Source organism: Nelumbo nucifera, chromosome 6, assembly GCF_055504915.1.
Source record: "Nelumbo nucifera cultivar China Antique chromosome 6, China Antique-T2T, whole genome shotgun sequence".
Taxonomy (NCBI): Eukaryota; Viridiplantae; Streptophyta; class Magnoliopsida; order Proteales; family Nelumbonaceae; genus Nelumbo; species Nelumbo nucifera.
The window spans coordinates 37,639,890-37,700,837 of NC_142654.1; the positions used below are offsets into that span (position 1 = coordinate 37,639,890).

The 60,948-nt window shown below is 36.5% G+C and overlaps 4 protein-coding genes across 12 annotated transcripts; 1 reads left to right on the top strand and 3 right to left on the bottom strand.

Annotated features, from left to right (window-relative positions):
• Positions 1 to 5,727: 5,727 nt before the first annotated feature.
• On the top strand, positions 5,728 to 22,203 carry LOC104608721 (denosine deaminases acting on tRNA). Of its 7 annotated transcripts, none has more exons than XM_010274777.3 (11): positions 5,728 to 6,006; positions 6,312 to 6,432; positions 6,714 to 6,889; positions 7,019 to 7,153; positions 15,068 to 15,178; positions 17,408 to 17,580; positions 17,665 to 17,741; positions 17,831 to 17,950; positions 20,351 to 20,438; positions 21,440 to 21,635; positions 21,753 to 22,203. In XM_010274777.3, exons 1-10 carry the CDS (start codon positions 5,838 to 5,840, stop codon positions 21,551 to 21,553), a joined length of 1,284 nt encoding a protein of 427 aa, XP_010273079.1. In that variant the 5' UTR covers positions 5,728 to 5,837; the 3' UTR covers positions 21,554 to 21,635; positions 21,753 to 22,203. The 7 variants fall into 7 exon arrangements, with proteins under 7 accessions (XP_010273079.1, XP_010273084.1, XP_010273082.1 ...); XM_010274782.3 differs by having other exon boundaries at positions 17,665 to 17,737; XM_010274780.3 differs by lacking the exon at positions 20,351 to 20,438.
• A 6,107-nt stretch (positions 22,204 to 28,310) lies between these two features.
• On the bottom strand, positions 28,311 to 29,851 carry LOC104608719 (heavy metal-associated isoprenylated plant protein 39-like). Its single transcript, XM_010274776.3, has 3 exons — positions 29,425 to 29,851; positions 29,208 to 29,289; positions 28,311 to 28,760 (listed from the first exon to the last, which is right to left on the bottom strand). Exons 1-3 carry the CDS (start codon positions 29,431 to 29,433, stop codon positions 28,495 to 28,497), a joined length of 357 nt encoding a protein of 118 aa, XP_010273078.3. The 5' UTR covers positions 29,434 to 29,851; the 3' UTR covers positions 28,311 to 28,494.
• A 16,075-nt stretch (positions 29,852 to 45,926) lies between these two features.
• On the bottom strand, positions 45,927 to 51,089 carry LOC104608718 (Heavy metal transport/detoxification superfamily protein). The gene is made up of 4 exons (XM_088889819.1): positions 50,963 to 51,089; positions 47,958 to 48,650; positions 47,785 to 47,863; positions 45,927 to 46,484 (listed from the first exon to the last, which is right to left on the bottom strand). Exons 2-4 carry the CDS (start codon positions 47,961 to 47,963, stop codon positions 46,156 to 46,158), a joined length of 414 nt encoding a protein of 137 aa, XP_088745945.1. The 5' UTR covers positions 47,964 to 48,650; positions 50,963 to 51,089; the 3' UTR covers positions 45,927 to 46,155.
• LOC104608717 (krueppel-like factor) lies at positions 45,927 to 60,568 on the bottom strand. Of its 3 annotated transcripts, XM_088889820.1 has the most exons (4): positions 60,379 to 60,568; positions 58,696 to 58,983; positions 57,699 to 57,781; positions 45,927 to 47,863 (listed from the first exon to the last, which is right to left on the bottom strand). In XM_088889820.1, exons 2-3 carry the CDS (start codon positions 58,946 to 58,948, stop codon positions 57,747 to 57,749), a joined length of 288 nt encoding a protein of 95 aa, XP_088745946.1. In that variant the 5' UTR covers positions 58,949 to 58,983; positions 60,379 to 60,568; the 3' UTR covers positions 45,927 to 47,863; positions 57,699 to 57,746. The 3 variants fall into 3 exon arrangements, with proteins under 3 accessions (XP_088745946.1, XP_019055205.1, XP_010273076.1); XM_019199660.2 differs by lacking the exon at positions 45,927 to 47,863 and having other exon boundaries at positions 57,285 to 57,781; positions 58,696 to 58,980; positions 60,379 to 60,565; XM_010274774.3 differs by lacking the exon at positions 45,927 to 47,863 and having other exon boundaries at positions 57,285 to 57,781; positions 60,379 to 60,562.
• Positions 60,569 to 60,948: the final 380 nt, after the last annotated feature.

Sequence of the window (60,948 nt, forward strand, 5' to 3'; positions counted from 1 at the left end):
ATCACTAAACTTAAAAATATAGAAGTTATTTGATAGGTCAATAATATCAATCCCTCCAACTAGTTTCTATAGCTAATGTAACTGTTGAACAACAAATTAGTAGCTAAGGGCTCATCCCAATGTTTTACCTATAATTGCATACCTCCATGGCTTGTAAATATGTTCCTTAAAAGAACTAAGGGGTAGAATACAAACCTCTCACTGTAAATCCATCACAAATCTAGTATATTAGTGTTGGTGCCTTTAGAATTGAAGCAACTTCTGTTTAAAATTGGCACAAGGGATGTGAGTTGGATCCTAGAAGGATTCTTGTAATTGTGAAGAGAATAGGGCTGATGTTGAGGGTTATCTAGGTGGTGTTTTGGGACTGATGCCAATTTCTCAAAAAATCAACGCCACATCAGAACTACAATTGTGATTCAAAAATCCTTCATTATTTTGCTGTTTGGTTGGTCATTTTTGAGAAATCGGAAAATTAGTTAAAATCAATTATGAAAATCGGGTTGAAAAGAGGCAACACCAATTTCGATGATTCCTCTTTTCAGGCTGATTTTGGTTTTTTTTTTTTTGGAAGATGTTTCATTTGACGTGGAGGGGGTTTCTATAAAAGAAAAATCATTACCAAATAAATTCATAGCCGATTTGTTAGGAATCGACTGTCATGGCAGCAATGTTACCAAACCAACAATTTTTTTCGTTTTTGAGAAATCAATGATCTCATAAATTAGTGGTTTACCAGAAATCTCATTAGAGGAATCATCATCGTACGATCCAAACACCTCGCTAGCCTCCCATGCTGAGGAGTTCGTAACCACATAGTCTTTGGTCATCTTTCTTTCTTCCATAAAGTGGCCTTTTTATTGAGCTTTTAAGTGAAATAGGTTTAAAGTTGATATAGTGCTTGGGGTGGTAAATGAACTTTGGACACAACAAAGCATTGGCATGACCCATGATCACCACTAAACTTGTTCACGGGTCGGGCCGGGTTTTGTTTATATATTAATAGAATATATTCAGGCTTGAGCTCGAGCCAATAAAAAATTTGAAAAAAAAAATATTTTTTTATTCAACAATAAGCTTCTTTATTTATATTAAAAGATCTCAAAACCTAAAAATAATGAAAATCCTCACTATTACTTGAAAAAAGAGAAGATGAACAAAGAAAAAACATATTATATATACATTTTTATTATATAAAATATATAAACATATAAGGCTCCAGCTGGTCTTTTTTGAGACAGCCCGAACCTGAGCCCATAGGCTTAAAATGCATGTTCAGGCCCGACTTAAAACGGGCCAGGCTGCCCCATCAGGCTACTCGGCCCATGAACAGGTCTAATCACCACTCTCGCTCCCAAGCAAGTGTTTATGGTGGAACTATCAACTAGGAGTGTAACTTTGGGTAATTTCAACCGGATAGATTGACGAAATCATCAATCTTGCATGATGGATTTGACTTGGATTTTTTGTTTTTGGGCTCGGTCTGGACCCAAAACCCTAGGCTTTCCTTTTTTTGGGCTTGGTTTAGCCCTAGCCCTTAGGTACCGTGAGCCCTACTATAAACTTGCATACACATATATAGATAAATACATATTAAATAGGTTCATATGAGATTTTTATACATTGGGCCTAATAGGCCCACCTAAGTTCGGTTGACCAACCTGAGCCGGGCTTGGCTCTAGGACGATCCGAATATGTCAAATTTCAATTTGATTTGGGCCCTGTTTGAATTAATCAAGCTTTACCTCAAGCCCATACCTTAAACACCAATTCTTAGGGTTGGGCTTGGGTTGACCTTAAACATGTCCAAGTCTGGCTAAGTATTTCAGGCAAACATGTATATAATACATTACAGGAGTCCGCTTGATTTATAATCGGAATTGAAATTGGAATGATTTATTCCTTCCGCCTGTTTGATTCAAATAAAAATTAGAATTAATTGAGGGAATGTCATTCCATTATGAATGGGAATTGAATTCCAATTCCACCCAACTAAACAATTGAAATCAGAATAGACCATTCCGATTTTGATTCCAAACTTATATTCTCATAAACCAAACAGACCCTACATAATCATAATCCTTTTGAGTCTTAAATAGTTTGAAAAAAAGGCAAGTCACTCTCACGACTCTTGACCCTATTATAATTGGTAAAATGGAAGCTCAATCAATATGAAAACTCCCCTGGAGAATTTCCAAGTTATCATAAAATGTGATCGTAGAACAATTCAAATGGTGGGGTATCTCTTGTGGTTTATGTGCCTTTGATAGCTCAAAGTCTTTTATTCTTGTTGCAGGCAAGGATTAAGGTATCAATACGATACTCTCAATATGGGGCATATTGTATCCATATCCATGGTCATGGATACAGGATACATCACGACTAGAGACATATCCCGTAAGTCATGCATATCGGCATGATACGCCTCCGTATTGGGCCGTATTGCACAATATCAATGTATATGGTCTGATACACATCGATATAGAGGTGATGACTCTATTATTTCATATTTAATAAAAATAAAAAAAAATAGTATTATAGAAACTGAAATAAATAATTTAAGATTTAAATTTTCCAAAAAAAATTAATAAAAACTAAAAATTATAAAAATAATATATTTCATCTAACTTAGATGATTTATATATTTTATTTCCACATGATTATATGTTAAAAATGAAAGCATAGTTATTATTTGAAATAATAGAGTTATCATATAAAAATACTAAATAAATAAATTTTCCCAACAAAATTGATGGAAAACGGAAAATTATATAAAACTGAAATGAATAATTTAAAATTTAATTTCCCCAAAAAATTTAATAAAAACTGGAAATTATAAATAATTTATTTTATCTCCTTAAATGATTTATTTGTTTTATTTTACAATTATATGTAAAATAAAAGTATTATATGTTAAAAATGAAAACATATTTATTATTTAAAAAAGAGTTTTTATTTAAATAAAAATACTAAATTAATAAATATTCCTAAAATTTAATACAAATTGAAAATTATAATTGTAAAAATTGAAAGAGTGATAATTATTGTATGATGTTTGAATGTTCTAGAGTCCTGGTATTGTTTATTGTAATATTTCTCTTCATGTAACCTATTGAAGTATGCATTTCTTATGTGTTTAATTATATATTATTCACAGATAATTCAGCTTTTGGTTAATATTATTAATGTATTTATTTGATTTGCATGCATTTCCCTAGCATATCTAAGCATTTCTATATCTTTTATTTGTATCCATACGTTTCCAAAATATATCCATATCCGACTTGTTTAATATAATACCTGATACCGATACTTTGATCCTTGATTGCATGTGATAAACTTATTGGTTCATGTAATTCTGTGGAAGCAAAGCGTTTTGCAGTCAGGACAGCCTTGGAAGTGGCTAAACCTAATGCCTCCACCTCTATTTTGGTCCTATCTGATGACAAGAATATTATAAATTTTTTGAATCTTGACTCCCTCTTCCTTTGACTATGTTTAATTGAATTGAAGATATCCAAACTCATCAACATCTTGTTGTAAATATAAATTTTGCTATATTCCAAGGAACTCAAATAGGGCTGCTCATACCATAGGTAAAGAAATCCAATATCAGTCGTGTATAAGATCTTTTTGGAACAGCCCTCCTAAAGTATTGTATAGTTTACTTCTATTTTTTTGTTAATATTTGGTTTGTTTTCCTAGCAAAAAAAATCAATATGCAAACACCAATTTTATTCTTATAAAAAAAATCAATGTGTAGTTCACACCGAAGAAAAAGACTCTACTAGACTCATCTGACTCCAACCCTGTCAGAAAAAGTTTTACATCACCGATCCCCCATGGACATGAGTTTCCCATCGGGGACCTAAATCCCCAAATTTTTAATTAAAAGTTTGTTTTCATAAAATTTAGACTCTAGTTAGACTCATCTCTGACCCCAGTCCCTGTCTGAAAATTTTAGCTTACATCACCGATCCCCTATGGAGATGAGTTCTCCATCGGAGACCTAAATCCCCAAATTTTTAATTAAAAGTTTATTTTCATAAAGGTATTTATTTAAAACAAAAGAATATTTAAATTCAAATAATATTTTATTTTGATGTATATTATAAATAATATTATATATTTAATATATATAATCGAGGTCGGAGCGAGATGTGGACTTCACTCCCAATCCCCACCCTGCTCCCCAATCAAGTATTCCTATTAATCCCATCCCCACCTAGCCAGGGATGCCAGAGACTCGATGGAGATGGGAAAAATTGTCATCCCTACCCTTGGGTTGTGTAGCACCATAGAACAATAAACTTTAAGATCAATAAACCCTAACACCTTTTTCCCATCCATTACACGAGGCCCATCGGGGACCTAAATCCCCAAATTTTTTAATTAAAAGTTTGTTTTCAAAAAGGTATATATTTAAAGTAAAGGAAATCAAAATGTAAATAATATTAATAAATATAATATATATACACATATTTAATATATATATATATATATATATATATATACATATATAAAGATGACTATGAGTGAGAGAGTGTGAGGGAGACTAAGAAAGAGAGAGAGAGAGAGCCCAAGCCTAACCCTCATATTTTTCAATCGCTCAACATTAAAAGGCAATTTCGGTATAAGCTTTTTGTTGTTTCCAACATGGATTAAGAGTAAACATGTTCATGGGTTGGGCTTTGCCTCTACATTAACAAAATATGTTCATCGGGCCTAGGTCTTGAGCCCAAGCCTGACCCTCATATAAAGCCCGAAGCCTGGGCTTGAGCCCGAGCCCAGCTAGAAATTTGGAAAAAATATTTTTTTTCCTTTTTAATTCAATTAAAAATTAATTTATTTATATTAAAAGACCTCAAAACCTAAAAGAATAATGAAAGCCCAAGCGTGGCCTAAAAAAAAAGTTGAGCCCAATATTTTAGGCCCAAGTCGAGTCCAATAATTAAGATTCCCATGTTGGCAATAACCACATAAGCCTCTGATGACATGGCGAGGGTTTTTATAATATGAAATATAGAGCCGGTTGTCAGAGTTTTGTTGGTTTATGGACCAACTTATTGCCTAATTTTAAATGTACAATCGGCTCTGACTATAATTTTCCCTAATTTAAAACTAATCAAAAAGCAAAGCTATTCTTATTTAGATGGTGGGTTAGTGATTCAACTTTTCAACGAAACCCATGATGTCATAATTGAATAATAAATATTTAAATTTATTTTTAATCATATTGTTACGTTTGTTAATTTTCAAATACTATCTTAACTATGATATATCTAAAATTCAAGTAATTAATATGAAGAAAAATTCTTCACGTTCTATGTGCTTAATTACTAGTCCCTCTAAATAACAGAATAAACTAGTCCAAAAAATTATACCGTGATTCAATGCCCTCTAGGCGTGTATCGGGATGTAGTAGGGATGTTAGGTAAGCACAATGAGTGAACACGTAATAGTTGTATGATACATGTCCCACTTAATGCACTTTTTATCAAAACGTTTTTGCTCTGTTAAGTAGAAATTATTTATTATTTTATTATATTTACCAAAATAATTAAAAATAAAACAATGAAAAAGGAAAATCTAAACGTATCGGAGTTGGAATTCATTTACGTTTTCCCTTTTTATTGTTTTTTATTTTTAATTATTTTAACAAAAATAATAAAATAATGGATAAATTCTGTCTCCATAATGTTTGGATTTAGAGTGCATTAGAGACATGTGTAACACAGCTATTACGTGTTCACTCGTTGTGTGCCTGAGTCATTGTGCTTATCAAACGTGCCTAGTACATCCGGACCCCTCCGGCGTCTCTGAGACTCTGAATAAGCATGGATTCCTGCTCTGATCCTGAACTGCTGTATCGTTCGGGAGAGTACTGGGGAGAGAAGGTTTCGGAGGCGGTTTTTTCGGTTTATAATTCTCTCCCAAAGAAAGGAAAGCCTCAAGGCCGAGAAACCACCGTTTTGGCTGCATTCCTCGTCTCTTCTCCTTCCCAAGGTATTACTTTCTGTCCACACAAGCCCTATGTTTTTACTTTTTATTCCTTTTAAAAACTGTGTACTAAATTTCCCCCTTTTTTTTTCCATCCCGTGTTTTTTTTTAAGTCATTTATTTGATCAATGCGGAAGTTTGGTTGTTGGTAACATAGAGAATCATAATATGTTCTCGAGAAGGCTTTGAATATGATTGTTGTACTGGAACTAAATTGGAATTTGTTTGGTTGTTCCCATATCCTACGTTTATGACTAGAGACAATTTGTTGCTTTTCGGTGGTTCGGTCTGATGCCTTTCTGGTCTTTCAGATTTGCGAGTTGTTGCTTTGGGGACTGGAACTAAATGTCTCGGATGCTCACTCCTGAGTCCACACGGAGATGTTGTAAACGACTCCCATGCAGAAATTATTGCACGAAGAGCACTATTGAGGTTTTCACTAAAGGCCTCCTTGTTCATCTTTTGCGTCCTTTTATCTTCTGCTGCTATATGTTATGCAGATCTTTTCTTGGAACCTCTCAGCTATGTAATTGTCAAATTTTCTTTTTCTTCTTGACGTTTTTAGTCTCACCTTTTATGGTATTACCTTTTAACAAATTCAATGGTCTAAACTTTATTCAGTGCTAAATTTGAAATGATAAGATGTAATGCGCACTTGAAGGAAAATTATGCACCTATTAACGTACAAAAATGTTTAATCCTGGTGATGATAGGTTTTTCTATACAGAGATTGCGAATCTTAATGAAGTTTATAATAAGTATGGGCATTATGAAGGAGAAAATGATGCAATGGACTTTCTTTTTCGTTTGGAGGCAAATGGTCCTTACCAAGGAAAGTACTCAATGAGACCGGGTTGGCAGTTGCACTTATACATTTCACAGTTGCCCTGTGAGTCTAATTGGCATAAGAAAATTCTGAAATTACTGTCTCTGTTCTTGCATGAGAGATCCTAATGGTTTATCTTAAAAAGTGTTCATATGTACCGCTATCATGTCATCCTTCCTTTGTGTCTTGTAGGTGGGGATGCCTCGACTACTTCACCACTGGCTTTGTCAAGAGATCTTATCCTAAAGAAAGAGAGCTCACAAATGTATATGAGCAAACCTAATGGTTTTGTGGATGAATGTTTTGAAACATCAATCAAGAATAATGGTAATGGAGGATTTAAAACTGTTTGTGTATCATAATAGATATGCTTATTTGGAGTATGAAGTTGTGATTTGTGAGATTATTTTATCAATGACATAGGACCACTAAACGAACACATCTTGAAGATTTAAGGGTCCAAAAAGAAATCTGGAAGGCTTTTGGTTGGGGAGAAGGTTATTGTCATGAATGCAACAAGTCCTGCTTTTGAAGATTTAAGTTTTGTAGTATGCAATATGACTTGGCTATTTAAATTTATTTTTTATGGATTCTTAATGCAATTGATAGATGCTTTAGCATGCAGTATGGTATATATAACAAAGTATTAGCTTAGGATTTTATAGAACATGAATAAAAACTTGTAATTTGAATACACATTACTATCACATACTCGTTTAATTATTGGGTTCTCAGTTTCTGAATGATAAGTTGGATTTTAGCTTATAATGTGTGACCTTAGATGAGACAAGGGGCTGATATCCTGTGCATCCATACCCATGGAAGACAAGCCACCTGAAAGGAGAAGAAAGAGAAGTATTAGCAATAAAAAGTAGTAGAAATATAAAAGAAGAAGAGAGTAGAGAGAGAGAAGAGAGGAAGAAGAGAAGAGAAAAGGTTGGGAGGTTGAATCAGTTCTTGCAGCACTAGAATCTATTAGTATATAGGGTGACAATTAAACAAGGCAAAAAGACTCTTATGCCCTTGTGACACTTACAATACATAAACTACTTAAACTAGCTATTCTAACACTCCCCCTAAAGTTGGGACATAGATGTCAATCATGCCCAACTTGTCACACAAATCGTTGTGCTGCAAGTGATGGTGACCCTTGGTGAAGATATCTTCAAGTTGTTCTTTTGAGCTGACATAGGGAGTGCATACTTCTCCACTCACAAGTTTTTCCCTAATAAAATGCTTGTCTACTTCAATATGTTTTGTTCTATCATAGAGGACTGGGTTGGTTGCCATGTTGATAGCAGCTTTGTTGTCACAATAGAGTGACATAGGACTGTTAATTGCAAAGCCCAGTTCACCTAACATGCTCTTTATCCACATGATTTCAACAACTCCATGAGACGTAGCTCTGTATTCTACTTTAGCATTCGACCTAGCTACCACACTTTGCTTCTTACTTCTCGAGATGACTAAGTTTCCTGCCACGAAAGTGCAATACCGACTAGTAGACTTTCTATCATCAACTACCCCAGCCTAGCCAACATTTGTATACACTTCAACTTTCAAATGCCCATGCTTCTAGAATAACACATCAGCTCCTAGGAACTTCTTGAGGTATCTAAGAATTCTTTTTGCAGCTTCAAAGTGGGTGGTCTTAGGGTTATGCATAAACTGACTAAGGACACCCATAACATAAGCAATGTCAGGTCTAGTCATGGACATACATAAGAGTTTCCCTACAAGTCTTCGGAACTTAGTCACATCTTTTATAGCCTCCCCCTGACTGTTACCCAACTGATGATTAGGGTCAATGAGTGAATCAATTGGCTTCACTCCTAACTTGCTTGTGTCTTTTAATAGATCTAGGACGTATTTCCTTTGAGAAATAAAGATGCCCTTTCGAGAGTGGGCAACTTCAATTCCAAGGAAATAATGTAAGGGACCCAAATCTTTCACTTTGAACTGAGTGGGTAAGAATTTCTTCAACTTCTATATTTTAGTTTTGTAATCCCTTGGGACCACTATGTCATCAACATACACTATTAGAGCTACAATTTTCCCTTCACCCTTCTTTACAAGTAGAGTATGATCTGACTGACATTGTTTAAACCCCATCTGTTGTACAACCAAGTGAAACTTACTAAACTAGGCTTGAGATGGCTGTTTCAACCCATATAATGATTTTTTTTTTGTTAACTTGCACACTTTCTACTCACTACCTTTGTGACGTAGCGTGTAAGCAATGAGAACCGGAGCTGGCTATGCAAGCACCGGGCGTTCGCTAGCACCTAGCGAATAACACGATTTCTCTAGGAGAGAGAAAAGGTGGCGAAAATAGGAAGAAGAGAACTTGAAGAAATTCTGAAATCTGAAGTATGAAATTGATTCATAATTCTGGGAAATAGCAGTATTTATAATACATTGAGAAATTATAAAAGAACTAGGAAAAGAAATTAGATTTGATCTAAACATCTCAAACTTGCAGATAGGATCGAACTCTTCTTGACTTGATCTCCCCCGTCCGATCTCCCTTGATCTTATCCCTGCATGAATCTTGGATTATCTAGAATTCTTGAATTCTTGATGGATCTTGAATTCTTGAATTTTGATAATTCTTGAATTCTTGAATTATCTTGGGATAATCTTGAATTCTTGAATTATCTTGGAAGAGTCTTGATAAGCTTGGATTCTTGATAAGTCTTGGAGTCTTGGAAGAGTCTTGATGGATCTTGAATTATCCTTCCTTGGCTTATCTTGGACTCTTGGCCTTATCCTAGGAGCTGCCGCCCCTAGGAGTGAGGTGGGCCTTGGGATGGGCCTCCATCACTTTGGCACAAAACCCCGGAGGCTGAGTAATGTACACCTCCTCTAGATCACCATTCAAGAATGCATTTTTGATGTTTAGTTGGTGAAGTTCCTAGTCAAGATTAGTTGCCAATGAGAGGAGGATTCTGATGGAGTTCATCTTGGTTACTGGGGTAAAGGTCTCTGCATAGTCCACTCCATACACCTATATAAACCCTTTTGCCACCAATCTGGCTTTGTACTTTTCTACTATACCATCAGCCCTAGGCTTTACTATGAACACCCACTTGCATCCCACTAGGTTTTTTTTTTTTTTTCCTTCAAGAAGATCTACCAACACCCAAGTTCCATTCTCGTGCAAGGCATTGATTTTTTTCTTCATTGCATCTGTTCATTTTGGTATGGATAAAGCTTCTGCCACATTTTTAGGAACAAAAATGCTGTCAATGGAGGAAAGGAAAGCATGATATGAAGGTGAAATATGATCATAAGACACAGTGAGAGATAGGATGATTAGTAGTATAAGATCTAACACCCTCTCTTAGAAATAGGAACATCAAGATCATCAATAGTAAGAGGATCAATATCAAGAGGATCATGCATATCAAAAAAGGATACATCAATGTCTGTAGCATAGTTATAGGTTCCACAACTCTTGAACTTTGTTGGCCCCTGTGGTGACAGAGAAAAACACGAAATGGAGAAGGATAAGGAAGAGGAGGTAGTTGAACCTAGGAATGGTAACGGGCGGGGCGGGGATGGGGAGCCCATCCCCGCAAAAATTCCCATCCCCGTCCCCGTGAAAATCCCCATCCCCGTCCCCGTCCCCATCCCCGTCTCCGTCCCCGTCCTCGTCCCCTCTAATGGGGACAAGGTTATCCCCATCCCCGTCCCCACGGGGATCCCCATCCCTGTGAGGATCCCCATTCCCCGCGATTTTTTATAATGCTAACCATTTTGTTTTTGTTTTTTATTTTATTTAAAAAAATAAAAATAAAATAATTAAAATTTACAATCTTATTAGAAAAGATTCAAACATATTCAACCATATTTTTAAAAATATTAATATATAGATGTATGTGTACATATATACATATATAACATAAGCATACATATATACATATATATTAGTGGGGATCCCATGGGGCGGGGAGTGCTCTCCCCATCCCCGTCCCTGCGGGGGGAAAATCATCCCCATCCCTGCCCCATTCGGGGTGGATCCCCACGGGGGTCGGGGAAATGGGGAAAATTGCCATTCCTAGTTGAACCTAAGTGTGTTTCTCTTCAACCCTACTCTCCCCTTGAGGAAAAACAGAGAGAAAATGTTTCACTCTCTAAAAAGGATACAACCATGGAGACATAGTACTTGCGATAAGTAGGATCATAGCACCGATAACCCTTTTGAGACAAAGGGTAACCTAGAAAAACACAAGGGATTGCACGAGGGTCAAGCTTACCACGAGTAGGAGACAAGTCATGAATGAAGCAACGACACCTAAAGACACACATTGGATTAGAGAACAAGGGGCCTTAGGAAACAAAAGTTGATGTTGGGTCTTATAATCTAACAACTGAGATGGGATACAATTGATAATATGCAACACACATAAAAACATTCATCCAACGTTTCAGAACATTCATATGTAATAATAATCCACGAACAACTTCAAGAAGATGACGATATTTTCTCTCAACAACATCTTTTTATTGAGGTGTCTTACCATAGGAGCTTCAGTGAAGGGATCCACATGAAGCCAAGAACTCCGTGAGATCACTATGAAAATATTCTTTTGTGTTGTCCAATTGGAAAATATGAATCTCAGTCCGGAATTGAGTAAAAATCATGCATTGAAAATCTTTCACAATCTTTGGCACTTCTTCTCTAGATTGCATGGGATAAATCCAGATATTATCTAGAGTAGTCATCAATCAAAGTAATGAAATACTTATAGCCAATTTTAGAAGGTAGAGTAACAGGGCACAAAACATCTGAATAAACAATGTGAAAAGGAAATTCAAATCTTTTATTTCTCAAAGGAAAAGAACTTCGACAATGTTTACTCAATTGACACATTTAGCACTGCAACTCATTTAATGACAAAGACTTAACTCTGGAAACACAACCTTTAATGACTCAAGAGAAAGGTGACCAGGACAACTATCCCATAAGTGGGATTTACTCTCATTGGACAAACTCAAAGACTTTGTAGCCACAAGACCAACTTTATTCTCCAACACGTAGAGGCCGCCCACCATACTTCCTCTACCAATTGTCCTCCTAGAGGTCAAATCCTAGAACATGCAAGAAGAAGGAAAAAGGTTGTTGAGCAATCCAAGGATTGAGTAATGCTATTGATGGAAAGTAAATTGATAGGTAATTTTGGAACATGCAACACATTAGAGAGGGTAAAGCCATAGGGAAGGGATGATAGTTCCTTGACCGGCTATGGTAGAGAATGAGCCACCAGCCAGTCTCACCTTACCTCTCCTAGAGAGGAGGTTATATGCCTAAAATAAATTTGACTTACCAGTCATGTGATTTGAAGCTCCAGAGTCAATTATCCAAGAGGATTCAGATGTATGAGATGACACATGGGAGGCAATGGCAGAGTTACCTAATGTAGACTCAAATGCCGGAGTAGGGCTAGAATCCACTTGGTGAAGTGTCCTATCATATAACTCCAAAAAGAACCGATAATCTCTTCCTTGGGATCAGAACCAGAGGGACAGTCCTAAGATACCATGGGACAAGTCTCTTGAGAGGCCACATTTGTTGAGTTATATTTCTTCTGATTCTGCTGTACCGGCTTCTTACTTTGGTGAGATGCTGATTTTTTACTCAATTCTTGAGCCCATTTGGGCTTCCCATGAATATCCCAACATGTGTCTCTAGTGTGTCTGGACTTTTGATAGTGAGTACACCAAAGTTTATCTTTGTCATCCACTCTCTTTTAGAAGTCACCCTTCTTAAAAGAACTCCCCTTCATTTCTACCTGTACCTCCCTTGACTACTAGGGCAACTGGTTCCCCCTCTGAACAATTCATCACACTTTCAAGATTTGTAATCTGATAGATTCATATATAGGATTCAGTCCCAAGAGAAAGGTAAATATCCATTGCTGGGAGGCAAGGGACTTGTAAGCTTTTGCATATTCATCACATTTCCAATTCACACTCTGATAGTGGTCCAACTCTTTCTAGATTGATGTCAGATCTGAGTAATATACCGAGAGACTCCTCTCTCCCTACTTACAAGTGGATGATTCAACTTGCAATTAGTATATCTTTGCATATTGCCTCTGCTTTGAATAGGTAGATTTTGTTTGTTCCCATATTTTACAAGCTATTTCAGCCCACATAAAAGTCTTTTGCACTTGTGGTAGCATGGAAACCAAGAGCCATGACATCACCATACTATTCTCTTGATCCACCTGTTATGTTCAGCACTTCTAGTATTTGGTTCCTTCACTTTACCACTGATATACCCTATTTTCCCCCTAGCAGTAATGTAGAGCTTAATTCCCCTAGACCATTCAAGGTAATTTAGTCCATCAAAGGGAATTACAGCCATAGGGAAACTCATATCCAGCCCCCCAATCATTCTGTTTTGACCAACAGAAATCCCAGAAGTTGCAGAATTTTCGAAGGACATGATTCAGCTCACTATTCAGCTTTAAACACACACCCACGGATCCCTCCTGACACAGATCAGTCCTAGAAACACCCTAGAACTGCAGCCCACATGCACACACTACAGTCTGGACAGAAACCAGCCATAATTTCTCAAAAAAAAAAAAAAATTCCAGGTTGATTTCAGGGCTGAACAGACTCAACAGTCACAGTCCACCACACTTTCATACCATTTAATCACACCAACCACCAGGAGAGACCACAAACAGTGCTGTCACACCAAAAAATGTCAAAAACAGGTCACCTGTGACCTACAAAAATCCCATTCTCAGGTACAAAGATCCCACGATCCACAGAAAAGTGATTTGAAAATTCACAATACTTTCTCCAGCATTCAGCCGCCTTAGTTCATAGATTTTTTTCCTTGGTACACGACCAAGAGGAAGGGAACTGCTGTATCGGTTGTAGGTTTGTTCTTTTGATCTCAATCTGGAGAAGACAGCAAGATGAAGGAGAAAGAAGTTGTTTGATCTGCTCTCAAGCTCAGTAATCTTGCTCTGATACCACATTAGTAATAAAAAGTAGTAGAAATATGAAAAAAGAAGAGAGGAGAGAGAAGAGAGAATGGAGAAGAGAAGAGAAAAGGTTGGGAGGTTGAATCAGTTCTTGCAGCACCAGAATCTGTTAATATGTATAGGGTGAGAATTAAAACAGTTAAAAAGACTCTTATGTCCTTGTGGCACTTACAGTACAGAAACTATTTAATTCTAATTACATAAACTAGCTATTCTAACAAGAAGAAACAAAATTTTTTAATTCTGTCACCCAAATTATGCCCACAGGAAAATACACCAATTTGAAAGACATTTCTGCAAGCACCTGTTTTTGTTTTGGACCTTGGTGTAGAATTCATTTAATTGAGCTGGCTAAAAGTTTAACTTCACAAATTCTCAACTCTCCCCTCAGTGTTGGAACCCAAAATTTTCCTTCTCATTCTGAGGGTGCTAAGCACCAATATACTTGTCCTTTTGCTCCACGTCAATGTCTGGAAGAGGATCAGAGTGATGCATACCCACACCAAAATTTGGTGTGAATGTCCCTAGTAAAATGTGCACATACCTTCGGTAGTTCTTTATACTATCTATTTCTATTACTAGTTAAGACTCTGATGCTATCTCGGTTTGGGTTCTCACTTCATGCTTGAGCATAAGGTCTCTCTCTCCATTTTTTTTTTCAGGTTGCTTTGATATCTATTTCTTAATGTTTTTAAATCCAGTAATCTTCTCTTTTTCTTTTTTGGTAAGACAGTAACTGATAACAACTTTATTAAGAAAAGAATGAGAGGCAAGGTGCAAGTAGAAAATAGGCTTTCGTCTATCTTAAAGAAACAGAAAAGAAGAGCCACCCCCTTGGTTGCTCATCTTAAAGTCATTCTTAGTCCCTTTAATCGCCTTATCCCACTAGCTCAGGGGTTATGATCCTAAATACATGTCCTGTTTGTTTGTACTTTCTCTCTCACACATAAATCAGCTAGAGAATTTGCAGACCTTGGCAACCAAGTGAACGAAGCATGTGAAGTTCTACCTATTTTCCTAAGTTGGCTGTGTAAATTTGTTCCTATTGCTATGTGATGTTTATGAAATTGATATTGTTCATTATTTTCTAGTAGATACCTCTATTACTTTCTTTTTATACCATACTTATACATATTTGGCTTCCATTCTACTTTAAATAAATGGAAAACTAAATAGATTCAATACTAGTTTTGATTTGCTTAAATGAAGTCTGCATTTTGAATTTTTTTAAAAGGTCATATGCAAGTCATTGGCATGGTCCAGAGGAAGCCTGGTCGTGGTGATACAACATTGTCAGTGAGCTGCTCTGATAAAATAGCACGTTGGAATGTTGTGGGGATTCAAGGTCTGTTACCTGCTTATTTAATAGTCAAGCAAAAAGGTTCCAGAAAATCATGCTTAAAGATATATATAAAGACAAAGGGATGCAAAGCCCAAAAATACCTGCACAATGTACTATCCTAAAAGCGCCATTGCCCAATGCTGTTCTCAAATACCTGTTGTCTTGGTTGGGACCTACCAATTTTTGCATCAAGTGTTCATTCTCAGACTTGAACCCATGATCTCAAATTTCTGAGCCCAAGAACTGTACCAAGAAATGGCCCCTCTACACCCAAAACATATTGCTAGTTTAATAAATAATCGTTTCTGACTGAAATTATACATCTTTCAAGTTTCAAACCAAAATCGTATCCATAAAACTGCTTCCAAGTTCAAATATGGAAGTTAGAGGCCTTTCATCCCTTAAAAAATTCTGTAGTTTCTTTCCTTCCATATGCATTAATGAACCACAACCCAAGGAAACTGAGGACCTATTTGGGAGGGCTTCAGTATTGGTTGGTCTACTTTCACTGAGCTGCTTTGGAGAAGCCACTAAAAGAAGCTTAAGCAGAAAATCCGTGTTTTTGGTTTTCAAACAATCATTTTGGGCTCTCCAGGGTTTTCAACAAACATGGCTTATAGGCTTTCCAAATGGGGCCCACCTTGCAAAGCTAGAAGCTGTTTCATGAAAGCCCCTCCCAAACAGGCACTGAAGGTCAAGAAAGAATAGTGTAAAAGAGGGACCAGAAGAATTGCAAAGGCTTGGAAGAGCTCTGAAACTATGGTTGAACAATTTACTGATGCATAATTTTTTGATCAAACTGAATGGCACATAATTCATCTATTGTGAGTCCGAACTTTACATGCTTAATTTATTTTCTTATCGAATATGCATGAAAAAGGTGTATTGACCTGTTATTTTTATTCTTTTATACTAACTTATGAAATGAACTAGTACAGATTAGGGCCATAATAGTGTTGTAGTACCTGGATTGAACTGGATGGTTGGAACCATGACCTGCTCCTATCTGAGTTGGGTCAAGGGTGGGTCTGTTACATGGTTTGCAATAATGATATCTCTAAACATACCAAGACTAGCTGTTACCCAATGGTTGTAGGAGGTGTAAGGATTGCATGTTGATTAACTTTTTATTTGATTGGTAATTGTATGAAGTCAAAGATACTTATAATGAGCCATGACCATGCGGCCAACCAGTTCAAGATTCTCTTAATGTAAAGCTGTACTGTTCGGTTGTAAAGGAAAAAAAATGTGCCAGAACAAGATAGGAACAACCATTGTTTTAAAAGCGCAAGGCACAAAAAAAGCGCAAAGGCCATTCTGTGCCCGAGGTGCAAGGCACAAGGCGAGGCGCATGCCTTTTTGAAGCAACACACAAAATTAAAAAAAAAATAAAAAAATTGCAAAACAAAATGTAAAAAATTCAAAATAGATTAAGAAAATACTAAAAATAATATTAATTAAAAAATCAAACTAATTCTAAACTAAATGTTTAAAAAAGTCTATTAGCTCAAATTTAATTACATAAACATAATACATAAAACATATTCAAAGTGAAAAATGCAAAACTAAAATAAAAATAGCATGCAAAACATATTCAAGCATGTCTAACTTTTAACTTCTTTTTTTATTTCTCAATTTCATTATTTAAAATAGTTAATGTGATGCTACATCTTTCATTCCTAATTCTACAAGCTGCCTTTGTACCAACTACCAAGTCCCTTGAGGCAAGCCCAAACAAGTCCATGCTAGGGTCTTAAAATTCTTAACCCTAAAAAAACGATTTTATAATTTTAATTATCTTTTAAAAATATCTTTTATTAGGATGAATGAATGAACAATATTAGAAAGTAGAAGGTTTTCGAAGCTTCAGTCAGTGGGCTCACCGGAGATCATTTTTTTAGGGATTAAGAATTTTAAGACCTCAACATGGACTTGTGTGTGTATGTGTGTGTCAGAGCTGATCTTAACAGCAAATAAGCATTTTCATAGATCTAAAGCATCTTTGAACAAATGCTTATGAACTCAAAGCAAGTTCTGATGACTTTATTTGGAAGAACCGATTAATGCCAAGTTTGAACTCAAAACAAGTTCTGATGACTTTATTTAAAAGAACCAATTAATGCCAAGTTTGATTATTAATTTGTGCTGTTGCTACATTATTTTTTTCCACTAAGATTGGTGCTGTTTTAGGTTGCTCTTGTATTACTCTCTCTCACCCCTCCCTTTTTGCAGGATCTTTACTTTCCTTCTTTCTTCAGCCAGTCTATCTATCTTCCATTACTGTTGGGCGGCCTCCTAGCAATGCTTCTGAAGAATTTCCACTAAAAATTCATTTGAAACGAGCACTTTGTGATCGCATCCTTCAACTATCTACAGAGATAATGCCTCCATTTCAAGTGAACAAGGTTTGTAATGTGTGTAAAAGTATAATGTCTCAATCAACATGGTAAACTAGCATTTTGATAAAACTACTATTACACTGTTTGCAGCCGTTGTTCTGGGAGGCTCCTATACCGCTAAATGAGTTTCAGCAATCAGACACTGCTGCAACAACTTTGACTTGTGGGTAGGTTTAGATGATTCATTTATACCTATGCAATTACTGTATTACAAATCATTTACTTGACAAAAGCAAACTTTATGCTTTGTACCCAGGTATTCTATCTGCTGGAATAAATCTGGTTTGCATGAAGTTATACTTGGAACCACTGGCAGAAAGCAAGGCACCTCTGCAAAGGGGGCATTGTACCCCTCTACTGAGTCATCTTTATGCAAGTACTTTAACAAACTTTATCTAAGATATTCCATTGAGTTTGTATGTATCACATATGCATGTCTGTCAATGCTTTCAAACAGTGAGTTATGAGGTGAGGTGCTCTGATGCAAGACAAGTTAGGGAATTCAAGTATAAGGTTTTAGGAATCATTTTAGACAGAAATTTACAGGAGGTCCCATGATGTTATATTGTTTTCTGATGATATAATATTGATTGCTAATATTAAAGATGAGATAACTGCAAAGCTAGAAAAATGGAGAAATGACTTGGTAAAAAAGGTTTCAAGTTGGAGTAACAATACATATCTTGCAATTTAAGTGAAAATAGTAGTAACAATGGTGGTATAATTAAATTTGATGATAAAGAGAAACCCCAAACTAATGACTTCCAGTATCTTGGGTCAATCATCTATAATGTAGAATTGAAGAGGATGTTAGTCGGAATTAGAGCAGGGTGATTGAAGTGCTGATGTGGGCGCCGGCAGCAGCAGCTGTAATTTAGTGTTCTCAGCAGAAGCAATTCCCATAACAAGTGCAGGCTTGCATTTGATGTTCTGTATGACTGGTGCATACTAACGATACTAAAAGAAAAATTTTACAAGACATCAGCTATAAGACCATTATTATTATACGGGATGAAGTGTTAGTCAATCAAGAAACATGTTCAAAAATGAATGTAGCTGAGATGGATGAATGGCAATACTATAAAGGATGGAGATCGGTGGGTTAGGGGATCACGTGGGACTAAGAATGAGATAAAGAAATTCAAATGGCTAACAAGGAATATTTCTGTAACAGTACAGTGGGGTGGGAGATCAGCTAATGCTTTTGCTGATGTCTTGGCAAAACAAGGGATAAACAGGGAAACATTGTTCTGGGCGCAACTGTAATTTGTGTCTTTTGTAACAGTCTTTTTTTTATGTAGTTTTTGTGTTTTCTGTGTTTTCTGTATGGAGAGGCAGCACCTCACGCCTCTCTAAGGGGATTCTCATGTAACCGATCTTTGAATTAATGGAATATGACTCTTTACTTATCAAAAAAAAAAAAAAACTAGAAAGGATGGAATTAGAAATGAGTAGCCCCATTTGATGACTAGATGATGGAAAAGGTCAACTAAGGAGTGACTTGGCACAAGTAAAAGACTCTAAAAGAGCAAGTCAAAGACCAAAGAAAAATGTGGTTGAAGACTTAAAGCGGTAATAAACAATCTAAGGTTTTATAGTTTAAGGAAAACATGCGTAGAGCATGATAACAAGACATGATTCGGGTAGCCAAACATATACAGTTGGGGTTAAGGGTTAAGGCTAAGTTGATTTGTATTGATGGAAAAGTAGAAACATCTTATTTGGACCTGTAACTGAAAAAATTGAGAGGGAGAACTAGTGTTTTTAAGGGATGGGTTGAGTTTTAGAATTAAACTCTCATGCTACATGGGAATCTGAACAGAAATTCAATGATAAGAGAAGGTAAATTTGATGAAACCCAACAGAGAATGCAAATTGAAAAAAAATGGTGTTGCATAGGGTTAGTTCTATTTTTTTGATAAATGAATTATTTATTTTTTAGAAGTAACAAAAATTGTATCAAGCATGACAAGTGGGTCAACATGGATGGACTGATGGACTGACAAAAGAAAATCAGAGACAAAGAGGGTGGACTGTGGACATGAAAATCAGTGCCAACCCTCAAATTGGGTAGTTGAATCAAGAATCTCTATATTTTGATGAGGAATTCTGTTAGGTTTGGTCTAACTCTGGAACTCCTCTGAGGGAAGTTCACCCCCAGAGAGAACAGAGATCAGAAGATGGTGGGGGGGAAGAAGAGAGAGGGGTGGGGGTGGGGGTGGGGGAGGGAGCTCTTTCTGGTTCATGTCATATGCCTGGTCCATGCTGGGTAGTGAAGGTGCCTTTTGTTGTCATCAATCTTGAGCCCTAAAATCTTCCATCCCCTAGGTTCTGCTTGATGAGGGAGAATGTTTCTTTTCTAAGTTTTATTTCTTTCCATTCCTAGGCTTAAGACGGCTGTTGATCCACTGCAACTGAAGTCATATGGTAATCCATTCTTAAAGTTGATTGTTTAACCCATTCTTGAAGCTTGTTACTGGTAAACATTGTTTACTTTTGCAATTTTCTTTTTATAGCATAGCCTACCCTAGGGTTGTGGCATTAAAAAATCTGCCTCAATAAAAAGCATGCTTTTTTGTATATTAAAAGGTACCAACTTAAGGAGTCCATGATTCATACCCTAGGGCAATTTCACTAATGGCATGCCTCATAGCATACACCTCATGCTTTTAAAAGCATTACATCTGTTGTATTACACTTGCTTGATATGCATGGATGGTAATGGGAACTTTTCTGGTAGTACATCATTATATCCTGTGCATTTTTCTCATGCTAGGAAGCGACTATTGCAGCTTTTTTTGTCATTGAAACAAGAATGCTTTGATGAACTGCAATCTGATGAGGTATCTTATCGAGAATTGAAGGTAATATATAGTAATTTACTATCAAAAAGTCATATATACTTTTTGGCAAAGATATTCAGATTCAATTTATTATTTTCCCCTTTGAACACACTCAATTAGGAATTCAGTAAATTGCATTTTGAGGACAAAGATTAGAAATCAAAAGGTTGATAGAGGGCAACCACTATGAAGTGCCTATTTGCTAGGTTTTAGAAAACAACATCTAGGATTTAAAATATTCTGAGATTTGAAGGATTTTGCTGGTTTATAACTAGATTAACACACTAGGCTTGAGATGACATGAAGATGGTGTGCTTGAATAACAAAATTAACTACAAAAAGTTGGAATATGGGCTAATATTCTGTTACTGGACTTGGGCTCTAAACTGATTCTACAATTCCCAAAGAACAAGCCCTGGAATTAGGGTTCCAAGTTGAGGAGTTCAGTGATCAAATTTAGGGAAAAAAGAGGGTTAAAGGATATAAACTTGACAAGAAGCACAATATGCCTACTGAAGTGGCACTAAACCGCTCTAAATTGCCATCATCCCAAAGCACAAAATCATATGGGCTTTAGGGTGGTTTTACTCATTTAAATAATTTTGTCCTAGAAAAAAAAAGCAAGCAAAAAGTGACATCTTTTAGTTGTTTTATAGCAGCATGCCAAAACATCTTTTTATGATAACATGAAAGTATTTATCTTCATTCAAGAAACTAATGGGAGAACCAGGTGGAAGCTATCACATAATTCACGGGAGCGAGTTTCCTGACTTTGTACTACATCTGGCCTCTTGTGAATATTATTAACCAAGCACTGTCAGTGTAGTATTCTTTGCAGTTAGTTCTAGTTGACATTATCCTTATCTAGGGTTTTATTCAAGTCATTCACCTTATTTGGTTAAACCTGGTTACTATAGTCTCAAACTACGAAAGATCTATGCAACCAGTAGGTAGCAGTTGGTAACGTTTATTGATCATCAGTATATGCATAGATTGTTCTGAAGTATCACATTCTCTTGCAGGCAAAATCTCAAGATTATAGATCCTCGTTGAAGATTTTTAAAGATAGTTCACCCTTCAGCAATTGGTTTGTGAAACCACTGGATCTTGAGGCTTTCTCTATATCAGGACTGTGAAGATGGTTCTATTTGTCTCAAGTCCAATGGTTTTTATTTGAATTCTTAAGACAGGACTCCTGTTATCTTCAAAACCAAGAAGGTAATCCTTGCATGCTTAAATCTTACAAATTTCCTAATTTGCACAGATACTCAAAAAGAAACAAGAGGGAAATTGAAATACTGGCTGGTATAATTGGATTGATTTGTTTGATTTCAGATTGGAGCAGTTCAAAGTGGAAAAGATCTAGTGTCTGAAACTTCTTGTTTGGGTTGGTCCCACATTATACAATTTGAGGTTGGGCTGATTTTATGAACTAGGGGCATGGCTTCATTGATTCATGAAATTTACTCATTGGTCTTGACCAACTAATTGACGAGGCACCTTTATGTTTGGAGAACCTGTATTCTGGTGGAACCTCTCAGTGCTGGGGTCTAAATGAACCAGAATCCTCCATGTTGCAATATAGGGCCCAAAAGTGTTCTCGAATCTGTCCATCTGGTAGATTTTAGCCCCAAATCCTTTTGACATTTGAGCTAATTATGTCCTTTGTGGTGCCCTGTGACTGAGAAAACTTCAAAAGACTGGATGTGTAGCTTCTGATTGAATTTATTGTCATCCTTTTGGGTCCAAAGCTAATATTGATAATTTGAGAGATGGTAACCATTTTCGTAGTTTGCATCTTGTGTTCAAGTGTAGATTTTTTTTAACTGGGTAAAACCTAGAGTTAATTGGTTGGACAAGTCAGGTTCAAAGAGACGAAGACATCTGAATGTTGCTAGTAGTTTGTAGGTATGTTACATGCTTGACCAATACACCAGAAGCCTTAAGACTGACAGAACAGCTAAGCATCTCAACATTTAGGACTGGAACTGTGGGAATAAGTGAATTACTAGTCCAGGGAAAATGTTCCTAGAGAGGGTAAATTGTATGCTGTATATGCAACAGATATTATAATTGTCAAACACAATCTGGGCTGGTCATTGTTAAAACTGTGAGAAAAAGAAAAGTGAAGGAGAAAACAAAACAAAAGCTGAGGCTGAACTGGAGTAGGGCCACTTTGTGATGGCTTAAAATCTAAATGAATGGTGCAAGTGCAATGAACAGGGGCGGAAACAGAGGCATTTGTGCAAGACTCAGGCCAGCGTTAGCTGATTCAACGAAGCAAGAAATTATAGAGGCCCTACTAAAATAATGCAGATAATTTCATTTTCATCATTTCATGTTTAGTTCGGTCACTCACCTTTCTCTTATGCGAGTTGGGAGGCTGAAACTATGCTTTGGCTTGAATGGTTTCATTTGCTAGAACGTAGAAGGCCCTTTGTAGCATTGTTTTGGTAAGTTGTAGCTTGTAGGTGTAGGGTATTGTATCTTTGCCGACCACTGTCGTGGAGTATAAATGGTTTCGTTTTTCAGGAAGTTATTTATCTGGATAGATGCATTTACCCGGGTATTTATTTGGGTAAGTGTATTTGTCCACATTTTTTTATTTTTCAAATAAATAAGACAATGATCATTTTAGTCATAAAAAAGTCATTATTGAAAGGGGTAATTTTGTCCCATCAACTTCTCCCCAGATGGGAAAGTTATCTAGATAATGAAGGAAAATATATTTTTGTGGACCGAAAAAAGAATATGAATATCTTGATCAATGGGAACCAAAAATCCCATTAACCAATCCCCCAATTGCTTTATTTGACTCTTTACATTTTCTTTTTTGGTCTATTTTATTCATATTTTTTTGTTATATTCATTTCCACATCTGATTGTACACAAATAATGCCAAGATGTACATTATCAAACTGTAAAATACCAAATCTCTTGTCATCTTTGAGACAAGGTTTATTATCTCCTTTTCTTAACCACCCTCGTTTCTTCGTCTATTTTCTTTGTTTCGTCTTATACTTGCTAAAGCTGTGTTTGTTGGTAGTGCAAATGTGAAACCAAGGTTCTAAATATCGATAAGCCCGATATGTCGGTAGAGGTGTATCGGGCAGTATTGGAACATTTATTTTTCAAATCCGGTTGAGGGGCTGGTTTAAGGTTCCTCCACCCCCTGAATTGGTTAAAACCCCGATACACCCTCTGTAGGGGCGTATCGGGGTTATTGCGATACGATATGTATCGGCCAATACAGGCCGATATGAAATGATACTTTGAACCTGTGTGAAATGGGTGTAAATTATGCATTCGATTCAGTTCTGCATCTGTTTCTCTGTAATGATTAGCACTTCTATATGGTGCAAAATTTACTTGTCCCATTTGCACTTATTGACAGTGTAAATTTTGCATATGAAAAAGTGATGCAAAATTTGCACCACCTTCCTACATCAATTCTTTCTCAATAAAGTGGATCACACCATCTTCCTTCTTACCCCACTCCCAAACAAGAGAAAAATCTATGCTACCGGAAAGACATGATACTAGAAGAGTTGTGAAGATAAATACCACCTGACTGGTTACCACTTTTATGATACCAGTTGATTGGATCCATGTTTTTTTCGGTTTTATAGTTGAACCCCTCAAATAAATACCCCTTATCTTAGCACCCTTATGTTTCATATAAATTGGGGGTTACATCATTTTACTTCATATTTTAGGGCCCGCTTGGTTCATGGGAATACAAGTCTTGAATGAGAATTGGAATGAGCCATTTCGATTCCAACTGTTTGGTTGGGCAGAATTAGAATTTCATTCCCATTCCTGGTGGAATGACATTCCCCCATTTGAGGGAATGGCCATTCCCTCCCCTTCCCTTGGAAATAAAGTCCCATTCCAATTGATTCTAATTCCCATTCCAATTCTAGTTTGAACCAAATAGACCATTCTGATTCTATTCCTATTCCAAATGCAAACCAAATGGGCCCTTAATTCTTACAAACAAGACAGTCAAATATAAAGCAAAAGGAATTAGTCAATTTGACAATCAGGATTTGTGCAGTCCTATTCTTTTACACCCGATATTTGGAAAAACAAATGGTTTAGTATGGTATTAGTCTTGACTCTTGACAGATGTGGAGAATGTACTATTGGTTATTAAATTACAGGTTACAATAATACGGTGTAGCCCAAATTTTCTAATCCACTCTTGGACTTTTTAACTTGCAATTTGCAGGAATGCCCCATCTTTTACAATCTAATCCCAATTTAGAATAGGATGGTATTCAATCTACAAATTCTAGTCTTATCTCTTAAGGCCCGTTTGGTTTTTTGGTAAGTTGCTTATCTGGGTAAAGGCACCGGGTAAGTGTTTCCCATGAAAGACTTATTCCGATAAGTACATTTACTGATGTTCTTTTATTTCCCAGATAAATAAGACAATGATCATTTTATTCATAAAAATTCATTATTAATAGGGTCATTTTTATCCCATTCAAGTGTTAGTGACTTTTCCCTCGGTAAATGGTACCCAGGAAAATAAACTTTTCCTAACCCCCACATAAATCTGAAAATAACATGGATTTTTTGGTCAATGAAAATCAAAATCCTATTGACCTGCTTTTCCCCTCTCAAAATCCAAAAAGGAAGGCGCCTTTATTAGGTGACTGTTTATAGAATATCTAGACTATCTACCATAATCATACCAGACGGAATACGTTAGAAATCCGTAAATAAATAAAACTGATTTGGACCTAATCGATTCGTGCTCGCGTGTGAATGACTTTTGGCCCATTAAGACTCAAGGTTCTCTTCCAAATTTCAATTGTACAGTCTGGATTGAAAATTGTTACACCAATGGCGAGGGACCAAGCCTCATCCTAATGGGCCCATTCTGCTTAATTGTCCTAACATCTACGAAAACAATCAAATTACTTTTACTTATAACTATATTTTATATTTGTGTATGTATCAATTGCATGTACCCAGAAAGCAACATCATAACATGTTTGTCACTGAGATTAGTGATACATGTTAAAAGGTTTTTAAAGAGTTCATCTCTTATGAAGAAGATGAGATCGGCATATTCCAATTTTGTTTCCGTGCAGCTGCAGCGAATCTGTGGGGATGGGTCCATTGAAGGTGCATGTGGATCCTCTGCACATGGTCGGTCAGACGCATTGTGGCTGAAAAACCGAAGAGGGCAGGGCAGTGGGCACCCCGTGACGGAGTCATACTGGACTGGAGTTTCTTCGGAGGACTAACAGTGGATGCATGTCCTACTAAAGCTAAAAGCTAAAACGTGTTACTTTTATTGTAGGCACATGTGCTGTTTATTTGGTTCGGTTTGGGTTTTTGGTTGGTTCTCGGGATTTCTAATTAGTTACCAATCAAATGGTTATGGTTACAGGCTTTCAGCAGTCTGGTAGTAGTTACCCATGATACACTGTTCTGTTCCTCAATTCATGTTTGGATTAGAAAAGGTGGAAAACACGCCAAAGCATGTGACTTCAGTGGGAAGAAAGAAAGAAGTGGACGCATTCTTGATAAAAAAGAAAGAAATGGTGGGGAATTAGAATTGAATCAACTCTCGTGCTGAATGACGTATATCGACAGGATAGCTTGGGTGGACGTAGTGTGTGCGTCGGTGACCCGCTGCAGTTGGACTAACTGAAGTGGAAACTGACGGTGTTTGTATGTTTCTTTCGGCTTATATATATAAACGAAACATAAAAAAACAAGTTCACAACAAGCCAGAAACATCAAATATAAAATATACGAATGGAACCATGGAAGATGCTGCATGCGTCGTCGGTGTGGCGATTACAGTTGCAGTTGGCGTTGTTTTGAAGTTGGAGGATAACAGACTAACAGATGATGCTGGAGAAGATTAGTCGTCATTTTCAGCTTCAGTTCCTGTGGATGGTATTTTGATTTAATTTTTTTAGGGGGTTGGGGGAATTTATATTAAAATAAGAGGTAAGGCTCCGTGATGGCATTCATGTCTGTCGTCTGAAAGTATCAGAATCCTTTCATATTGCTGCTTTATTAATCCCCATTCTAAAAAGTTTCTACTTAAAACGATTCTGGGTTTAGAAGAACAGGAGCAGCTCAGACCAGTCTATGGGAAAAACCATGTTTTCTATTCCACTCTCCATCATATTCCATTGCTGTTCTTCGAAGGTTTGATTTGAATGCAAATAATTTTAGGCTATTCTCCATGGATGATGGATTACAGCCATTCTGGCTGTCTACTCTCTTCTTGAGCTCCTCTATCTACCACGCGTAGCGCATCGGCATAGGAAGTGAAGGCCAAGGGTCAAAGCATGTGGCCCGATCGATTGAGGCCGATTCTTCCTTGAGCCTTGATTGATTTAATGATTTCCACAACTCCTACAGTCAGATCCCCTCTCTTTCTTTTCTCATAGGCAGTTCTTCGGTTTATTATTTCCACATATCCAATTGACGGACCTGATGTGTTACGTCTAACAAATAGAGCAAAGCAAATTCCCGTTTAGTAACCGTACTTTGGGCCTAGTGTAAAATACTATAATCCAGTAATTAATTTTCAAAACGTGTCAATTCAATACACTTGTTAATCAGTCTTTAAATCGCATTTGAAAAAGATAAATACCTTTCTAATTTTCTTTAATAACATCTAAATGTTGACAAAAAATTAACAATCATAAATTCTTGCCTCTTTTATTCAAGAAAAGTGAGGTCCAGAATGTTGATTTGGGATTGTTAATTTTTTGTTAACCTTTGAATGATTGATAAGGAAAATTAGATGATATTTAAAGGACATTTGTGTCTTTTTCAAATATCACTTAACAGCTGATTAATGATAGATAAGTATTGGATTGACACATTTTAAAAGTTTGGGTATTGAATTATTGCATTTTAAAGTTCATAGACCAAAGTGACACTAACCCAATATACAAGATACTAATTGAGAATTTTCCCTTAAAAGGTAAATTATTGGAATACGAGGGGCACCAATCCAACAGGCGAATAATCCTTACATCACGACTCCTTCGGTCCACTCGTTCATTTAGGTGTGTAGCTGGTTTACAAAGCTTTTCCTTCCAACTTACAACCATAAACAAAGAGCTATGTTCTAAAAGACAGTAGTGGAACAGATTTTAAGTAATTATTCTAATAAACACTTATTTTTAGGTCAGGATCACACCATAAGCATTTATGTATGTTTTGATAAAAATGTTAAATAAGTGTTTATTCCAGAAAATAAACCTATTTTGATTTTTGAGGAAGTCAAAAACTTCGGTTTTCAAAAAGCACTTATTTGATTTTTTTTTTTCAAAGTTGTCTCCACCTTTTTTCAATATAGCAGTGTACCCCTGGTCGAAAAGAACACGGTTTTCTTTTCATTCCACCATTTCACTCCTCACTTCATCATCTCCTTAAGTGCAGCGGCAGGGGCAGCAGAGGGAGAGGGATGGATCTTCCAACCTAGAATGAACCAAAAATTCGATCCAGGTTTGTATTTTTCACATTTTCAAGTGTGATACTCCTAAATGAGGGTTAGATTCGTCATTTTAATAAATAAACACTTATTAATAATCACTTATGCAATAAGCATTTATCAACAACAACAATAAGCAGTCCCAAACGGGGGAGTGACCTGTACCGCATCAACGATGGAGCGTCCAGACTGATAGAATCTGATAACTCATTCCTCTAAACGTTTGTTTTGTTTGCTTCAGCTGTGTTAATGCGTTTGGTGGGTAACTGGGTATTTTTGTTTATGGTTAAAATAATTAATTTTGTGAAGAGAAGTTGGTTAGCTCTTAATTTCTCTTCCTTCTCCTTTTTATATTGTGATGATGAACAAATCCTCAAAACCAGTTAAGAATGACAATGACCACAAAACAAACCAAAGACAGAAATATGTTCCACTGGTCTGTCCTTTGCATTAATAAATAAATATATTGAATTAATGGAGTATTACTTTTTTTTCACAAAATTGAAAATTCAAGAAGAATATGATGATGAAGAAGAAGAATTATCACCTCTCTATCTCTTCAATTACAGGAAAAATTATTTATGATTCCCTCGGTTCTTTTTATTTCTTGTCATCTTTCTTCTCCTCCTTCTTCTCTTCTTTCTTTTCTTCTTTCTTCTCTTCCTTCTTCTCTTCCTTCTTCTCTTCCTTCTTTTCTTCCTTCTTCTCCTCCTTCTTCTCTTCCTTCTTCTCTTCTTTAGCTGGCCCAACTGATACTATTTCTACTTTCCCTAGTTTTTTCAATCTTTTGGCGATTTTAACCACATCCATTTCTCCTATGACCGTAATCTTCTGCTCCTTCAGATCAGCTGCAATTGCATCTACCCCTGTTCACTCGAAAAATTACCCAATTAAATAAAATCGTTTTAAGTATTAGTTAATTAGAAATGTAAATCTCACAACTAAAATTCCTAATTAAGGAGAGATTAGAGAGAAAAAAAATTACACTGTCAATGAAATTGATACATTTCTCAATCAGACCATCTTTCTCAAACGGTCTCAACCCAGTTTGAGAAGAAATCATCAGGTAATAACTGTACAAGAGATCTGTTCTGTACTAAGCAGGGTAATTCTTTCAAGACTTATTTAATTTGGTAATCTGGTGTTCCATCAACTATAATTGCACTAACAATGGAGAGAATTTAATGTTAGAACTACCCATCAAGCTAACTAAAATTGGTATCGGTAGTTCTCAGTTCTCACAACATAAAGCAACCAATTCGTGCATTCTATTTTTTTACTTTCATTTTACAGAAAAGGAAAGGAGAAGATACCGAAGATGTCAGCAACAGCTTCCATAGCTTTCTGCTTCGTCCTGGCATCTGTCATGGTCAGGAGCTTGAGGATCACCTTTTGCTGAAAGTTCAAAAGCAGTAAATGCAAAATCTGGTTCACTTGATTCATTAACCAGAAACAAGAAAACTAATAATAAATGGGAAAGAGAATGATGGCAGAAAAAAAAAAAAAGAGAAGAAAAGGGGAGAGACATACCTGTACCATTTGAAGATTAAAAAGGGGGAATCAAACGGCGCTCTCCAAGAACTTGGTTGCAGATGAAGTGGGTTTTGGGCTTTTGAAGAGAGGGCGAGAAGTTGGAACTTGGAAGGGAGGTTTTTGTCTCACTGTCTCTGTATTTATGGTTAAAGAAGAACGGAAGTCGAAGTCAGAGAGACTCAAAAGGCCGTATGCTGCATGCTGGCGTCCCACTACGACACTACCCTCCGTTCCTCCAATGGGGCGGCTATATATCCATATGTGGCCCTTTCTTTTCTTCTGGGTCTAAATAGTCTAGACCCTCTTATTAGATTATTCTTCCCTTCCTCTCTCTCTCTCTCTCTCTCTCTCTCTCTCTCGTTGGGACATTCACCCTGGGTTGAAGGAAGCGCCGATGGGTCGGGTCGCCCTCGCCCCGTACCGTGGCTACGTGAAGGTGAGCATATGTAGAGGAGAGGAGGAAGGTAAAGCCGCCTAGCAAATGTGTGTAGCTGATGAGCTCATCCCATTCCTTTTCCATCACTGATCAGTCAATAGGATAGATAAAAGGAAATAAAAAAAGGGATCACCAACTTCTGATTGCATCTACTATCTTGGAGTGAACAGGGTTCGGAGTTGAGTTGACTTGTGCTGAAAGAGAACAAGCACGCTCTTTGAATAATGTCGACTGTGCAATATCGGATCCTAGTAATTGTGGGGCCTCAGGGACTGTTGGATGGGACACCGCTCATATACTCATTTGGTCGCTATCCAAGCCAGAGATTCCCAGGTATATAGGGTTTTGATTTTAGACCAAAACTTTTTTGGTGCCTTTGTTAACAATGCCAAATTTCTAAAACCTCCCCTAGCCTAAATTTTCTCTTCTTACAATCATATAAACCTCTCCTAGATTTTTAGCCCAACAAAAATCTCCTCCTCAAAAATATACAGTTAGCTCTCTTTGTTAAGCTTTTTAAACTACCATATTTATCCTTCATGCCATCTTTTCATATGTAAATTTATTAAAATACCCTAGATTAATGTAATTAAATTTGTTCATCTCTTCTTATATGTGCTTCATCTTTTCTCTCAGCCAGTTTGCCTCTTATTGTTTTGTTGGTGCCCAGCTCAGTAACTCATTGTTTTTCCTAGAAAGAGAAACACAATGGAGGAAGACACAATACTCTTAATTTTAGAACCAATCTCACCTTGCTCAACTCTCCTTCATCCATAGACTGTATATCCCATTTATAGAAGCTAATGCACAATGGCCTCACCACTGCCTTCTCCCATACTTTGTATCTCTCTCTTTGGTCCAATCAACTTTCTTGTTCTCTATTTGTAGTACTTCAGCTTAATTAACACCCTGTTTGCTCAATTAAGGGCATCAGATCTTCCTTCCTCTTATTGAATTCTAATCTTTATTTATTTTTTCTTTATCAAGCTGTGTTTGGTTTAAAGGAAAAAATAGGGAAAGGAAAGAAAAGATAGGAAAACCTTTACATTACAAGGTCTTTATCTTTTCCTTCAAAGCAAAAATAGCCTCAAGGATTAAAAGATTACTTACATCTGTTATCTCATTTCATAGCAGCTAGGCACAAAATAAATGCATCATTATGGCCTGGAAAAGCCAAAGTTTTTACAGAATGAGTGGATCAATAGAATGGAGATTGGGTTCAAATTCCCATGAATTGTAAAATGTGAATTAATTTTGAAACCTAACCTTGGTTAATGACGAATTCACATCTGCCCCCACAGAATGCGCCCTAAAAACGCATATCTCAATGTGCATTGAGAACATCTCTACATCTCTCGTATTTGTCATTGGGAGATATTCCTAATACACGATTGGAATGTGTTGTGGGATGTTTTTGGGGCACATTCTATAGGGGCAGATTTGAACTCGTTAATGACGTCCAAGAGGGTATTGGGGCTTGTTTGTTGCAGCATTGAATGGGTAACATGGATCTCGAATATAACATCATCAAGAGGAGGAAGAAAATGAAAGAAGCAATGAATCCCAGCAATAGGGTTGGTGGTAGGTAGTGGTAACCTGGTAGGACTAGGGGTGCAAATGGATCGAATCATGATCCGATCGGATCCCATTTGGTCAAATTCAAATCACCCCTGTTCGGTTCTTCGGATTGGATAATAGGATCTGATCAGAAATCAGATCGAATTTGGATGACCCCTATCTGATCTGAGAAGATCCGATCCAATAAATTTTATATTTATAAATATATATATATATATATATATATATATATATATATATATATATATATATATATATATATATGTATATATATAATACATATATTGTTTATAAATTTGTTATATTATTATTTTTTATAAAAAACATGTATATATTTGATGAAAATAATTAAAAAATATTTATATTTTTTGTTTTTACTTTATTTAAATTAGTATATTTTATTTTTCTTTTAATAGTTTATTAATTTTTAAAGAAAACAAGTTGGATCAGATTAGATCTGAAGATCCGACTTATAAATAGGATTCGAATTCAAATCGAATTCTATCATATCCAATCAGATCTTCAGATCAGATTAGATCGAATCCAACATAAGCAATATTGAATCGAATTTGAATATACCTTGATTCGAATCTGATCGGATTCATTTGCGTTCTTAAAAAACACGGTATTAGAAAGCGGATTCCAAATAGGGAGATGGTCATCCTCTCCTTTCCAAATAGGGAGGCACTAGACCAAACTTGCATGACTGTAGGCTCTTCGTGGTAGTGCACCCTGCATCGGGCCCAGGGCTTCCTGACCGATAGCAAAATCCAAGTTTAGAACAAAAATTAACTTATTTATTTCTATTTATTTGCTTTGCATTCTTTGTCCTCGGCTCCTTTTCCTCATCCTTTAGTGTGGCCTCTCATTCATGGTTTCGAATGTTGGTGAAATTTTGTAAATTTCTGGTTTTGGAGAGTTATTGAGACTAGATATCTATACAAATTTATTTCAACAGACATTTAGAATATTACTAAACGTAATATAACTATAGAAAGCTGTATAATATTACAAACATTAATGAAAATAATTAATTGGTGGTAGTCGCTGGTAGCCGGCAATTTGTGGTAGTCTCAGTTGTCTATAGTCTACACAACCATGGCAGCTTTTATCTGCATATTTTAATACCGCCGGCAGTTGGTCAAAGTCAGGTGGAGCACGACCATACACGGCGGCGGGCGGTGTGGCCTTGGCTAATAACCATCAGGCCTGAATACTAGCAACCCAGCAATCCCATATATACACAGAATAAACTACTTTTGTGTAGTTGGTTAAAGCCGTATGGAGCACGACCTTGGTTTTTAGAATCGATTTGGAGACCGAACCGGACAGGAGTCTGGTTATTGAGTTGAACGGTCTGACCGTTTAAACTGAATGATCAGTCTATTATGACAAAAAAATTAAAATAAATAAAAACTGTCAAAATCGTTCGAACGATTAACCACCCGGATCAGTGGTTTATTGACCAAAATCAACGATTTTTGAAGAAATTTCAATTTTGGGAAAAACCAAAACCAATCACTTAACCGGTTCCTGATTTTTCCGGTCCGGTCCAATTTTGAAAACCATGAGCACGACCATACATGGCGGCCTGGCCTTGGCCCTTGGCCAATAACCATCAGGCCTGACTGCCTGAGTACCGGTAGCCTCAGTAATTCCATGGAACATGGTTTCGTTTGAACTTTTTTTTTGGCAGTCAAATCTGAACCGGTTGCAAATTCTGCAAGTGGTTTAGTTTTAAGTTTTACATTACTTTGTTTGCGATTATGATTTATACTCCTATATGATGCGAAGTTTGCACCTTTTGTCTCATTTGTATTCATTGAAAGTACAAATTTTGCATTTAATTAAAGAAAGCTTTGTATTGTATCACTTTCTTCCTATATTAATTAATCCTCTCTCATGTAAGGTGTTAATCTCATATTTTTGTTTCCAGCCTTATTCCTCCTAAAGAGAACGTCCAAGTTCAAATCTAAAGCAATAATAAATCAGAATTTACACTCAGCCCATCTATATTCCCATGCATTTATGTCAGTGTAGACAAAATTCCCACGGCAAAGACAGAGCCTTTGACACTTCTCTATGACACAATGTTTAACACAAGCCTATCACGGTGTGTGCACGTTTTAGCCCATACTTGTCTGGTCCTCACCAACCCCTTGAAGCCTATGGATGTTGACATGGAGCTTTAATTTATAACAGCTATGCATCTAATATGGCTGTTTTTAAAGACACCAATTAGATAAACAAGCAAAACTTATGGTGCATTCATGGTGAAGCAAATGAAATGATACATCACAATTGACATCTTTAACATTATTAAAGTATTGATAGTAGGTGCGTCTACATTTTGTGCATGTAAAAATTCACTTCATTAAAAGTAAGGCGCTGTTAGTGTGTTTTTTGTGCGGTTTTTCGGTTATTTACAAATCAGGAATATTGAAAATCGGTTTATTTCTGTTTGGCACATGGAAGATCTAGCCGCCAAAAGATATGGTGTTGAAAAGACGCAAAAAGCCTATTTCGGGAAGCTCCAAATGAAACTTCCCGCATGTTTCACATTTTAATCTCGCACGGAAAGACTTGAAACGACACATGGAAAGATGCACACTTGCCAAACGGTTTTCAGGCTGCCTAGATCTTATATCAATAGCTCAATACGTCTATTGACTGTGAGAGCTTCATGAAGATCTTCTCAAAAGACTTGCCAAACGGACCCTAAGTAAATCATGTAAGGCTTTTAATATAATTGTTTAAAATCTTGATTTAATGTGTTGCAAATATTTGTTAATGCGCCATAACTGGACCCAATAAATATTTAACTATGAGTTGTATTTGCCAGGCCCATATGTGATAGGGTTGGAACTTGGTCCAACTTCACCTAGCCTGATGGTAAAGGCAATTGCGATTCATGCAATTTAGAAAATATTTAGTGTTTTCGTAATAAAACTTGGTCAAAAGTCATAACTTGCTTTGAATAAGAAATATCAAAAAAAAAAAAAAGATGAAATAGAAGATTCGCGGTTATTTTTCGTTCCTTAACATAAATGTAGTAGTCGCTGGGGATGTTGCATAAAGGTAGAAATTCATTGGAATTATATTGGCAAGTCCAAATTCACATGATCTCAAAAAGGGCATGGCCATATGGGTTTAAGTATTAAGTAGTAAGAAATGATTTTAGCACTCAATTTAAAGTGGACCTATCATTAATAGTAGGGGTGACCACAAGTCGAGCTTTTCATGAGCTATCCGAGCTTGGCTCGGCTTGGTTTGAACCAAGTTTCGATTCGATCTTGAACACAGTGAAGCTCGTCTTGTGAGCCTAATAGAGCCTATTATAATAAATAAATAATTTTTTATTATATACATACATATGTATACATATTTATACTACTTTAAAAAGCACGAATAGCCTCAATAATATTTTTGGAATTTTCTAAGGACAACATTTACCCATCTATATTTAAATTTGTTTATAAAAAATGAGGGCAAATAGGGTAATTTGTAATTGATATTAAATGAGTTGAAAAGGGGTAATTTTAAGATATTTAATGCATTCAATCCCCTCTCATTAAATCCAACATTTAATGTATTAACTTGCATTCACCCTCATTTAATCATATATTTAAGGCATTTTTGTTTCTTCTCATCATTAAATTCTATTAATTAAATTAATACATAATAAACTAATAATTCCAATAACATAAAAACTTATACTTTTAAAATCTACCTCAAAAAAATAGTGTTTTCGTCTAAGTGGTGGTAAGAAATTAAACCACTTTGGGTCAAATGGGCCAATCCATGTTGTCACAATTAAATAATAAAATTCAATAATAGATAAAATGAAAAAAAATATTGAAATTAAAAAAATTGGAAACATTTTTAACATAATATATTCAATATATTAAACAATAATAAGTATGATAAATAATAAATGTTTTTATTAATGTTGGAAATGGAATGTAAAATTTAAAACCAACTAAAATAAACTATTTTCCTATTCTCTCTTATTAAATCTCATATCTAAGGTATATTCTCTCATTAAACCCTATATTTAAGATATATTTTTCTTATCATTAAATTAAACTAATTAAATCTACAATATTAATTTTAATAATATAAAATTAAATATTTTGAAAAGTAATTTAAAAACATAACCATTTTCTTCCTTCCCAGTGGTGGGTAAGCAATTCAAGTATTCAATCATTTGGGGTCAAATGAGCTAATAAATAATGTCATAATTAAATAATAAAATAAATAACATATATAATACAAAAAAAAGAATTGGGCATATCTCTAATATTGTATATTCATTATACTAAACAAAAATAAGTATGAAATGTAAGAAGTATTTTTATTAATGATGAAAATGGAATGCCAAATTTAAAATCAACATAGAAATAAAATGATGTCATAATCAAATAATAAAATTTTTAAAAACAAAAAATACAAAGAATCACTAAAATAAAAAAAAAATAAAGAAAAATTTGGGCACATTTAATGTTATATATTTATAAAAAATAAAACATTGGATACATCCCTAATATTATGCAACCATTATATTGAACTAAAATAAGCATTATACATAGGAAATTATTTTGGTGATGTTTGGTACAGTTTACGTTTATTCAGTAAATGTTTCTTGATGGTGCCACATAGGTGCCATCTCAGCATTTTCTCTCTCTTGCTCTTCTGCATACATCGAAAATGTAAAAAGTGAGCTTTGGCATGTGCATGCCAGCTGTTTGTAGAAGTTATTTTTGGAAGTTTCCACAAACGGCCAGGCGTTTATTCAATGTTACGCTGAAGTGGCGCCTAGTTGTCATAAACGGTTGCAATTATTGCATTTCTCGGTTTTACTAGAAAATAAAGTACAAACAATTATTCAATAAACATAACCAGTACCAAACACATACTTCATCAATGATTGAGATGTAATACAAAAATTAATGTCAACCTAGAAATCAAACTATTTTTCTTTTCAGGTGGTGGGTTATTGGTTTGGGTCAAATAGATTAATCGATGATATGATAGTTAAATAATAAATCTTTAAATAATAAAAAGTATAAATAATCAAAAGAATATATAAAAAATATATATTCATTATGTCAAACAAAAATCAAGTGTGATAAGTAATTATTTATATAATATAGATGAAATATATAATTTAAAACTGATCAGAAAGCAAAGCTATTTTATTATTTAGATGGTGGGTCATCCAACTTTTCAAAGAAACTCATGATGTCATAATTGAATAATAGATATTTTAAAAAAGATAGAACACAAAAAATGAATAAGTACAGAATTTTATCGAAAACATTTGGGAACATTCCTAATGTTGTATATTCATCATATTAAATAAAAATAATTATTAAAATATTTTTTTATTTATTAAAAAAATGAAATAAAAAGTTTAATAACAACAACAACAACAACAACAACAATAATAATAATAATAATAATAATTGTTTTTGTAATTTAAAATTTCCACGTGCAAATGCACATACATCTGACGACTTATCTCTCATTTACTTCTTTGCTTTGGTAGCCTTCTTCTGATGTCTTTTTTTGCCCTTATGTTTCTTTTTGCCAAATTTTCCTCCTTTAACAAGCATGGCTACTAGCTTATCATTTCTAATAAGTTCCTTAACTCATTGCAACATATTGCCAAACTTTTGCAATTTATCTTTTAGTTTGTTCATATTGTAGTTGAGGACAAATTGATTAAAGGATGTTGGAAGGGAGTTCAGGATGGCATCATTTGTATCATCATCTAATTTGCATCCAAGTATCGTTTTGGTTATGAACCGGTTGTTTCCCAATCATCCTATTGGTCATCAACAGTTAAAGGACCTTCTAACAGGTAGAATGGTTTTGCTCCTCATACATGGCCTTCAAAATGTTCAAAATTTCTTTGCAAGATGTTATCTTATCAAATTGTCTCTAGATAGAATTACCTAGTGAGACGATGATGTAATAGTTGGCAAGAGAGTTTTTTCTTCTCATTGTTGTTATTCCTTTCTTCTTGCCTCAGAAGCTCTTTCACCGGGACATTCCGAAGTCTTTTGGTTGACAATTTTTCCAATTTCTCAGACATGAGTACTGGATTAAGGTCGTGTATCTAGTCTACATATTTGGGTCCTTTCAACTTATTATCATCACATAGTTTAGTGAATGACCTGTATGCCATTTCTGATAAATTGTATGAATGAATAGTTAGTCCACAACCTTTATTGTTTTATGTCTTTTAATTGTAGAATGGACTTATCTACATTCAATTTCCAATTGTACATCTCTTAGGCTTCCTTCAATTTCAGGGTTGGAAGCATTTTTTACGTCTTTAGAAATGTGGAAAATCACATAGGTGCATATGACCAATTATTTGAATTTCATAACCTTATCATTTTCTGTAAAGGATCATAAATCCACTCATATCTCGTTAGTTTTCCCTTTAGCCTCTATTGGACAAGGTTCATAGTCATTTTAGGTTAAACATTTCTAATTGGTAAGTGTTGACCTGTCATGTCGAGGCCTAAGGTATTGACTATCTCAGTACAACCATTTTAGGATAGGCTCCTCCCACTAGTCTATGATGCCCCAATCATCGAATGAGGCAATCTAACTATCTCAATAAAGCATATAGCCTAATTTTACAGTGCATCTCTACCCACCAATTCAGTTGGTTTTCATACCAATGGCAGAGGGCATTTAGAGATGTCATTTTGTGATAATCCCTATCATTAAGTACTTATATTGTTTGAGAGAACACAATTAATAGTCCCTAGGTTAGTTTAGGTTATACTAAAGTGGCTCCCACTAACTTTCATAAAGTTAGGTTTAAATGGGCCTAGATGAGCTAGTGTTTCCGTAAGGTTCTCCTCTTTGAAGAGGAAACAAGGGAAGGGCCCATAATGTGGGGTATCAATCAATGGTTTATGGGACATCATGACAATGATATGCATTTAGCCATGATGGCATAGAGAGACACATAAAGTCATGACATGGGCCAAGCACTTATGGCCCATGTGGGAATCACATTCTCATAACACATATCATCACATCTTCTTAATCAAAATCAACTTAAATCTTGTAAAACCTAGGCCCATTTAGATTAACACACTATCAGCCCATTATTGGAACCATTTATCAGATAAATATGTATTGGTATATGATCCCACTACAAAAAGCAGTTTGATCCATATAACAGTCCAAGCTGAATGGGCTTATCTTGCTTTAATGTAAATATAATTAGGTTTTGCAAGCATGGGCCGAATTGGTTCATGTAATGGCCCATCAATCCCTTGGCCTCGGTTTGTAATTGATCACTTAATTAATGAACTAAGGGGCTATTATTAGTCCCCAAAGAACCCTATGTTCGACCCATATGGAGTTTATGAAAACTAGGTCAAATCAGCCTAAGGTTTTGTGTCCAAAACATGTACCAAATTTAAGTCTATTGTCTGAATGATTTCAGTTATGATTCACAATCAAATTAGGAGATATGATCAGTAATAAAAGTTCAAAATAAAACTACAACTTCTTTCTCCTTATACACTACGACCCCTAGTTGTTTTTCCAATGTAAATTAGCTAAGGAAACCCTAATTTTCTAGTGCTTACATCAAGAAAAACATAGTACAATTTTTCTAAGGAAAATAAAAAGAATTAATTACAAATTATATATGAATATTGAAATCACATGGTGTGCATTAATCTTGCCACCAATAAAGAATTCGATCTCTGCCACACTCTAACCCAACAATTCAAGATTCTACCATAAAATTAGTCTAAATAATGGCAAAAAAATACTAAGATAAATTATTTAGATCATTGGCCCAAATCGAGAACCAAATTCTCAGTACAGATGGTTTCTAGGTCAAATTCGACTATGGCCGATTTTACTCTTGTTTCAAATCTACTCAAGTTTAAGAACCGAACCTAGTTATTTGATACCATCGTTGGATGAGATAGAAATTCAAATAAACATGGCCGAACTTGTTATAATTTCTAGATAAATTAAAAAAAATCCAACCTAACCCGAGAACTAGTTTCTCGGTATTTTGAAAGTTAGAATTTCTAGATTTGCATTGAATTGGACCAAATTTGAAACCCAAATTAAATATTGATCATACCTGATATAGAGTCCAAAGATTGTAGCTCCCAGAGTGGTAGTTCACACCCAATATTAGACATTTAGACCTAAATCGGCCTCTAGCTGAAGATGGAGCAACAATGTATATGAAGTTGATACAAAGATGCAGTTTCTGCAAAACCAAAGTCCAACCTTCTTGGATTTGATGCAACTTTGTGAACCTTGATAAGTCTAATGTTTTTCTCCAAAAGCTCAATTAGGGACTAAAGAAAATCAGCCCCTTCCCTCTCATCCCTTATAAAGAGTACTTTCCTAATCCTATTAGGAGCTGATTTAAATTAGATTTGGATAAGGGCCTATTCATATTTAGATAAGCATTATGCACTTAAGAGAAATGGGTGCTCTATATCCAAATTCAATCCAAGCCATATGACAACTTAAGTTGTTATGTAATCACTTAATTAATCTTATTAGTAATGGGCCTAAGGCCCATTTTCCTTAATAGTTCACTTCCTTAGGCATTGCATTGCCACTTTAGGCCTAAATATTGTGTGGTATGGGACCCACAAAGGTTTCACATAAGTCTACAAGGGTTCGGCCCTACCCTTGGAAAGGGGTAGACTGAATTCACTACCCAAGGGTAGTGAACCCCTAAAATCCAATGCTGAGTTTGGGCCCAACATTTAAACATAAATGACCATTGGATTCAACCACCCTATGAAGACCCAAGGATAATGGACTTGTGTAAGATGAAGTCCATCAGGTTATCGGCCCTGTAATGATATCTTGCCCTTAACCTCTCAGCCCACGATCATTTAAACACTGTTCCCTGACTATAAAATGTAATGTCATACTTTTCGTTTAGATGGATCATGGGATTAAAAACTTTTTGCAAACTTTTTCCAAAATATAATAATATAACATATAAATTCATTTTGCAAATCATATTTCAAATATAGTTGAAGTCTTTTACCAGTAGTTTAAGTTTTCATAAAAAAAAAGTATAAATTCACTTTGCTTGGCAAAAGGGTCAATCCTATCATTATGATCATCCACTCAGGTAATTACCCAAACTACTCTAACATGCCTAGGTATTTGATCTTTAATAGATCTCATTGGTTGACATATCAAAAGCAGCTCAGTCTAAGACATAATGTAGCATCATACTTAAGCCTATGCAACTTTTCAAAATTTCCCATCTATCTTCAAGGTCTAGGGCATAACTTGAAATTGGTCCAGGTTCAGTGTTTCATCCAAAAACCCACTAGTTGTGTTTGGGGTTTAACCCTAGCAACTAAGAAAAGTTGTTCCACCAATTGGGCAGCACATTAGTGGCAACCTTATCCCAATAAACTCCCCAAGTCCATTCAATGAATGAGTGCATTTTAAATTAACACAAGTCTCATAAATGTCTAGTTTAAGAAGTAATTCATATAAACACGTCAGTTGAACATAAACCAATAATATACTTATGTTAATCATACTAAAATGTATGTGTATATCAATTTGATTGGAGCTAAGGGCATACACTTTTAATAGATTCTATTGGCACTTGGAAGCTCAATCATCTTTAGTGGAGTTATCAGAAGGTTGTCTAAGGAGAAAACGTAAGATTGGGTTTGGCCGAACCTTTATAAAGATCTCTATGTTCTTTACATTCTTGCAATTTTTTACTTGTATGCATTAGTTAGATTGTTTTACTTTCCACTGCATTTGCATAGCACAACACATAGCCTTCCACTACATTATTCTTACATTCATCATCTTAAAAGGATTTAGTTGGGGAAAATAGTTTTTATACCCAATTCACCCCCTCTTGGGTTAGGCTATCTGGGAAACAAGTGGTATTAAAGTAAGCTCACCTATGAATCAACTTAACAACTAGGTGATTAGAATGGCCTTCCAAACTAGTTTCTACTACACTGAAGGACAATCTATTTGTAGGCCTCTGTTCTTTAATGGAGTAGACTACAACTATTGGAAAGCTAGGATGAGAGTTTATGTCATCTGTCTAGACTATGATTTATGGAAAGAGTAGAAAGTGAACCCTACAAACCCACCAAAAATCTAGACTATGATTTTGTAGAAAAGGATTTCTCAAAATGGTCTAAGGATGAGAAAAAGAAAATCTCATTGAATGAAAGAGTTATGAACTGTTTGCATTGTGCATTAGACAAGAGTGAGTTTAGTAAGATCTCTGAATGAGAGACAACTCAAGACATCAAGAAAACTCATAAGATCTCCTATGAAAGAACCAATCTAGATGATGAGTTAAAGGGAAACCTACTAGTGAATGAAGAAGAAATGACTATAATTGAGTCACGAGTAAAAGTTATTGATGAGTTAAATTATTTTGCAAAAAAAGTGGAGTCACTTCAAAAAACATGGAAAATCAAGATGAAATCAAAGGAAAAGAGAAAGAAGTTGCTAGCACCAAACACAAATGTCTCCCTCAGAGGTCTAGAAACTTTGAGGTAAGTCTGAACTCAACTAATGCAAGTAATATTCATTCTAAAGAAAATAAGAAACTTAGGAGAATGATAAAAAATCTTATGATTCAAACTAGTAGTCTGAGGGGTCAAAACATCATTCATAACTCTTTAAGTTTAGTGCTAATTGAAGAAGATGAAGGTGAGTGAAAAGTTAAATGATTCCATTCAAAAGCTAATTAATGAATGTTTGAGTTTGAAAGTTGAGAAAGGTGACCTCTTAGACACCACATGATGGTTTACACATGGGATTGGTAATCTCAATAAAATGTTGGGGAGTCAAAAACCTAGCAATGATAAGATGAATCAAATACTTTGTTTCTCAAAAGAGTCAATGCTCCACAACTAAATTTGTAAGAGCTGAAAGCTCAGAACCAAATGAATCCATATGTGCTTACTATCATGAAATTGGTCACTTAATCTATTTTTGTTGGTATAAAGAGGGTTCAAGTGAAGATGTAAGTCATAAAAGGAAAACTACTAACCCCCAATGACCCAAAGTCTATTGGGTGCTAAACTCTTTCTTTTGATTTGTACAAGTGCTTAGGAAGAAGGGGTGAATTCTCAAAGAGAAAAGGGGGTAATCAATCAAATAGAGGTTTGAAACTAGCATCCCTCTATTTAGAAAGCATGCTCTTTTAGAAAATTGTTGAATATCTTTGAAAAGCATCTTAATCATTGTCATGTTAATTATCTTGTGAAAACTATCAATAAGTTTCAATACAATAGAATATAAATTGAAGAGATAAGTGATAAGGATAAGAAAAGTTATAAAGTTATGAGTATGAAATGGACATTATTTCTATGTGATTATTTCTTGTAAGGTTTAACCTCTAATCTCATGATCAATAAATATAAGCAAACCTGAGGAATCAATGACTTGACCTAGCAGTTGACTATCAAAAGCTACTTGCTTCAAGTAGTCGACTACCTAAAATAAAATAATTAGTCAACTACTTGCTTAAACTAAGTTTGCTATGGTCGACTACTAGCACCTATCAGTTGACAATATAATTGTCCTCTTAGTTAAAGCGCAGCTTCACTTTTTCAAAATAAGAAAAGAAAAGTTTGTATTCATTGTTTATCCCTATCCTACCTCATCAATGGCCTTATCAAGTGAAATCAGAAAGATGAATGCTCCTTCAAGAGCTCAAAGGGGAGTGTTGGAAGCAAAAGAAAGGTACTAATAAAACTTTACCCATAGAGAAAATCTAGAAGGATGCATGGTAAAATTCTCCATTTCAAAAGGGTTTGACTATGATATCGAAAAGATATGATATCCGAAAAATGTTTGACCAATCAATTGGAATCATAAACGTGGCATCCAATGTTATTTATCAAAATTTATGAGTGGGTTTTGATTGGTAAAAACCCTTTCAATACCATATCTTTCCCACATCATAGATTTTCTCATTTTAAAAAGGTGATGGAGTAGATCTTCAAACTCCTTTACCCTACTTGGGAATTGGGATGGGAAAATCTAATTCAGTTTCATGAGAAAATTTACCTTACACTAATGAGTCAATTTTACTCAAACTTTACCCTAGAGATGTTTGGATGTAGGACAGTTGTCAAAGGAGTAAGAATACAACATACTCTAGAAGACATAGGAAAGATTCTAAGAATAAGTAGTGAGAAACCCTTGGTTTTGGTCTATGAGAAAGGCAACTGGCTTGACAATGTAAAGGTTGGATACACAGATGCAATTCAGACTATCTTTAATGACCCCACTCTTGATCACACATACAGAACTAAGTTAAATACCTAAGAGTGCCCTCCAGAGCTGTAGAAAGTTCATTGAAGCCCAAAGGAGAATGGGCCTTGCAAAAATAAGGAAAAGAAAATTATATGCGTTAATTCTATGAAAGTGAAATAGTTGTGCCTATGGATGCATAGCTAGGAATCACTTGGTCTGTTGATCAATTGGAAATTCTTCCATTACGGTAGCAAAATGAGTGCTGATCTTGAAGTGCATAAGATGATTGATGGCTGAGGCCAAAGAAGAGATTAAAGGATTACAATTGAAGCCCTTTAAAAAACTGGACACACCACCTAGAGATGTCAAGTGATGATTGAAGAATGCAAGAGAATTGTTGCTGACTCGGGATGTAGGATAGAAGCATGGTTGACGAATAAGGGACACAAAAGACTTTTGCATGGTTTTTCTATAGAAGCATGGGATTTAGGCAGTGTTTGGCATCAATGCCATTTTCTGCCACGTAGGTACCACATTAGAAAGAGCGGTGCTTTGGAAAATGACATCTTGTTTGGTACCATTTTTCTAGAATAAAACGTTGTTTCAGACATCACGCTTTGAAAATCGAGAAAGTATGGTATGAAAAAATGTCAAATTCAATGTTTTCTCAGAAAATAACACATTGCTGCCAGTGATGCAATGATGTGGCATCATCTTGAACGTTGAATAATATGGACCAATGCTAAAAATGGTTCTACAGTACCAATGTTAAACACCTACTTAATTTGCTTTTGTTAGTAGATTAGGCATGACCCCGTACTAATTATGGGTCCATGATCTGAATTGTTTCAAATTTTTAAATATTCTATATTAGAAATTTCGAACCATGTATTTGTGGTAGTTTTAATGGGTCCCACCATGCATTGCTTCTTATTCAGTTGAACATGCATCTATTAATTTAAATATTTTGAAAGAGTGATTTGAAATTTGAATTTTATTTTAAAATGTAACTAACCAATTCTAAAATATTATTTTCTGAAAAATTAGAGCACCACGTGTATGAATGAGAAGACTCCAACCTGACTACCTTCCTTTAATATATAGATAATAGATGTCTTAGGTTTTTCTTTTCGGCCAATTGCTTAATTCTTCCTGTTTTTATCCAGAAAAGGGAGAAATTAGTACTAATTGGTAAAATAGGTTCTGTTAGAATCAATTTCGAACCATGTGCTAGAAGTTGTAAAAATTCAAACGGTCCAACTACATGAGGATCCTTTCGACATTGCACAAAAGCCATACTGATTATTAGCACTAAAAAGGCTACTCCATGTAATAGAATTATTCTAAGTATTTCTGCTGGAACAACTAGGGCCCTGTTTGGCTCATAGGAATAGGGGTCTAGAATCGAAATCAGAATGGGTTATTCCGATTCCAACTGTTTGGTTGGGTGGAATCCCATTCCCATTCTTGTTGGAATGGCATTCCCCCATTTAAGGGAATGACCATTCCCTGCCCCTCCCTTTGGAATGAAATCCCATTCTTGTTGATTCTAATTTCCATTTCCATTTCTGTCTAAATCAAATGGACTATGTGAATAGGTCATACCAATTCCGATTTCGAAGATTTCGATTTTGATTTTGATTCTAAATTTAACTGCAAACCATACGAACCTAAATCTATTTAAGCAAGATGCATTTTGTTAAATGGATTTTAATACTTGCAATTTAGAATGGAAGTATTCGTAGTTTAACAATGGAATGGGATTCATGTAATGGACGCCAGATAGTAGGGACATGGCTTGATGAGGATGATGAAGTGGACACTGCACATTACAGATAGAATTGAAACTATAAGGTCTATGCTTTCCAGCTTTAACCTGCTTTAGCTTATGATTGTAGTTTGAAGGATTCACAAAGTCACAACATTACTATATACTGTCATAGTGTCATTGTCCCATGTCCCATCTAATACATCTCTCTCCTGCTGGGCTCTGGTTCTAGCCCGTGCCCGTATGAGCCTAGATTTAGCTGATCAAGCTGGGTTTATAGGAGCTACCGAGCTTCCTACGCTATGCTTATGGTACGTGGAGAATGCCTGAAATTGGGGAACACGCATAGCATCTCAGTACGTATGTGACTATGTGTAATGCGTATTGTTACCACTCAACTCAGTCTCGAAGTTTGTAATATAACAACAAAAGAAAAACTCATTAACAAGAACATCTTTCTGCTTTTTATTCATAAAAAAAGAAAAAAAATTGTAGATGTTTTGAAAAATATATGATTTTGAATATGATCATACCAGCACCGATACATCGGATTCCATGAAAACTCCAAAATTATACACGTTTGTGTGAGAGTAATGCTAAGATGAAAGACCTAGAAAGACCTCATGTTGCACCCCTTATCCAAAAAAGAAGGGACCAAAAAAAAAATCAGTCACATAATAGTGCAGGCATGCGGGTTTTCATCGCTAAAAAGGGAGGCAACTGCTTCGTCGGAGGCCACGGCCACTGAGTAGGCTGCAGGAGTGTGGAAGAAAGTATGGACACTCGCAGCTCCACTGTTGCTAGATGTCTCGTAGTAGTGGTTAACAACGTGGGTGGGATACTTGTAAAATGAGGCAAAGTGCGAGTAACCCGGAAATGGCCATGGCTCTGCTGCTTTTCCCACTCGTCTAACAGCCTTTAGAACCTTCTTCTCTTCCACTGCGTACCCTCGCACTGTGATCTTCTGTATCTCCATGTCTACTTCGATGTCTTCAACTCCTAAAAAGCTAACCACAATAATACTAAGAATTTGTAGGCAAACCCATTCTTAATTAATATCCAAATTAAATACTTAACCTAAAATCCCCCAGTTTCTCTCTCTGAGATGAGGCGAACCACTATCGTTCAATCCATGGGCCCTGAGACCGCACCGCAACTCAAGTATTTGTGCAGGAACATTATGATGGCCATGACTTTAACATAGTCAATAGATAAAACGATAAAGCCCAATACAGGCTCACTTCTCCTTGGATTGGATCCTAAATTAAAAAGTTTATAACTCTTTATTGTTTTTTTTTTGGTATTTGGTGATACATATTATATTAATAATCCTGTTCAAAGTCGGTAGTTGTGACTTATGAGAAATAAATTCACGTCTATATCAAGGTTCAAAGTATCGGCCTGTATCAGCCGAAATGTATCATTTCGGGAGCTTCCTGATACGCCCCTATAAGGGGTGTACCGATATGGTCCGATACACCTCTACCGGCGTATTGATATTTTGAACCTTGGTCTATACTAGAGAATTAGCTAACATACCAACTGAGCCACCCCTCAGTTGGCCTATAACTTTGTATTCATCCACAGATGAATAGTCCTCGGTCTTGGCGGTTGAGTTTACAGGGAGCTGAACTTAAATGCTAATCGGGTAAGTCCGGTTAGTGGAGATCAAATCAGCCCCCACAAGATTGCCCCTCACAACGTCCTACAGCACATCCCCGCTGTATATTGGGAACATCTCCCTATGATAATACCAGAAATGATGATGTCATCATCGGGAGATGTTCCCAATACACGGCGGGGATGTGCTGTGAGACGTTGTGGGGGGCAATCTTCTGGGGGGCTGATTTAAACTCCGGTTAGTGCTACCCACAAGACATTACAGCCACACACCAAGAACATCTATAAATCATAACATACAAGTACAAGTGATGTTCTCAAAGCGACTGTATTAATGTCTTATGGGTATCAGATCCATATTCTTCATTTCATATACAGTAACCAAACGATGGCGCTAGTAGGCACCCATTTCCAAATGGGTCCTCTCAAGTCTCAACAATAGAAATCCTATAACACCATTGGACACTATGAGCCTAACCCAAAAATCTGTCCTGTGTGAGGTAACGGCCTGGAAAAAATGCTTCTGTACTTGTATATTGGCTTCGTGTTCTGAAACTAAGTTCTGGGTTTAAGACACTGATCGCTTCGATAGGACTCATTAAAAAAACTGAGGCAAGTGCGACCCATTTCTACTCATCCTTGGGCTCATCAGTATTCTTGCTTACTACTAATTAAGTACCTTTGAGCTTGTAGATGGCCTTCTTTATTTTTGCAGCACAACCTTCGCAGTCAAGGTTTGGAACCCTCACTTCCACCATCTGCAAGATGCACATTCAAGGACACTTGTATGAGAACAAACACATTAATGAATACCGACCTACAAAGGATCAATTCCAGAAGAAAAAAACTCACCGACATGATTTAGCCTCAGCACTCGGATGATAAGATAGACAGAGGGCGAGAATAGTGGAATGTATATTCAAAAGTCTGGAACTTGCTCTGCTCTTTTACACTCTGTACTCTGTAGTGAGGAACTACAAAGCTCTGGCTTTATATATAGGGACGGTCGTCTGGTGTTTGGGGGGGGGGGGGGGTTTCTGTTTCTATTTGAATGCATTGAGCATTTGGGCTATTGGGGGTTAATATTTAATTGGAAGAGCTAAATAATTTCTACAAATTATGGTAAGATCTCTCTTTCAGCTGCATGTTGTGGGGGAAGGATGCTGGGAAGGAGCATATTGCTGCATTGGGTTTCGAAATTTGCAAGGAGAGAATCGAGAGACAAAGTTCACGCGTGGAATGGGAAAGCGTAACTTAAGCGGAAAAAGCTACCAATTTTCTCTGGCGTTGCCTCAAAAAAGCCACCAAAAAGCTTCAATGGGAGGGACCGGCCAGACAAGATACGTTTGCAGTAAAAAAGGGAAGCCATGTAGGAACAATTGCCGACACCATTCAATAGAGCCAGGGCCCAAGCCAACTCATATCTCTGTCAATTTGACTATTTCATCTAACAACTTTACTTCCATGCCTGTATCTCTTCAGTTGGTTAGTCATGTAATTGGATCATATATCAACCGGAAAGCGCCGGACCAGGACTGGATTGGTCTGCAGAAATTTATACCTACGGATTTAATGTTATAAATATATTACCACTATTAATCTATTATTATTAAGTAATACAATTAAAATAACTTTTGGTTTATCTGTTATCTAGTTCAACCAGCCGGTTCATCCCCGATCCTCAACCTTAATGATCCGAATCTCTCAGGGTTTCTGGTTCCTAGGCCCAATGGGCCAGAGCGAACCAACCCTAGTTTGGTATCAGAAGGGTGAATTTGGATCTCCTCACAGTACTTGCAGCTGTGTCGTGCATGTGGAACATCTTCCCTTGAATAAAAACATACAAGTACAGAGATGTCCCTGATGGGCTTGGATATGCTACCTACCAGCCGTTCTCACATCTCTACCCATGAGATATTATAGCTGTGCATTGGGAATATCTCCCTTATCATTCATGGAAAGATGTTCCCAATACATGGTAGTGGTGGTCTATGATAGGGATGTGGGAACAACTTGTGGATAGCAGACCCCCAGTGGTCACTGAAATTACTAGCGTTGTCAGTTGTGAGGTGGGTGTGAGGTCCAATTCTAGGAAGAATTCAAGGGTCACTGGGTCAGACTGTCAAGTCACACAATCATACGTTAATACCATATATTCGGTGCTTCTCTCTCTCTCTCTCCACTCAAGCACTCCACATGGTTTTGTTGATGAGTGAGATCACATCTGCACCCCACAAATACCCCACATACACACCTCAGCATGCATTGGGAACATCTCCCGAATTTGTTAGTGGAAGATGCTCCCAATACACGGTTGGAATATGCTGTGGGGAGTTTGTGGGGGCACAGATGTAAATTCGATGAGTGAACAATGAACATACCTGAATCTACATATGTCCGACAGAGAGACACATGGAGAAGATCAAAGAGGCTAGAGTTGTCAAATGGTTGGGTCTGGGCAGAACAGGGTGGACCGATCCCTTACCAATAAGAAAATGTGAACATCCAGCCCGGAGTGGGAATAGCAGACCTAAAAGCATATCCATTATTAATAAAGCCTATCCTATCGAGTCTGACCCATTAAGACCTGATAATAATTAGCTGTTATACTTTTTAGGAAAAATCTATGCTGCAAGAAAGACGTGATATTAGAGCTTTCTCTAACCCCACTCCAGCTCTCTCTATCTATCTTATCTTATCTCTCTCTCTCTCTCTCTCCACCTTCTTAAGAAGCAATCATGGCTGTAATCTTCCCTTTGGATCGGTTGATCTTCCTTCTGAATCCAAGGCTAAATGGAGTTTAGAGTTTGAAACCACCATCCAGGTGATCTGTTCACTAGTGCAATCAATAAACAGAACTATTGGAGTCATCCCTGTTTTCATTTCATTTTGCCTTGTTTTATAATATAATTCTCTTCATCACCGGGTGCTGCCATCATGACTATCCCTCTCTCAACTTTTAACCCCCAATACAAGTTTAAAGCTTTTATTCACACTTCATTGTTTCGACAATCTACTGCCCATGTTTCTAGAGAGTCCCATCTTTTGGAAAGCAAATCGGTTGTAGCATCATCTAGAATGATTAGTGGCGTTTCAGAAGACAACAGAGCACCATTGATGGCCTGTATGATTCTTCACATTTGAGAAGCGTTTCCTTGCTCAAGTCGTTTCATCAATGTTACAACCCACAAGCACCGTTTCAGAACAGACAGGAGACTCATGGATTTACATTGTCATCATGTAGCTTGCATCGTCAGAACAGACCGGAGACTCATGGGTCTACATTGTCATCATCTAGCCTGCAATCACTCAATGCAGCAGCATCATTGGCTTACCCTGTCCTCTATTGTCGCTCTACAACTGTGATCCTGCCAGAACTTCAACAATATTGCTCTTCCACTATCACTGCCTCGTTAGCGGATCCTTTAGTCTAACCAGAGCCTTCGACAACAACAATTGCCTAACCGTCCCCACAATTTTCAAATGCATGGATCCTTCAAGTTTTTTTCTATTCAAATATTTTTTGTTCAAAACAAATGGAGATAGTGATGCTCAAACCCCCACTTCCACCTTAGTAAAAAAAAAGCCGTTGGAATTTTCATAAATGCCATCTGCTTAGTTACCACTTTCATGATGTTGGTTGATTGGGCATAAGTTTTTCCAGTGTCATGTCTTTCTGGTATCATACACATACAAAAATACCTCTACTATCTATTTTTTTTTTAAATCATAAAAGGCAAATTTCATTAACATGTTCAGAATACAGCTTGGGATATTATAAGGAATTGATGTGAAAAACAAATAGATAAGCCTATCAACAAACTAGAGACTAATCTAATGATGAGGAAGATGCAAACCTGAACACTGGGAGAGAATTTGTGAGGTCTCTACAAACGGTGCAAATTGATGAAAACGCCAAGAGGATCAACTGTCTCCAAGAGAGATAACACAGACAAGAGACTCCTGTCACGTGAAGCAACCCAACCACCCAATCTGAAATGTGGGGTTAAAAGAGCATACTGATTGCCAGGGTCAACCCCATCAAGTCAACCAAAATTTCAAATTTCAAAACTAGCATGATGAAAAGGGAAGGCTAATGACGAACACCTTGACCATTAAATACTCCTTTAAAATAGGTGGCGACATGTTGTCTTTCATCACAAACCATATCCCAATTATTTGAAGGAAAACCCAAAATTTTGATCATTATGTTCACCTCCAACTACTGGAAGACAAAGAATCAAACCACGAAATGCCTCCCTTCAGGGTCTGGCCGTAAAAATTATCTCCAAAAAGACCAGAATCCACAACGGCTTTGGCCCTATTGTGCCATGCATTCTTGTGCCTATATTCACACTGCTAAACAAATTTGCACAAGTTGAACAATTAGGCTGTGAATAGTCAGTCATTAGAACATGTTGCAGCACCATAGTAGCAAAAACAAAGCCACTAGATAGCTCAACATCAAAACAAATACTTCCGCCTCCTACTCCGGTGCCAATGAATGGCCATAGACACTCCCTCCAGCATTTCCAAAACCTCTACAATAATGGTACAAAAACCATCATTAATCCCACTCCTTTCAACTGCCAGAAGAAATACATGACCCAAAAGTAATAAAGAAACAGTTGCAGGAAAACTCAAAAATACATCACCAACCAAAACAAAACCAGAAAACTCTCCTTCAACTACACTGAAATCTCTTACAAAAAGATTAGACATGACCAACAATTACAATGATAGGCCAACGAGAAAGGTGCCATGAGACCACCCCTCAAGCTTGTGGGAGAGAAACATGAGTAATGGATGAGTCTCAAAAGAAAATAAAATCTCTCCCAAACCAAAATTAATTACAAACTGCAAAGACTTCTCTGGTACCTCCCAAACAGATTGACAAAACACTCAAAATAGCTGTAATGGAAATGATCTCGTTCAAGAGAGCTCGCCATTCTGAGACAGAAGAAGAAGAAGAAGAAGAAGAAGAAGAAGAAGAAGAAGAAGAAGAAGATAGAAGAGGAATAGGGTTTTCTCACTTGATGTCAATCTGATTGCTGAGACTACGATAGATAACTAACTCAATTGGCATGGCTGCTTGGTGTAAACAAACCTATGTGATGGAGTCATTCATATCATATTGGATTTACCTCCTTGAGCTACATGGGTGCTACCATGGGCTTGCGTCTTCTGGGCTGGGCTAATGTGAATAACTAGGTGTCTATTAGTCCCACCCCATCAAGAACAACCTTGTCCTCGAGGTTGATATCAGGATACTGTTACGATCCCTTTGTCCCACATTGGTAGTATGGGATGCTAATGTGAGATATTCCACATTGGTAGTATGGGATACTGTTGTGAGATATACATGTGCTTGGGTTCCCTCCCTCTAACAGCTAGCTTTTAGAGGCGAGTTCTCCTAAGTCACTTATCAAATGGTATCAGAGCCTACACTTCTCCCAAGGGGAAAGAAAGTGGTTTTCCCCCTGCCCCTTCAGCTGGGGGGCTACACCCCCAGACCCCCCCCCCCTCCCCCAACTAATGTTATGCATCTTTATTCTTCTTAATATATAAGATTTTTATTAAAAATAAAGAAAAAATGAGATCCCCCCTTCCTCCTCCTTCTTCCTAACCCCCCTCCTCTTAAGGCTTGTGTTCGGGAGGCTTATACCTCTTACATTCTGAACTACACCTCACACCTCTACGTAGTGGAACGCCTCATGTCACGCCTCCGTGTTTTAAAACATTGCTCTTGCCCACCCTAACATCCCTGTCAACCAAACTTGCAACATCCACTTCCCCCCTTCTCACTCACACTAAGGAATTCACAATTAATTCTTACTCACTAACTCAACCATCCCTTTCCTTCTTTTCCTCAAGTTCTGACCTCAACTCGAAACCTACCTCAAAAGCCTACATTCGTTGCACCTCAACCCCTTCTGATGCTTGACAGTTGGCTCCATGGACTTCAGCATTCTTTGTCTTCAAACCTTTACCTTTTGAAATCTTTCTTAAATTTGTTGGTAGGGCCAGCACCAACCAATCCATCTTTCGATCTTAAAACTTTTGAGATATGAACAAAATGGAACTTGCTTGACTCTCTTACTTTCTTTGGTGTCCCTTAAGCAACATAATCCCTTTCCTTGCTCTCAGAGTCTCTTTTTCTACCTAAATCAGTTCCAAGCCTACCAACTGGGACTTCAAAACTTAAATACTCTCCTCAAGCTTTTGACCCACCGCTCTCTTCTCTTTTACCACTTCCTCAAATTGACAAGTTGCTTACAACCTCTTGGCTACCCCTTCTCTCCTCCCCTTCTAAAGTCTTTCTTCCCCCCTTACATCCTCCTCTCCTTCCTCTAACCTAGCCTCCTTTCCTTCCCCCGTCTCCTTGAAGACTAGCAGCTTCCCATTCAGACAAAACCAACTTCCCCAATTGAGGTGAATCAACAAGTATCTCAACCAAGAAAGAACCAAAACAAATAGACTTACTCCTCCGATCTCCCAACAAGTATCTGGTTAGATTTTGTTTGCTCCTCCGATCTCCCAACAATTTTCTCCCTTGGATCGATACTAACTCCACTACACGCACGGCAGCGACACATCTCCTCATCTGCTCAATTCTTCTGGCTCACTATTTTTTTCCAAAACTGTCAAACTTAGCAATGACCCAGACCCAATCCTCCACATCATCAGAACGAAACCTGTGAAAATCTCTCTTCTTGCTCCTCTTCAACTACTTAAAATTGGCACCTAATCTTTTGTGACCTAATTACTTCTTGTGCCTAAGCCTACTGCAAACATGCTTAAACTTTGAGCTTCAACAAGTGGTCCCCACTCTTTGCACCTAAGGTCACAATTGATGACTGAGACCCAATGAAAGCTGCACTTAAACTTCCATCCTCTAAGCTGCGACTTTCCAAATTCCTTTTGCCAACTCCAGCCATGTGTCTCTTAAATAAAGCCCCAGTCCCACCTGGAATTACCATTTTATCCCTTGCATCTTCTCCCCCATTGTCTTCTTCCCTTGAACGACCCTTTGGCTTCCTCTCTTCAACGGAGCAAACATCCTAAAGCTCTGAAGTTGTCTCAATCTTCTCAACCTTCCTACCTTCTTCCTTTCAGCACATGCTATAAAAATTGTATTATCCTCTTCCTCAATAAAGATCCTCAGCTAATGGTTTAGCTGACACGTTGGCTAAACAAGGGACTGTGAGGGAGAGTATGTTCTGGGAAGTTTTGTAAGAAAGATAACTGGGGCTCAACACCTACTTAGGGGTTGACAGCTGTACTTAAGTCTGGAAAGTTATTTAATGAAGTTACCATTTCCAATAAAAATAAATAAATAAATAAATAAAGATCCTCAGGTCATACTTCTCACTTGCAAAAGCCAAAGCTAAACTGTTCAGGATGTTAGAGACCTCGTCAACCTTGACCAGAATTCTTGCAACATCTAGTTTCTCCCGTCTGCTATTCCTTTCATCAGTGCTCAAGAATTTACCACAGGCGTCCCCAATTACACTAATGCTGTGTTTGGTTTGAAGGAAAAGGTAGGGAAACCTTTACCTTTCCATACTTTTTCCTTCAAACCAAACACAGCCTAAAGGAATCAACACTCCATGCATGCAAGGGGATACCCAGAGCTTCTTGAACCAATCCTGCCGCTAGAAACCTCCAGCTTAACTGTAAATCACATCCCTACTCATTTTGGTTTCAGATTCCAGAACCCACTCTACCTCCTCCTTGCCACAAAATATAAATAAAAACAGTCTCTCGTTTAGTTTTCTAACAGCCCAAACTCTTTTCTTACCCCATTCGAAAGAAGCCCAGGCTACCACTTCTCCAAATCAATTCCAACAAACCTTCCTATCAAGCTTGCATTTAGAGTCTTCATCCTCTCGGCAAGCCTTCCATCGGGGCCAATCTTAAGCTCCCCGCGATGACATGGCCACTAATTAGAAGACTAATTCTTTTTCCTCCTCTTCTTTTCTCTTCAAACCATAGTTGTCAAGGGGACACCTAGGCGACACGGCACCCTTGGAGGCTCGCTACCCAGTCGCCAAGCAGTTTTGCATACTGTGTAATAAAATACGTTTATATTGTTATTTTTTTGAGATTATAATTATAATATAGACATTATTAAAGAAAAATATTCATTTTTTTTGTGTTTATAAACTAATTTCTTTTTATTATTTTCTTATTTGTTAGGGTTTAATCAACACAAACATTTTTTGTGTTTATAAAATAACCACCTTTTCTTTTCTTCTTTTCCTATAACAGAAATAGGGGTTCAGCCCCTATATTTTTTCTTTTTCTTCTCATAAATATGTTGATTTCTAGACTTAAACATGAAGTTTATAATTTTCTTATGAAAATTATGGATAGTTATTAAAGAAAGTTGGTTATGGAACCTAGGGAACTACCCTAGGATATGTGATTTTACTTAAAAAAAACCATCGCCTAGGCGACTAGGCGACAAGGCTCCCCGTTGCCTAGACTCGTCTTGGCGCCTTGAAAACTATGCTTCAAACCTATTCCAATTTCTTACAACGCCACATCTGCCAAACCCATTCCAATTTCCTCTATCTGGGAATTAAGCTTGGCAGACTTGTTTGGAGAGAATCCACATCAACGGTTACTACTACTACTACTAGATCCTTCAGCTTCGTGTTCCTTGGTTGTTGATGAAGAAGGTGAGATTACAAGATATTTATACCCTACCACTCACTTGCACAGGGTTGAAATTGCAATGGATAACTGACTCAAATGATGTGGGTGTGGCTGCCTAGTGTAACCTAAGTGATGGAGTCATTTCTGTGATCTTGGGTTTACCTCCTCCTTGGGTTACAAGGGTGCTATCATGGGCTTATCTCTTCTACGCTAGGATCATGTGAACAACTAGGTGTCTATCAATTGTTGAAAATATGAGGATGAGAAGGAAGCACACTTCCCAAGAAGTATGAGAGAATCAGAGACTAGACTGCAAGAGGGAAACTAACATCTGTAGATGCAAAAGGGAAATTCATAGGTTCAAGTTATTCAGAATAACCATAACCAATCCCAATCCAACTATAATTAGGACACGTGATGTAGACCCATACCCTATATAACTGGGTCAGTTTGGTTCAGGTCTTTCTCTCTCTCTCTCTCTCTCTTCTCAGTAAAATCCTTCTATTCCGGCCTGGTGCCTGATTCCTTTAGTTCTTTCCCCAGCCCTTTAGTGTGGGGTAGTGTAGCCCCCTCTAACGTAAAGTTTGTTGTGTGGGTGCTGCTGAAGAAAAGTGTTTGACAAAAGTTATGCTGGTTAAAAAAGGAGTAGTACTACCAGATGTAACCTGTATGTTGTGTGGGGAGGGGGAAGAAACTTCAAACCATTTGTTTCTTTATTGTAAATTCTCTTCAACAATTTGGGCTCACTTTCTCAAGGCAATTCATTGCTCTACCTGCTTGCCTAATTCAGTAAAGGCCCTCTTAGAAGGTTGGAAAGTGGGGGGCATGAATATAAAGTGAAAGATTCTGCCGAAAGCAATTCCTCTAGCAGTGCTGTGGTCGATTTGGAGGGAAAGAAACAGAAAGATTTTCGATCAGAAGCAACTTCAGGTTGACAGGGTGGTAATTTAATTGTTGATGATCTCAGAGGGTGGCTGAGCTGCAACTTGCTTTTCAAGGAGGATATTCTGGCTTCTTGTGTGGCTGTAAATTTTTTTTTGAGTTTTCTTAAAGCTGTCACCGGTTGTACTTTTCCCTAGTACAGTGAGCAGTTTGTTTGCTTTCCGATGTTTAATAAATCTTAACCTTACCATTTCAAGAAAAAAAAAAAACATATTTGAAAGGTAACCTATCATTTTGTTAAAGAAGACGCTCAAAATTAGGACTAGTGCATCAAGAGAGCTTATGGATTTCTTTTGTAGAACTTGTGCTCATTTAGTGAGATTAACACACTAAATCATTCTTTCATTGCTAAATAATAATTTTTCTCTAAGGGTTCTATCCCTGGTTCTTTACAATCATTTGTTTGATGGAAACTCCATGTACAATGTTGACAATTGAGTGAATCAAGACTCTTTATACTATACACTTGAGTGACCTTTCTACCCATTGGCATTGCATTCTTTGAAATTTAAATTTACTGGTGTATGAATGCACAGCATTGTACATGTCACTGTTTAGATAACCCAAAGCCATCTCTTTTCTACTCAAAAAAAAGAATTACATAGCCCTTTTTTTGGTTCACTTCTTATTAGATCACATAAGTGGAATCCAGCTATTGGGTCCAAGAAATCAAACCTGTAAAACTTGGCCCAAGATTCAGTTGCAGATTTGCAGTTGCAAAGGAAGGCCAAACATCACATTAAATCAAGTAAGACAAGTATCCAAAACTCATATACTCTCCGATTCTTATGGTAGGTAATCATATCTTTCTCCCTAACCAATTAAGCTAAAAGAATAAATCCATTGATACTTCAATGCTCAAGAAAATAAAGTAAAGAAAAACCAAACTTCAACATACAATCCCTACATTTTTGGATATGGATGCCTCTAATATACTAATTGGAGATATATCAAAAGCAGCAAATTAGTATGTACCCGTATCTTCACTACCTTCCAGAAGATACAAAAATGCTGAGCTCTTGTAATGCAGTTCTGTTTTTATTTATCCAGCTCCCAAATAATACCTCCATCCTCTGCAATAACCAAGAAGAATATTAGCCGGTCCTTGGACCATTGTTTTTTGGTTGATTTTTTAATTGGTATCATTTTTCAGTTGATCTCTAGCATCTTAGCAATTCAAGCACCCTGAAGGAGATGTGATTTGTGGTGTGTAAACCTCAGAACTTGTTTTTTATGGATTAGATGCTAGCTAGAGTCTGGCAAGGTATAATGGTGGTCCTTGGAACTGGCTTAGTCCATTTTGGATACCCTTAAACAACTAAACTACTACCACCATTCCAACTATTTAAGTTAAAAGGAGGTTCAAACCATGAATGAGGTTGTTTGGGTCCAAAAACCTTTACTCATCTTATAAAGTGACTCTTGACTGCATTCCTCCCCCCATCCCAAAGGAAAAAATAGAAAGAAAACAAGGGTTTCTAGGTTCAACCATCAAACTGTTCATTAATAGAAAATAGAATGGACTTGCATGATCCAAGTCTTACAAATGGAAAGACAGAGTGAAACCAATAATGGAGGCAACCAACATGGATAACTACAAAAATCAATCTGACAGATTATTATAATAGTCCATTCTAGCACAGAAACTAAAGAATGCATCAACATTGAAGAGATTGGATGGCTGCAAGCATCAAAACTAATTGAATACCTATTATGTAGGAGACCCCTTGGTATGCCCTCAAAATGTAAGTCCCACCCATCAAATGGTAGGCCCAGACATCCAGTTCCTGTTATGTGCAGAGCACATGATAGTACAGACCAAAGAAACCATCCAAAAATTCTTGGATTCTAGATTCTTTTTATTCATTTTTTAATTTTTACTTGGTTTTTTCCCACTTTTTTCCAAGTTGTGCACTGCAATCAGCAGCACTGCCCCCTGAACATTAACATTTTGGTGCCCTATTCCAATGGTTTGAAAAAAACATACCTTGGATTTTCTTGTTTATCCATTTCTCAACCAGCATCCCTGCACCAACTCCAGCTGCACAGATTGCTCCATAGATGGCAATGGCAGAAGGTATGGATCTTCGAGGGAGAAAATAGTAGTCTGGGACTTGTCTGATTTTTTTTGGGAGCCGCTTCTTGATGACATGTCCACCACTTGAACCATTACCCACATCACCACCCACCGTTTTCCAATCCACCCCTTTCAACAAGTCTTTAGGCTCTTCAGTCCCCATGAATGTAAACTAGTTTGCTTTACAATTTTATTCTGCTGAAGAAAGCCACAAATTTCCTTGTGATTTCCAAAATTTATAAAGTTAACAAGAAAACTAAAAGAAGATTGACTCATTTACATGAGACATTGATTGACATGTTTAAGACTTATGCTATTCAGAAAACCTCTTCTATTTCCCCACAAGCTACTCCTTGTGGAAATGAATACTCAGCAAAGTGATAGTATATATGATGGAGATGGCTATAAAAGTAAAAAAGACAACTACAAGGAATACACATATGAAAATAAAGAAATATAAGGAAAAAACATTGTCAATCATGTTAAGATCCCTTAAGAATTATCAGTTTCTACCTAAGCTATTGTTTAAAGAATATGGCTTGATCATAGCCACTTGGAGCCTTGTATCTTTTGAAATTACATTAGAAAGATGAGCTCTGTCTCCAGAGTTAACATCTTGTTCAAATCTACTGGACAAACAACACTTAATCCAAATTAAACAGAACCACCAATATGAAGAGAAGGAGAAAAAAAAAAGCAATTTGGAGTGTGTCTTTTCTATCCACATGTCTCTGTATAGAAACCATTAACAATTTATTAGAAACAACAGATTTTCCAACAGAAATTTCCACATGTCTCCATTTTTCAAATCTATTCCATTTAAAAGTTATTATAATCAAATAAATTTTAACCATCATATTCTTATTCTGTCCATTTTCAGATTTAAAACATTTTCTTGCTTGTTTTTTTTTCTTGGGAGAGAGCAATAGCTTCTGATATATAGGGAAACTGTTAAAGCAACTAACCCGGTTTGCTTATGGTAAAAAATATCTGGTCAAGGAAATGACTGAAGTTGGTACAAAAGAATGGCATATTTCAATTTGAGATTGTAAATTCAAATAACCTGATGAGTAATTTCCATGTATGATTTCTAAGGCTAATGCATGCACCAAGTTCTTTGAAGTCCACCAGTAGTAATATCTAGGAAACTCTCATCGACCACAATCTCTTTATAAGACGTTGAAACAAGAATTGCAGCACTTCAACTTTATATTTCATCTTCAACTCAAATAGATCTTCTACTGTCTTTTTAGGCTTTTAGATTGAAATTATGCAATCAAAAAGGAGATGCTGAGTATACCTACGTTGAGGAACAATTTGAATCTATCTCTATGAGAATGCTATCTCAAACCGAAATCATTGAGAACATGAAAGGGAAAATGAAAGGTTCTCCGATTTATATGTTAAATTTCTTTATGCATTTCAATGTGAACTACCTCATGCTTAGAGTTTTCAACAATTGAGGAATTTTGTTTTTTACCCGCAAGTAACTAATTAAAAATAAAATAAGCATCTAAACCAAAATCCCATCAGGCATATTTTACCATCTCTAAAATCAAACGTATAGTGACGAGAGAGAGAGAGAGAGCAAACCGGTGAGAACTTGGAAAAACCGCTCGATTTAAGGGAAGAAGGAAACAACGTATGAAGACCGGAGAAGAAGAAATGGGAAAAGGGTCGTCGGGAATATATATATCTACCAAGAAGTTGCCAATGACCTGTCTACCTGGTGACTGGTGTTCGTTTCTCTTTCGATCGCGGAAATGGAGGAAGGGTTGAACAGTAAAACGCTTAACATGGGATTCACACATGTTAGCGTTTGGCACTTGTGAGTGTTTTTGGTGTGTGAAAATTCGCGATAGGTACGTGTAATTTAGGCCGAGTGTCAATTTAGTATCCGAATTTTAAAATACGATAATTTAGTACCTGAATTTTTGAAATGCAACAATCTAATATTTATTATGTTATGAGAAAAGACATAAATGCCTTTCAAAAATCTATTAGTAGGTGATCCCAGATAATCCATTACTGGTGATAAAGTAACAACTGTGTAACAAATGCCCTTCAAGTTAAATGCATCTCAGCACTCGTCAGTTTTGAAAACCAGGGATTCTCTATTAATAGACAAAGTGGTGTGGGTCATTGGCTCGGAGGTCGTCCAAG

Excerpts from the sequence above, each read along its gene's own strand:
- LOC104608721 (XM_010274777.3), top strand. The coding sequence starts at position 5,838 with ATGGATTCCTGCTCTGATCCTGAACTGCTGTATCGTTCGGGAGAGTAC. Across the intron at positions 7,154-15,067 it reads AACATCAATCAAGAATAATG|GTCATATGCAAGTCATTGGC; the intron begins GTAATGGAGGAT and ends TTTTTTTAAAAG. Across the intron at positions 17,581-17,664 it reads CTCCATTTCAAGTGAACAAG|CCGTTGTTCTGGGAGGCTCC; the intron begins GTTTGTAATGTG and ends CACTGTTTGCAG.
- LOC104608719 (XM_010274776.3), bottom strand. Across the intron at positions 28,761-29,207 it reads AGCTGTTGCTGACATCTTCG|GGGTAGATGCAATTGCAGCT; the intron begins GTATCTTCTCCT and ends TCGAGTGAACAG.
- LOC104608718 (XM_088889819.1), bottom strand. Across the intron at positions 46,485-47,784 it reads GGCCATCTACAAGCTCAAAG|GAGTTGAAGACATCGAAGTA; the intron begins GTACTTAATTAG and ends TTAGCTTTTTAG.
- LOC104608717 (XM_088889820.1), bottom strand. The coding sequence starts at position 58,948 with ATGGGGACTGAAGAGCCTAAAGACTTGTTGAAAGGGGTGGATTGGAAA. Across the intron at positions 57,782-58,695 it reads GATAAACAAGAAAATCCAAG|AGGATGGAGGTATTATTTGG; the intron begins GTATGTTTTTTT and ends TGGTTATTGCAG.